A 64,792-nucleotide genomic window follows, 5' to 3' on the forward strand; every position below is an offset into this window, starting at 1 on the left:
TGTGTTTCTCTGATCAACATATTTCACTTAGCATAATCCCCTCCAGTTCCATCCATGTCTATGTAAAGGAGCAGACTTTCAACCAAGAGGAACCTCTGGGCAAATCCCAGCTGTGTGACTTTGGCAAGTTACTCATCCTCTCTGAACCTCAGTTTCATCTAGGAAATTGGGATAATGTTGGCACTTACCTCATGAGAGGACTCAATAAGAGAAAGCAAGTAAAACATCCGACCCTAAGCCTGGCACATGACAAGTGCAGGAAGTGTGAGCTGGGACAATTATTGTCGAGAGAGTGATGGGGACCCAACGCATGGAACCACGAGGGGACTGAGGATCTGATTTAGGACCATTGCAGAGATGCACGGAGGGATGTCGCAGGAGTAAATGGGGCCGGCTGCAGAGATGGAAGGAGGGGGGCTGTCCTGGGTACAGGAGCAGAACAGGTAGCTAGAAGAGGATGGAGTGGTGGCTATTAGTTTACGATGGCTTCTGAAACACAGTAACCACAAACCCGGTGACTTAAAATAACAGTCTGAATTAAGCCAGAAGTCCCAGATAAGGTGCGGGTGGGGTTGGTTCCTTTGGAGGGCTGAGAGGGAGAATCTATGTATCCATGCTTCTCTCCTAGCTTCTGGGGGTTCTGGGATGCTGCTGCAACAAATACCCAAAAATGTGGATGTACCTTTGGAATCGTGTAATAGGCTGAGGCTGGAGGAGTTTGAAGGTGACTGATAGAAGCCTAACTGGCCGTGAAAGAGACTGTTGCTAGATATCCACGTATTCAAGGTGAGGTCTCAGATGGGAAGGAGGAACACGTTGCTGGAAACTGGAGGAAGGGCAACCCTAGCTCTATGTATCCCAGGGCTGGGGAGAGTAAATGCAATGTCCCTGGACATCAGGTGTGCAGCAGACATGAGGGCTCTGATGTCCTGTTACGGTATCCCGCCAAGGGGTCAGCGTGAGGCTCAACAGGGGAGGATTGGAGGGACAGGGGCATAAGAAGCTTTCCTGACAAGATGAGTTTCTTAAAGGCAAGGGGTGAGGGATCCTAGGGAATTGTCTCTGGAGTCGCCCTGGCTGAGTTCCTCCTTCCTGCTTTCCTTTTCACGTAGTCTCCTGCAAACTCCCCCAGCACTGATTTCTCCAGGCTGCCCCTCCCAACCCTGCTTTTCACTCCCCTCCCCTGGTACCTGCCCAGGACTTTATGCAAAGGGTGTTTCACCAGCCTTCAGCACAGGTCCTGAGACTAGCAGGATGGAAACTGTTAGTCTCATCTTATAAATGAGGATGTGGAGGCTCAGAGATGTTGTCTGGCTTATCCAGGACACACAGCATGTTGAAGGAAGCTGTGTTTAAGCTTCTGGTATCCACACTCCAGCCCAGAGCTGGGCTCACCACACCACATGGCTTTGGTTTCTGCTGGTTGCCGTCCGTGCTGGGAGGCTTGACGCGAGAGAGAAAATGAAGCCAGAGGCAGAGTTACCCTGAGTTTCCCAGTCCTGACCCCAGCCAGAAAGTCTGGCTTCTGGGAGGTCTTCCTCCCCACGCACTTTGAGCCTCCTGGAGGGACAGAAGCTTCAGCGGTGCTGTCAGAGTGACCACAAGGGGGCAGGAGCGCCCGCGTGATGATCTGCCAGCTGCAGAAGTGGGGAGGGGCTCTGCTTCCCCAGATGTTCTCAGAGCTCTCCGCTGCCAGGACCCTTCCCAGATCCCCCTCCTCCACGGAGAGTCTCATCACCCCTTAGGGTGTATAAATCTGACTCAAATTTGTTGTTCCAGCGTTTCCTGAGCTGGGGCTGGTTTTGAAGCTGGAGGAGTCCCCTATTTCCCACCAGGAACACACACATTCAGTCTCGACCCAGAATCCTTAGAGCCCCTCCCTCCGCCTCCCTGGGGACGGAGTTAAGATGAAGTCCACCTCCACAACCTCCTCTGCTGCTCCCTGGGCACTGTGGGTGGAGAGAGTCTGCTCCATCCCTTCCTGCTCCCTCCTTCTCTCCCCTTCCTCAGGATCTGAGAATTCTGAGAGATTAGCCCCTCCAGGGATTCTCAAACTGGGCTCAAACAGGGCTTATTGGATCCAGGGAATCTGAGGGGAAGGGGGAGTGGGAGAGGGTGGACTGGAGTCTAGCGACTCCCTTTAGAGACCTTCTAGTATCAGCTGTTTTGTATTTTGAGTGTTTTCTTAAGATTTCTTTTGAAGAAAGGGCACCACCATTGGGAGGGCAGAGGAGAAGTCTTTGCAAATCACTAAACCAATCGAGTCTCCTTTTGTTGGAAACACTGACTGAGACCCAAGGGCTGAGAGACTTGCCTGAACATGCACCTCAAGAGAAGCAGAGTCAATCCTGAAACCCAGGTCTCCTGGCCACCAGGTCCACCCCACACAACCCGCCATGGGCGTATGGGGTATGTGAGTGGGGTGAGGGTGAGGAGCAGAGGAAACTCCTATAACTGTCAGGAACAAGATAGAAGGGTCCAGAAGTCAATGAAACCACACCAGTTGAGAATCTGCCACTCACTCAACAAGTATTAATTGAGCACCTACTATGTGCCAGGCACAGTGAATAAAACAAAGATCCCAGCCTTCAAGAAGCTTAAGTTCTAGTGGGAGTTTTGTTTGTTCTGTGACAAAGCAAAAATGGCAAGACAGAGGATTAAAAACTCACCTCCACCTTACCCAATTTTATAGTTGCTGTGCGTGAATGCCACCCTTGTCGTGATCTGTCCTCTGTTTTCTTAGAACCCCTCACCCATCTCTTCCATAGCTTTCCTGGTTCCTGGACCCATTCTCTTCTTCCTCCAAAGAGGCATCATGACAGGCAAGAAGGGGCCTGCCCTTCTGGATCCATGCAGGGCCAAGGGATGAACCGTGAGAGGGCCATTCATGCGGGAGGCCAGGCGGAATGGAGGAAGCCAGAGGTCCTGCTGTGCCAAGCCCGGAGCAGGCTGCCCCTAGGCCCATCATTGGTGGGGACACTTCCCTAGAAGGACCCCTCTGTCAGGGATGGCCATGGTTACAGGTCTCAGACTCAACCATCCACACCCCACAGCAGAGGGAGGGGAAAAGCGAAGGAATAGGAGGGAGGGGCAGGATTCAGTTGGAGCCCCGGGGGAGAATCCCAGGTCCAAAGCCTGGGTACAGGCTGACCCCAGGTACAGAAGCTTCTGACCTTAATAAAAGTGTACCGGTCACATAAATCATGGTAAACACACACAGTACTTGTGGTTCTTTATTCCCTGGTAGATCAGCTTCTCAGGGAGCCCTAGACTGAGGGGAAAGGAACAGTCCTTCCCCAGGGAATTTCAGTCTGAGGGGGAGACACAGCCCTGCCCTCAGGGAGCCCCAGTCTGAGGGGGAGACACAGCCCTGCCCTCGGGGAGCCCCAGTCTGAGGGGGAGACACAGCCCTGCCCTCAGGGAGCCCCAGTCTGAGGGGAGACACAGCCCTGCCCTCAGGGAGCCCCAGTCTGAGGGGGAGACACAGCCCTGCCCTCAGGGAGCCCCATTTCTGAGGGGAGACATAGTCCTGCCCTCAGGGAGCCCCAGTCTGAGGGGGGAGACACAGCCCTGCTTCAGGGAGCCCCAGTCTGAGAAGGGACACAGTCTTGCCCTCAGGGAGCCCCAGTCTGAGGGGGGACACAGCCCTGTCTTCAGGGAGCTTCTGTCCAAAGGGGGAAGACACCGCCCTGCTGGGGGAAGAGATACAGTCTGAGGGGAGAGACACACTTTCTGATCTCCAAGGGTCTCTGAGAGGATATCCTTCTCTCTTCCTGCCGCTGTCTTGCCTCTATTTCTTTCTGTCTCTCTGCGTCTTTCTCTTCCTCATGTGTGTGCACATGCAGAAACACAGACATGCACTCACCCACATGCAGACATTCAGAAGAAGACTTAAAAACACTCAAGACCAAATCTCAATAAATGCCAAAACACAGTCCAAACTCTAAGAATTATGGAGACCCAGACTCAGGGATGTGTCAAGTAAGATCTTGAGGTTGAGCTGCTAGGGGTGAGGCTCCAGAGCTCACCTGAACTCAGGGGCCTTGAATCCAGTGGGCCTTCTGAGGCTCAGAGTGTGACTGCCCTCTCCAGCAGATGTAGCCTCTGTGGGTCACTGGGTTGGGGTGTGAGCCTTCCCCCCTTGGAGCTGTTTCCTCCCAGCCTCAGCGGTCCTGATACATCATCTGGCTGCTAAGGAAGCAGGACCTGGAAGGGTGAGGAAAACAGTGACTGAAGACATCTCAGGGGCAGGGGGGTTGGGAGCCGTGGAGCTGACCACTAGCTGTCCAAGCTCCCCATGAGGCCGGGCCAAGAAACAGAGAATCCCCACTACACATACACACACATACACTTGCCTTGACTTCCAGAGCCCAGAGGGGAGAGCCCAGGCCTTGGCATCTTCCAAGGATGTGCTCCATTGTCCTTGTTTGGAGCTCTATGCTGGGGAGGGCCCAGGGGTGGGCAGGAAGGGACCCCAAATAGAGTTCAATTCCAATAATGTTTAGAAAACACCCTCCCGTCACTTACATGCCCTAGTCACTTTCTGTCCCAAGAAAAGGGCCATTCCAATTCATTTATAAACATGGAGACTAGAGTCTGTCCCCCAGAAGTGACACGGTCCAAATGAGAGCCAGGGGGAAGGAAGCCATGATGTCCCATGAAGTCAAGGGATGCGGAGAAGCTGTGCAGTCAGCCTTTCTGGCACTCTCTAAGCTCAGGACCAGTTGCCTTCCTTGTAGTTTGTTCAGGCTAGAGGCAGAGGAATGAAGAATTGATGTCTTTAACTGCAGAAGCACAGCGTGGCAAGACCGCCCATCTCCCAGACGGGTCACCTAGCTAGTGACAGGGAGCTCACTCTCTTTTGAAGCTGCCTTTGCTTTCACTAGATGCCTCTCATGGCGGGGGTGGGGGGGTGGGGGGTGGGGGGTGGTTATGGATCGTGAGGCTGCTGAGTCCCCTGCCCTCCACCTGGTCACCGCAGGTCCTGGCACAGAGGATGGGGCACTGGAGTCCGTGCTCCGTTTTGCACGGAGGCCCAGAGCCTTCCTGGCTGCGTCTGGGAACTCGTCCTGGGAAGACAGCTTTCACAGATGGGATTTTGCTCTGAGGCAGCCCCATTGTGCTCTTGGGTGGCGCCAGGGAGGTGGGGGTGGTGAGGCGAGAAGGCTGCGTTCAGAGCCACCGTGTGATGGAGGTACATCTGGCCTCAGCACTGGCCGGTCCCATCCACAGGCCTGGCGTGGCGCCTCCCTGCCTTGGCATTGCTCACGCCGGATTGGGGTCCAGCCAGACTTCCTGTGCAGGTCTAGCCAGTCCTGAGCCCTGGGGGGCAGAAGGAGGAGCGTAAGACCTGGAGCTACTGTCTGGTGGACAAACAAGATGTTTATTCAGTAAAGGTGAACGGGGAGGTCCGGGGATGAAGCTGCTGGTGCCTCGGCCCTTCCTGCCTGCCTTCCCCTCCCCCGGCCACACACACTCAAAGCACTGCACTAGAGACAGAGCCCCGGCGTGCACGCTCGGACGTCCACACCAAAGGATCCATGATGGACATTAGACAGACAGCCACACACACACACACACACACGTACAACAAGGGCACACCTGTGGACAAGGCTATGTTCACTTTTCTGATATAACCTTCCTAATCGCAGACGCGCGCACACACACACACAGAGACAGAGACGCTTACACACAGAGCCTTTCTGTTTAAGGGGTGGCTTGGGTCCAAGGGTGTCACAGCGGCCCCCAATGCCGAGCTGGTGGAGATTGGCGCAGAGAGGGAAGGAGGTGGTAGCTGGCGGCAGGGGACAGGGCACACAGGGTGCAGCTGCCGGGTGCGTGGTGTGGAACCTCTGGAGTAAATGCACTGGGCCTCGCTTGATCCTGGGTGCTGTCCTGGAAGGCCGAAAGGACAAGGGACCTGCCTCCCTGGACTAACGATCCAGGCTCTGGGGCCCTGTGTACGGACAGAACAGGAGAGGGCACAGATGGACAGATGGACCCCCAGAGGGAATCTGAGGCTCCCTTGGGCCTTGCTCCTCCAAGTGTAATTCATAGACAGCAACATGACGTGGGAGCGTCTCAGAAATGGTCTTAGGTCCAACCCAGACCCACCGATTATCCATTTACATAATCAGGCTGCGGAGGCACTTCTCTGGGAGCTTCCTGGGCCCTGGATGAGTTTCCCTGTGAGCAAGGCACAGATGACAATGTCATCGCAGCGGACTTCACTGCAATTCTGAAAGGCCCCTCGTAAAGTCAGCCCAGCCATTTCCCAGCCTCTGGGTCGTGGCTGCATGTCTGGCCTCCCAGACGGATGTATTCATTCATCCCAAGTGTTTACTGCAGCACCGTGCTAGGCGTGGGAGATATAGGAGTAAGCAAAAGCCAGACAGGGTGCCTGCCCTCGTGGAGTTCTCAGGCTAGTGGACTGACAGATAAGGCTTTCCTGAAGTGTCACTTGATTTTTGGATTTGAAGACGTTCCTTTGGTGAAAGGGGGAGAGAAGCCTATTCCAGGCAGAGGGAACAGCACAAGCAAAGGCCCTGTGGTAAGGAGCATGGCCGGTTTGAGGAACTAAAGATCACTGTGGTTGGAGGGCAGAAAGGGGGGAGGACCACTGTTTCAGATGACACTTGAGTGTCAAGGGCTCCAGTGAGCCAGAGTTCCCAGGTGCCTGCCACACTCTTTGATTCAGAATAGGTTTCAGCGAATCCTAGAATGCCAGAAATGGAAAGAACATCAGGCTTTGTCCATGTCAGAGCTTTGAACCTGTCTTCAAGCCTCAGCTCCATCATGAATGAACAGTAATGGTGACCTTGGGTCAAGAATTTTTCGTCTGAAAAGTGCAAGAAGTGACACCTACTTTGCCTGGGCTGGGAGTAACTCGTGTAAGACTTTAATGAGGAGTTAATTTAGCTAGGAAACACTCAGGCTGCTACAAAAAAGAGACCCCCCAGGGGCGCCCGGGTGGCGCAGTCTGTTAAGCAACTGACCCTTGGCTTCGCCTCAGGTCATGATCTCCCGTACAGAGATCAAGCCTCACGTCTGGCTCCGCGCTCAGCAGAGAGTCTGCATCTCCCTCTCCCCCTGCCCCTCCCCCTGCTCATACTTACACAGTCTCTCTCTCTTCTTTAGAAAAAGAGAGACTCCCAAATACAGTGACTTGAAATAGGAAACAATCTCCTTTCTCTCTCATGTAGAAGTCTGAGTAGATGGTACAGTGAGGTGGGCAGCTGAGTGGTGATGGAAAGCCAGGTGTCTTCCACCGTTTTGCTCTCCCATCCTCAACACATAGCTTCATAGGATCCAAAATGGAGGCTGCAGCTCCTGCCATCACATTTGGACCCTCCTTCCTCGAGCTAGATGTTGCGCCCAGCCCTTCTGCTCATATCTCATTGGCCAGAACTTAGTCATGTGGCCACACCTAGCCACGAGAGGGTCCGGGAATTGAAGTCTGCAGCTGGGCCGTGTGTGCCCAGCTGAAAATTTTACTACTATGTGGAAGTGGGAGAATGGATATTGAGGGACCACAGAGGGTGACACAGAATCTGAAGGTCCAGTTGAAGTGAGAGTACCCAACCATGTGTCTCTAGGATTCTCCTCTTGCTTTGAGCTGCCCTGGCCCCCTTCACTGAGCTCATCAGGGCTGGGCTCTGTCCTGCCCCACAGTCTGACCCCCTTCCTACCAACTTCGGGAAGTGGACGCCGCCTGTGGAGGCTTTGGTAGTGTAGGAGGTGGCCCCAGCTCTTGCCTGGCCCCCCCATGACACCAGACACTGGGGTTTAGGAGGGTTTGTGGCAGGCTGGGAGGACAGGCTCAGGAAGAGGTAGCTTTCCACTGCTCACACTCATGAGAGGCGACTCCGCCTGTCCTCAGAGTGGTAGGAGAGGCCAGGGGGATGGGGAGTGGACTGGCTGTGATTTCATTACCTGCCCCTGAGCCAGGACCAGGGGTGGTCCCATGGCCAGGTAAACTGCTGGGGTGAGCAGCTGGGGGAGCTAAGGAGCACTTTCCCACCAGACTGACCCTGAGAAGGCTGAAACCGGCAGCAGGGACTCCCGGGGTGCATCCTGCCCACTCTCTGGGATGCTCATCACGGCTGGCTGCCGGCAGTGGCTGGCCGTCTGGGCCTCTGTTCTCCCCTCTTGTTTTCTCCGAGAGGAACTGGGGGAGTGTGTATGAAGTCGGGGTTATAGGGGGTTGGGGTTTCTCAACCTTGGCACTGTCGACCTCTTGGGGCCGGATAGTTCTTTGTCCTGGGGGGCTGTCCTGTGCATCGAACGATGTTTGGCAACATCTCTGTTCTCTCCCCTCTAAGCATCAGTAGCACCAAGCCCCCCCCAGTTGCCAGACGTTTCCTGGGGAACCGGGGGGAAATCAGCCCTAGTTGAGAGCCACCGGAATAAATTGAAAATGTCCTGGTTTCCTGAGGGAAGAAGTCAGGGATGGATGGAGAAAAAGAGGGGAGAGAGAATGGGGGAAAAGGGGAAAGAGAAAAATAGGTGGGAGAGAAAAAAGAAGGAAGAAGAGATAGCGAGAGTGAGAAAATGAGATCAAAGAGAAAAAAAATGAAAGGAGTGAAAGAAAGAAGCAGATGTGGAAGGCCAGAGTGAGGGCCAGGCCCTGGAAGGCAGGGCAGGGCAAGCAGGCCCGGGGGTTACGCGGGAGTCTGGGGATGTAATGGGGCCATGCAGGAACTGGCTTGGGGCAAAGGGACCATCTCAGAACTCTCGTGTCATGGTCAAAACCGAGATCTTGGCACCCCACTCTCCAGATGCCAGGCCGCAGAGCTTTTAGGGGTCAAAATTCTCCCAGGTCTCTGGCCATGCTGCTTTCTTCGTGGGGTTGGAATTTGGATGTGGGATCTCCTCAAAGTTTCTCTAAGCCTCAATTTTCACCTGCAGAAAATGGGCCATTGCTGGAGAGAAAGCATGGAGGATGCCTGCTTTTCATGCCTGCTCTCTCCTAGAACCCCACAAAGATGATCACAATAAGGCATCCCACAAGGACAAAAAGAGTGAAGCTGGACTGTAGGCAGCAAAATTCTGGAAGCTGGAAAGGGATGGGCAGTTAGCCTGGCCGAAGCTGCACCTTCACTGCCTGGGGTGGGGGGGTGGAAGGATGCCCAGGCTGGCGATGAGAAGCAGGCTGCTTGGGGGGGCGCCTGGGTGGCTTAGTCAGTTAAGTGTCTGCCTTCGGCTTGGGTCATGATCCTAGGGTCCTAGGATCGGCCCTGAGTCGGGCTCCTTGCTCAGCGGGGAGCCTACTTCTCCCTCTCCCTCTGCCTGCCACTCTTCCTGCTTGTGCTCTTTCTCTCTCTCTGTCAAATAAATAAATAAATAAAATCTTAAAAAAAAAAAAAGAAGCAGCAGACTGCTTGGAGCTGCAAGTGTCTTGAATGGCTCAGCACTGGGTGACACGAGATCCCTCTGAAAGGAGGTGCAGGTGGGGCTGAAGAAGACTGGCTGGAAGTGGGTAAAGGAGGAGTGACAGCCCCAGGCCTCCTCTTCCATCTTACATACCTGGACACCAGCTTCCCCACCTTAGCAGAAAATGGGCTTGCTGACCATCAGAGACGTTTACACAGCTGAGGCAGGGAGTTAACTGCCACTACCCTGAACATGAACAGTAAGTTCCCTGAATCCCTTCCCCACTCCACATTGGAATATTGAAAACAGGTGTACATATCCTGGCACATTCTGGGGATTCTCTTTAGGAAAATTGGCCCGAGAGAAAAAGCCTACAGACACTGACATTTAGGGCGGTTCTCGATGAAAAGGTCAGCTTGACACCAAGTCCACTAGGCACAAGCCCTGGTCATATAATCAGAGATTCAGTCTTAAAGATCAATAGACAACCAAGGGTCGCTGGGTAATGGGAAAGAGGCATTGCTATGAAAACGGAAACCAAAATAAGCAAATAAGAAAAAAGAGAAAAACATAACTCAGAGATGATGCAGAAGGCAGAATCTTTTTTTGTCTCTTTGAGATAATATTCTCAGAGATAAGAAAACTGCTGTAGCCTTTGAAACAAGAATAGGACGCTATAAAAAAGGAACATTCACAGAATAAAAAACAGCTCTTGAAAATTAAAAATATGATAGCAACCTATTTGCATCCTTGCTAAAAATATTTAACCTGAATCTCACCATGATCTTACTTCCAGTCTCCAGTGAATGCAGGGAGTGGAGGGATGAATTAAATGACATCACAAGGAAATAATCAGACAAATCCAGAATGTAGGACATTCTGTAAGACAACTTGCCTAGACTCTTAAATTGTCAATGTTGTAAGAGAAACAATCATGGTTTTTAAAAGGACTAAGGAGATCCAACAACCAAATAAAACTAGACAGGATCTCAGTTCAAAGAGACCAGCTATAAAAGAAAATGTGGACAAAATTGGGGAAATTGGGATCTGGACAAGATATTAAAGATACTATGGGATTATTGTTAATTTTGTTAGGGGTGTTAATAGTGGTGGGATTGTGTAGCAGAACATTTTTAATTTTAGGATTTGCAGGCTAAGATATTTAAAAATCTAGTGTAGGGGCACCTGGGTGGCACAGTTGGTTGAGCGTCCTGCTCTTGGTTTTGGCTCAGGTCATGATCTTGAGGGGGTGGGATGGAGCTCTGAGTTGGGCTCTGTGCTCAGCAAGGAGTCTGCTTGAAATTCACCCCCTCTCCCTCTGCCCCTCTCCCCATCCCCCACTCACTCCCTCTCTCTCAAATCTTTTAAAAAATAAAAAAATCAAGTGTAATATGACCTGCAAATTCCTTTCAAATGGCTCTACCAGAATAGTTCATAGATAGATACATAATAACAACATTCAATCTAGTCCTGTGCTGCCTAATACAGTAACTACTAGTCACATGTGGCTACTAAGCACTTGACATCATCTGAATTGAGATATGCTGTGATCATAAAGTACACACTGGATTTCAAAGACTTAGTACAAAAAAAGAGGAATGTAAATTTATCTTAATAATTGTTTTACTAATTATTTATTAAAATATATTTTGAAATAAAATATTAAATTTAATTTCACGTTTCTTTTTACCTTTTTAATGTGGCTACTAGAAGGTTTTTTTAAAATATTTTATTTATTTGAGAGAGAGAAAGCATGCGTGAGAGAGAGCGTGAGCAAGAGAGAGGGGTAGAGGTAGAAGTAGACTCCCCACTGAGCAGGGAGCTTGATGCGGGACTCAGTCCTAAAACCCTGGGATCATGACCTGAGCTGAAGGCAAATGCTTAATCTAGGCCACCCAGGTGCCCACTACTAGAAGGTTTAAAATTACCTATGTGGCTCACATTATATTTCTATCAAACAACACTGACCTAAATGTCAGGAAAAGAATGTTAACTATATTATTTTTTTCAACTTTTCTGCATATTTGCAATTGTCTTAATAAAAAGTTAGAAAAAGAAAAAAATAATAAAGTAGAAGACTTTCTTTTTAATCAATAAGAGTATTGACAATAAACTTTGGAAAATCCTCTTGTAAGTAGGATAAGGGGACGCCTCGGTGTCTCAGTCAGTTAAGCGTCTGCCTTCAGCTCAGGTCATGATCCCAGGGTCCTGGGATCGAGTCCCACACTGGGCTCCTTGCTCAGCAGGGAGCCTGCTTCTCCCTCTGCCTTCCGCTCCCCCTGCTTGTGCTCTCTCTCTGACAAATAAATAAATAAAATCTTAAAAAAAAAAGTAAGATAAGAAGACAAAAAGTAAAAATTAGAGAATCAGAGAACCAACCCCAGAGTCCTAAATGAAAATATAGAGAACATAATAAGCACAGAAAGGAGCCGAACAGCATGAGCTTCTAGATTGAAGGGAAGCCTGAGGGCTAAGCAGTGAACTCAAGAATATACAGACCAGTGCACGGGTAGTTAAAGAGACCATAAAAAGTTCCCAGGGTGAAAAGACAGCAAAAATACAGGTCACATACAAAGGCCCAGGACGATGTCACTGAACTTCTCTGCAACCACACAGGAAGCTAGAAAACAAAGGGGAAAAGCTCTCGAAATTCTGAAGGAAACAATTTCCAACCTAGGGTTAGATACCCAGCCCAGCTATCAATCAAGATGCAGGTAGATTAAAGATCTTTTTAGACATACAAGATCTCAAACATTGTACCTCCCTTGCACCGTTTCTTAGAAAGCTACTGAAGGTAGTGCTCCATCAGACAAGGAAGTAAACAAAGAAAGACGGAAGACATTGGATACAGAAAACAGGGGCTTCAATGCAGGAAGGAGGCAAAAGGAATCCCCAGTGAGCAGTGAAATGACACTTGAGCCTGCTAGCTCTATAGCAGTGGGAAGATGTTTGGTTCTGAAAGAAATTCACCAAGAAATAAACAAATGCGACTGATGGATAGTCCTGGGAGGAGTTTTGCAATTGTAGCAGGCCTTGGGAATTAATCAGGGACAGGAACATACAAAATTAAACAAACAAAACACATGGAAAACAAAATGAATGCAAGAAAGGGTACCCAAGTACATTAGGTAGTATTTCATAGTAACATGAACACAGAATTGGGATCTAACCATAAATTGAAATCTAACTATAGTAGAAGGGCTGGGGAAGAAGTTTGTGTGTTGGAGGTCGTGCAGAGCTAATCCCCATCTTTTCTAGTAGGGAGATGATCATTGCTAAAGTAGGATAACAAAAATAATAATGGGGTACAAAAATAGCTGTATGTTATTTGGAGAAGTGGAAGAAAAATAAGAAATGGTTGAAAAGTCTAAAAGAAGTTGCCTCTGGGGACTGGGGATGGGGAAGGGTGAGGCAGGCAATTGCCGTTTTCCGCTACCGTCTGTGTAGTATTTTTTTTTTTTTTTTTACTTTTTGGAAGTATTTATATATATATATATATATATATATATCATTTTGCTAAAAATAAAAATTGAATTAAAAGATAGAAAGAAAACCCAGGTCATCCAGGGCAGGGTAAGTGAATGCCCAGAACTGAGGGTCATTCCAGGTGTCACTGCCTGGCAGTTGCCTACGTCAGCAACTCCGGACATGGCTGGGGGAGCTTTTTTGGAGAAACATTATCCTGCCTACCCCCATGACTCATAGGTTCCCATTGTTTCCAGCCCCCTGCCATTCTCCCACCATGGTGATGTGTGCACTGATGTGGGGAGCAGGGACAGAAGAATCTTTCTTGTGCTCTTTGTTTACTGCATGCCCCACTCCCATCCCCAGGGATATAGGCTTCCTTGCCAGGGACCAGGGGTTAGTCAGGGGGCACTGGGTGCCAAGGAGAAAAAACAATCTTAAAATACCCCTATGCCTTCCCATTGTGGAAATTCAGAATCATGTGTTTGAGTAGGACCTATGAGGTCAACTGCCAGTATCTCCAAGGAGTGGCCACCAACCCTTGGCCTGAGTATGCTGAATGACAGGGAACTCAGTGTCTTAGAGGGACAATGTGGAGGTTTGGGGGCAAAGGGACGGGCACATAGGGGTCTTTAGTGCTTACAGGCTTTTGTAGGGGCTGTTCAAAGCCTATTATATTGATCAAGGCCCATTAGTTATAAAAGGTGAGGTTCCACGGAAGGATGCAGCTCTCAAGGGAAGCAAAGCCCGTCCAGTTCCTTATCTCTGCCTTTCTTACTATGTGTCTTCTCTATCCTTCTGCTTCTCTCTGCACACCTTCATCCTCTGGTTCACACATGACCACAGAGGTTGGCCACCACTCCCAAGCCTTCATGACCTCACGGCTCTGCTCCCTACAGCTCACTGTCCCCATCTCTCAACATCCTAGCTTCGAATGCCTAGCCAGGTCATCCCACTGGTGCATCTCAGTTCCGGTTTCCTCTCCCAGTGCAATCAGCGTTGCCAAGGCGGGGGGGTGTCACATGGTTCACAGCTATAAGCAATGGTCTGAGGGGCCCCAGGGGATACAAGTGACTCTTTATGAGGTATGATCTCCCTGAAACCCAGACATGCTTGCTCGTTTCCAAGGTAGGCCAAACCTCACTGTCCCGCCCACCCCACTTAGGGCCAGTGGCCAGTCCAGAAGGAGCTCAGTGCAATGATGTGGACATGTGGCACATCTGGCCATGTTGAACATCTGGCTCTCCAAGGAGGGGAGAGCCCGAATTTGTAGTGTCTGTCCATTTGCATGGTGTCAATGCTCCTGTTACGGCCGATTTTAAGCTATCAACACGATGTCACAAAACGTGAAGTCGGGGAGAGAAACACAGTAGCTAACCATTATATAATAGTCCCTCCACACACCTCCAGTAGATGCAAATATCCTCAAAAGCCTGGGTAACAGTGACATGCAATTAGGAAATGAGGAGTTTTGCATAGTTATTACATTGGTTCTTAATATAATTTGTGTGTTTATATAGTTTAACTTCTAATACAATCAGCTTATAAAATGTCTGAAACTGGAACCATTGGCTCTCCGGAGCCAGTATGAACAGGCTCCAGAGCACTGAGTCAGAACCTTTCCCCTGGAGTGAACTATTGAGGCTGGGAATCTGAGCGGATCGAGAGACAGAGAGGGGGCCTGACTGCCTGGCAGGTCAGTATCTGTTCCTCATTTTCCTTCCTCCTTCACCAACATCAGCTGTTCCAGGTAACCTAAGAGAGACAACAAATAGAGGTGATTTGAATTGAATGGAGTGTGATGTCAACACCCCAAACAGAGCTGCTCAGCTGGCCAGCACTGCAGGTGAAGGAGTCAAAAAATGACAAGGAAGTTTCACAGAACTCGAGGTAAACATGGATTTCAGTGCAGAATGAAAACACGGGCAGGGATGGATTGCCAGGGGTTGCCAAAAACACCGAGGGACCTGACCGCTGAGGTCTCCAGCCAGGTGTTCCCAGAATCTGGGTATTTCCAAGGTTTTACCCCAGACCTTCTGATTCAGAATCTCCCAAGGCGGAGCCCAGGAATCCCCTGGTGATTTTTGGGTGGAGTCGCCGCAAGGGCTGGGATCTACTGATTGGGTCACTTCACTGGTCTTACAGGTGACGATTGGCTGGGCAATGCACCCAGGACACCTTCCCTGGTCACCTCTCCCTTGAGCAGGAGAGAGCCTTGTTATGGCAGCCTCATGTGGTAGTTAGTAGCCCAGGCTGGGGCTTCTCAGCTTAGAATTGAGGGGAGGCTTCTAGCTGTGTGACTTTGGGCAAGTTACATAACTGCTCTGAGCCTCCGCTTCCAAATGCAGCTAATGTTGTGGGGATTAAATGAGACCATGGGCCTGAAGTGTCCCCGTCAGGGCCCGTGTGTGGTAAGGATCCCAAAAATGGCAGACGTGGCTATGTAGGTCACACTGCCTACATGGTAACAGCCCCCAGGCCTCCCAGGACTGTTGAAACCTAGCAGAGAGGGGATAAACATAGTTAGAGACCCCATATAGAAGGGGCTTTGATATCTTGAAAGTAAAAAACTTTGATCTTAGGTGAGGAATTACAAAACCTGCCGACATTTGGTCTCAGCTGTGCCACTTCTTCAAAGAGTTTTGGATTCAGGGAAGAAGATGTTATTTGTGTCCCATGTCCCTGTCCCTCCGCCCGCTCTGGGTGTCAGCCCCGCTGCAGTGGACACCCCCACGCATGCTGCCCAAGAGCTTCCCCAGTGTGCATTGGGGCCTCTCTGCTTCTCTACCTCAGAGCTCTCTCTAAAGCCTGGCAGAAAGTTGCTTAGCTCAGGGCAAGCCCATCCCGTGTTCTCATTATCTGCCGCGGTGTCACAAACCACCCCAAAAACTGACAGGCTCAAAACAATACCAATCATTTATTTGCTCACGATTCTGCAGTCTGCCAGACTCTCTTCCACATGATCTCAAGCTGGGACTCGGATGTCCAAGATGGCACCTTGGCTGGGCAGATTCTCTGTCCCTGGGCCTTCCCCACGTGCCTAGTTTGGTTCTTCGCAGCACGGGGCTCAAGGTACTTGGGTTCCTTACATTTCAGCTGGCTTCCCCAAGAGCACAAAAGTGGAAGCTGCCAGGCCTCTTAACAGGTAGGTTCAGAAAGCACAGAAGGTCATTTCCACAGTCCCAGCCACATGCCGAGGGAATACACTCCACGTCTTACTGGGGGAGTGGTGAGGTCACTTTGCCAACAACTACGTGGGAGGGGAGACATTGTCCTGGCCATCTTCGGACAATGCCGTCTGCCACATCCAGCCTGTATGGGAGGAAGGTGGGGATTAACACCCCTGGAAGCATCCTCAATCAATGAAGGTGGCATTTGGTGGGTAAATGCAGGGCTCTTGTCCTTCAGAGGGACAGTTCCGAGGTGTACTGGCCAGGCTTTTCAGGCGATCCCAGCAGGACTGAACCCCAATTTCAACCTCTCAACAGTGCCCGCTGAATTGCCTTTTGCTTTCCCCATCTTTGTCTCCCCTCCCTTTCTGTACTTCCTCCAACCATCTCCCAGTTCTGCTCTTAGGCCTTGCTCTCCCCGGAAAACAAACCAAGACACTCAGTTTCCTCACTTGAAAAAGCCCCTTAAATGGAGCTGTAAAATATGGCACCTGCCTCCCAAGGCTGTTAAGTAATCCCGCAAGAACTGATGTAAACGAGCTTTGTAAACTGGGCGGCTGGTTAACAAGGTGAGGGGTCACTGCGAGCGGAGGTATTACTCCCTAGGGAAGTGCAGGGACTTGGGGGCTGCCGGGGTGGGAGGCCCAGTCCCCTGGGGTCATCCGTGAGCAGTGACTGGAGCTGCTGTGGGGGTGATGAGAGGTGAGGGGAGCTGCCAGAGAGGGTGTGGACAAATAAGGTGTCCCATGTCCCTGTCCTGCCTGCCAGACGGAGGTGACTTGGCACAACTACGTGACTCACCAGGTCACCACAGCCTGGGACAAGGTCCTTCAAGATCATCCACCCGGCTCTGCTGAGACTTGCCCTTGTGGGATAAGATCTGCCTCCTGATTTGGCTTCTACCCCAGGAAGAGGGATGGAGTTACCCCTGGGAGGGTCCAGAACTCTGGTCCATTCACCTTCCTCTCAGGAACCACTGAAAAACTGAGCCCTTCTCTGTGCTGGGTCCTGTGGGAAGGAGCCGAAGGTGAACAAGCCACCCGCCGCTCTCTCTTCGGGCTCCCAGTCAGGGACCCGGGGTGTTAGACCAGGAGACACGCAACTCGAACCGCATGGAAGCAGCTGCTCGCTGAACTCTTCCCAGAGAAACTGATGCCCACCATCAATCCCACCAGGCCTTAGGATGCCACCAGGAGAGAGGACGGGCATATCCCGGAAACAGCGTGGGGCAAAGACCTGGGCGGCCTGGCTCACTGGAGAAAGTTTTCTGTGGCTCGAGGCCAGAAAGGGGTGGGGGTGGCCATTAGAGGAGGCTGGGGGGGTTGCCCAGAAGAGCAATGGGAGCTCAGAGGAGTTTAAAGCAGGACAGAAAGCGGGTCAGATTTGAGTTCAGGATTCTCCCTGCTGGGTGCAGTGATGGCCGGGTGGGAGAGGGTCTGTGTTAGAGGCAGGGAGACCAGCTAAGGGGCCTCATTCACTCATTCAACAAACATCTGTAGAGCCCCTTTCAGGTGCCTGGCCCTGTGCTGGTGTGAGGCTCCAGGGGAGGGGCCGCGGGGGCCTGGAAGGAGGGAAGGGGCAGAGATTTTAGTTCTCACTGTGTTACACAAACACATTCTGGAGATTCTCATATTGGCTTCCTGAACCAGTTGTGTATGAATTTGGAAGTTGGGTACCTGTTGCTTCAGGGGTGAAGAGCTGTTATTTCGGGGCTGAGCTCAAACCTCAGGGGCCCCACAGAAGGACAGCCATTCCCAGAGACCCCACCCAGAGCAGCCCAGCCCAGCCTGCCTCCTCCTTTCCGTACTCTGCCCCAGGCTCAAGAAAGCTTCAGTGCCAGGGTGGCTGGGAGAAGCTTGACCAGCCTCTGCAAGCAGGGGGTGAAACTCTTAACTGGCATGGAGCCACAGGTCTCCTCGAGGACGACACCGGAGGTTGGAGGAAACCACCCTTAAAAGGATTTTACACCGCCCTGGAAGGAGCCCTCCACCCTTTCCCATGTGATAGATAGGTGACAAAAACCTGATTGGGTGACAGGCACAGGGAGGGTTCATCAGATGAAAACAGCCCGCCGACGAGCCCATAAAAACCCCTAGACACAGAAACTCCGTGCCAGCCCCTTCGGGTCCCCTTCCTCCTCGGGAGCTTTGTGCTATCACTTTGCTATCGCCCCATACACCTTGCTTCGCTGCCCTCCCCTCTGTCCGGTCTACCTCTTCATTCTTCGAAGCGGCCTGACCAAGAACCGCGGGCACTTAGAGGAGAGGAAATCCTGTAACATTATCAGGGTCTCACTGACGCAGGTTATGAATCTGGTGTCAACAAGGGGATTTCCCTGTGGGGGTCCTCTCCCCAGACTCCTCACCCACCTCTTCTACCTTCCGTGCCTAGCAGCTCATGACCGACAATGACCCATGACGTGAGGTGTCACCATGCCCCCACCCACCACGTGGTACCCCTCCTCTGCGCTCAATCCCGCAGCAACTTGGGGCCTTCCGGGCCCCACCTTCTGCTCCAGCTGCAGTCCCACCTTCCTGTTTCCAGGCCTTTAACTCGGAAAACTTCTGACTCATCTTAGCCACAGTGGCCTAAGACCGCACCTCCACCCCAATCTTATATTTGTGCTTCTGTGTGACACTGTGCCCCAGGAAAGGCCGACTCTCTGAGCCTTCATCTCCTTAGCTGAAAATGGGGCCGAGTGACCTGTGTGCCCTGTGGATGCTCTGAGGTATATTTGTCAAAGGGCTTTGTGAAGTGGTCAAGTGCTAAATAAAGGTAGAACTTAAGTTACCTTGAGGCTGAACGGTGCTAAAGCAAAACCAGAGAATCTTGGACCTGTGTGGGGGGGGGGCAGGAGGTGGGGTACAGGGGAGGGAAGAGAGGGAGAGAGGTGGAGAGATGTTTTGGCAGAGGTAGGGATGATATCAAGTAGCTCTAGAATCGGTTGGTATGTTCAACACATAGGACCCTTTGTAAACACATCCATGCCTGCGTGAAAAATGTGACTCACTCCTGAAACCACAGAATTTTACATTTTTCCCAACAGACTCCAACTTTTAACTAATGTCCTGTTTGGTCCTGGTCAGGCGGCCCCAGAACCACAGAAGAGACCAATCTCCAACCAGTTGAGACAACGAAGCCTGGCCGAGCCTCCCTTTAAATGAATGCAGACATGCCCAGCTGAGCCTGGTCAGTCCTTCGTTCACATTCTCTCCAGTCCCCAGGGCCCACCCTTCCAACTCAGGCCTGGTGCATCGTTGAGTTATTCTCTGGCCCACCCTCCAAGACAGGAGCCCTTCCAGGGGACGTCAGCAGCCACAAAGCAAAGGCTCGCTTCCTCCCCCCATCCCAGTGGTTGGGGACAGATGCAGGAGCGTGGCTGCGTGAGTTTGAATCCAGGCTTGCTGTCTCCTGAGCTCTTGCCCCGGTCACTTCTCTGCGCCTCATTTCCTGGCCCGTAAAATGGGCACGTACACCTACCGCATGGCTCTGTTGCAAGATCAAAGGAGCTCATTTGTGGAGCATGAGCATAAAGCAGACTGCGGACAGTTTGCACGATCCTCACCACTGCCCCCAACCCACCCCCAACCCATCACTCTCCCCTGGCTTCTGACTCCTTCCCGGTTCTAGGATCCTTCCCGCAAGACTCCTCCCCATCCGCATTCAGACCGGTTAACTGTCACCTGCTCCAAGAAGCCCATCCTGACCACCTCATCTTAACTAGCAGGCCCCTCCCCCACCTCCTCACCTTTTTTTTTTCTTTCCCTTCTGGACCACCCCAATCCTCACCGTGACCCTCGCACCATCGTCCGTTCTCCCTACCCCCAATCCTCCCAGACTGCCCCCACACAGCACACGCTAGGCTGTCCTGTCCATCTCAAAGGCTTTATTGTAAAAATGTTAAAATAAATTACATTTGACATCATTGCCAGTATGTACATACAGTGTGTGAGTCCAGGACGGCCAGCGATACGCCAGCAAGGTGGGGCAAGGAAACTAGGATGAAAACTCATGAAAACATTCACAGAAAAACAGCAGGCCGCTCCTTCTCACCCAGCTGCCCGGCCAGCATAGCCCTGGGTCACAGGATGAATGCAGGTGTGGACACACACGCCCATCACCGTCTTCACATGTCGGGGGGGAGGGGGTGGGGTGGGGTCCGGCCCCACAGTCCTGGGAGGGGGCTGAGAGGCAGAGAGGGTGATCACTCGCCTCCTGGCCAGCGTCAGTCGCCTGTGAGGGATGCCTCGCCCCAACCGTGCGCACTCGCTTCTCGGTGCCTTCACCCCCACTCTGCGTGGGGGCTCTCAACAGCGTGACTCTGGCTGAGCTCACCAAGAAAGGCCCAGCAGAGCTGGGGGTAGGAGAGCGAACATGTAACAACCCAATCCTTGGGGGCCTGCTCTTTCGCCTCCTCTCCCCTCTGGCTCTGAAGCCAACAATGGATGCCAGGTATATCAAAACAGCAGTTTATTTAAAAAATAACAAAACATACAGGGCAGAGAGGGCTGGCCCTAAGGGTGCGTATCGCGGAGACCCCGAGAACTCTGCCGGCCCCTCACCAGAAACAGTCTGTATACAGTTTCACATTATCATTTGCTCCCCGTGTCCCCAGTCTTTTCTTAAACACACATGCGCACCTGCGGACACAAATGCCAAACCGTGGCTGCAGCAGGGGAGCAGATTCACATCTTTGGCCCATCCCACGTGTAAGCCAAGAGCGACTCGGCCTCCCCCACCATGGGGGCCACGAGGGCCAGGGAGCCATGAGGTCCTTGTTTGGGGCACAGGGGAGGCTGGGGACAGAAGGAACCAGAGCTGAGCTTCCTCCTGCAGCTCCCTGGCTACCGCTACCCTCTCTTCCCGCAGCTTTCCCAGGGAGGGAGAAAGCCTGCCTCTGCCATCACCTGGCCAAAGGGTGAGTCAGGGAACTGGGCTCCGGGTGGCTTGGTCTGAGCAAAACCAGAAGGCCTAGGACCCTGGGCCAACTCAGAGCTTGCTCAGGTCCTGTGTATTAGGATAGGAGTGTTTCAGCATCAGCCTAGGATCTCCCCTTTCCCTTCCCCTGGGCGCCTCTTCCCTACTGGGCTTTGCAGTAGGGCCTGATAGGCAGACAAGGTGGGGTTGGGGGATGCTTATACATGCACCCCACACAGCACCCTGCTATTTGCTGAGGAGCTGAAGTGCTCAGTGCCCCCACACCATTGCTGTACCTCCTGCAAAGGCAGGACCCAGGGCTCACAGTGCCCTCCCTCCTCTCTTTCTGAAATAGCTAGCTCCGTGCTGGGCACACAGGAGCTCATTAATACTGGTGAACTCAAACGGCCGGGGCCCCAAGCCTAAGAGAACCGTGTGAAATGCTCAACCGAAGGACGTCCGAAGACCCATGCAGGTGCAGGCCTCCCCCCGGAGGGTCACCTGCCAGCCCATACATGTCTCTGAACCATCAAATACACCAGCCATACTCAGGCCAGACGCCTCCCACTGCCAGGGTGCCCATTCAGCCAGAGAACCGAGGCCCTGTCCTGGGCGCACGCTGAGTTTGACCCGTAGCATCTAGCCGGAGGGGATGGAAGGTGAGGAAGGCCCCTGGCCCCCCACTCCCAGTTCCAGGGCTGCCCCCCACCAGGGGCCAGAGGTCCCAGCTGTAGTAGGATGCCCCAGGATGAGGGGAACAGAAGCCATCGGAGGTGGGGTGGGGAGCCGGCCCTGCCTCACGTGCCTCTGGGGCAGTCGGACTGACTGTACTCGTTCATAAGCTGTTCGTAAGGCACAGAGAGCTCAGACTCAGTGCTGGTGAAGGTGGACTCGTCCGACGAGGGGAACTCGCCCAGGTTCAGGGGCACCTCAGCTTCGGCCCCCTCCTGGGGCCTCTCCTCCCCAGCCAGGTTGTCCTCTATGGAGGACTTGGATGTCTCTTCGTCCGAGAGGCCGGCCTCCTCGTCCGCAAAGGTGATGCTGACGTTCTGGAAGATGAGCGGGTGGTAGTCCTGGGCGTCCCATGGCTCACCCTCCTCGCTGATTCGATCCAGCTGGTTAATGAACACCTCGGAGGTCGGGGAGCCTTCCTTGGGGGGCCCTGCCCCGGCCTCGTCGCTGGGGGGCCGCGACACATGGCCTTTGCTCTTCAGCGTCTGAGACACCTCTTCCAAGCTGGGCACCCGGTTCTTGGAGTAAACCACCAGGGGGGACAGGGAAGTGGGGAGGGCTGGCAGCCCACCCCCCTGAGGCCCCAGCCCCTGTGCTGGGACCCTCTCCCCAGCCCCACTCGTCTTCATTGCCTTCTTCCCGATCTGCTTGATGAGGTCATTGTAGGTCTCCTCCTTCTTGGACAGAAAGCTGAAGATGTTGACGTCCTTGGACGCCGTACTCCCAGTCATCTGCAGAGCCTTTTTGGAGTGTGGGGAGCTCTCAAAGGACTCCTTCCGCCGCCGCCGCCGCTTCTTGATGGCCTTGTGGACCTCCACGAACATGCTCACCTTCCAGTTGACAAAGAGGGAAAGCCAGGCCAGCCCCAGGTAGATCCAGAGCTCCACAAAGTAGCGGTACAAGGCGTGGTAGTTGGCGCTGGGGTTCACACCTGCAGACGGGACAGGAAGCCCCGAAGGTCAGAAGAAGGTCAACAGGGACCTGGATGTACATCAAGGCCAAAGCCGGGTTCTCTGAGAGCAGGCACAGTGTCAGAACACAGAATGGGATGCACGGTGAAAGAAAGGACTAGAAACCAGACTGTTCCATCATCCTGACGGTCCAGTCATTCATGTCCCTATCTTAGTCCCCAACCTGCCTGAGCCTCAGTGTCCTCAACTGTCAGAAGTCAGGAGAGTGGTTTCCCTAGGGTAAGGTAGTTTCCAGGTCCAAGGCAATGGGGAGGCTGTTAATGCAGCCAACACACAGGTCAGGAAATAGTTCATGCATGTTTGCCTTTCGATTATTCACTGTACCACATCTAGCTGTTTTGTGCACTTTTGGGGGCATATATGTTACAGTTCAGTTAAAACCAGGATGGAAATTAAGTGAGTGGCTGGCATCTTCACTGCTGGGTTTGGACTCACTGCTTTAATATGAATGGGGCTGGTGGTTGGGCCAAGAGGTCTGTGTGCACTGGTCCCAGCAGAAACTATTCTGGAAAGCCTTGATCCTCCTTCACTGGGGTCTGGCTGCCCCCTGACTTCCTGTTTCTGTCCTCTTCAGGTTGGCCCTTCCCGTGGTCTAGAGGGCTCTGCCACTCCACATCCTCCTCCTCTGAGGCCAGGCTCCCAACACCTGCTCCAGGGAGTCCTCCGGGTCACCCTGCACAGCTCTGACTGATCTCCTACACTCCAGCATTATGAGATTTCTAGCTTAACTTTACGTTTCTAGGCACACTGATCTGCGTTATTATATATCCTGCCCCCACCCCACCTTTCAACTGCGAGCAGTCTGGAAAAGGGACTAGGGGAAGGGGGCTGCCTCCAGAGTGGGGCTCCCGCAGGGCAGGGACTATACCACCCTCATAAAATTAGAGGTCCCCTGAAGACAGGTGCAGTGTTTGCCCCTGGAGACAAGAGGTGTCTCTAAGGGACGCTCGGGGCTCTTGGTCACAGGCAGGCTGTGATGACAAGCAGGGCGCATGCTAACATAGCTGGGTCCTATCCTCAGCACTCATTTGATCTTCTACCACCCTGTTAGGTAGGAGCTGTTCTTTTTAAACCAATCTTAGAGATGAGGAAACTGAGGGAGAGGTCTGAGGTCTTGCTGGAGCTGAGAAAGTATGGCTAAATATACCCCACTTCTCCAGTACAAAGGCTTCTCCTTGTTCGCTCAGGGTCCCTTAGACAATGGCAGGGCTGTGCCTCTGTCTAACTTTATCTCCCAAGACAGCAGGCCTTGATCTGCCGAGGTCAGGAGAGTGTTCGGGCCTCTTTCCTGTCCCCCGCCACCACCACTCAGCCGCCCCTCCTCGCATTTGGAGTCTCCCCTTACAATGAGGCAGAAGGTTAGTGACCTGCACCTGCCCCTGGGTGGGGGTAGGGTGTGTGGGGGGGAGACCGGAGGCCCCTGGAGCAAAGGTTGGGGTCGGCTGGGCAGGAGGCACTGAGGGAACACTGGGTCAATGCAGCCAAACAGGGGTCAAGACAATGAAGGGCCAAGATGCAGGGCAGGCCACAGGCACAAGTCTCGGAGAGGCTGGGGCCAAAGAATTTTATCACCTGCCTGGATTAAGTAGGGGGAGAGTGGGAGGGACTGTCCCGGCCCCCAGAGGGTGGGGCAGTTTAGGAGAAGGCCTCTCTTGTCTCTAAACTGCCTGTGGCAAGAGTAAAGTTTCAGGCCTGTGAGCCAAACCTCTAGACCAGCTCCCTCCGCTCCTGTGATGGGATGTAAGGCCGGCAGCTCTGGGACAGGAAGGGGGCCCCTGACTTGGCTCCGGGGCTTTCTGGGTAACAGGCTCAAACCCTGCAGGGGGTGGGGAAGGACCTACCCCCAGCCCCTAGTGAACCTAGGCCTAGGAGACAGGGGAGAACAGAGGGAGAGGAAGCAGGAAAAGCTATGACCCAAGAAAGAAAGGGAAACAGAAGAAGACCCCTTGGTGGTGGGGGGAGGGTTGCTGCCCAGGACACTGAGCACCTGCTGGGGTCTCATTAAGGTCAGCTGAATTGCAGGTGGAGAAGCAGAGAAAGAGAAGGCGGAGAGGCTGAGGCACGGGGAGAAGGGCAGGACTCACCAGCCACAAAGTCGCCGAAGCCGATGGTGGAGATGGTGATGAAGGAGTAGTAGAGGCCCTCGATGTAGTCCCATTCCTCGGTCACCATGAACACGAAGGGCGGGATCACCAGGTGGACCAGGACGCCCCATACAATGAAGATGGCCGTGCACGTGATCTGCGCCTGCCGCTGATGGGGTGGGGGTAGGGAGACCAAGTCAGAGCCACAGCAGAGACTGGGGACACTCAGCAAGGGCGCCCGGAAGGCCGGGGAGGCAGCCAGGCAGGAGGCCAGCTGGCACCAGGCCCGGGAGGAGTGTCACCCGCCCAGCAAAGGGCAAGGAGCACCGTTCCCAGCCTCACCCAGGGGCTGGGGGTCCCCGAAACTGCCCTCCCGTCCCCGCTCTAGCACCTCTGTCCATTCTTGAATCTTTCCCATCCTCCCATCACCTGCCAGGGTCCCCCCAGCACTGCCCAGCCCCCAGGGTTTGGAGACATACCAGGCTTACGCCTCTCTTGGTGAGGAACTGGCCCAGCCTCTTGGCACGTCCCCCGAAGAACTTGCCCAGGGCACTGATCCACGTCAGGCAGAGCGGCACCCCAAAGAGACCATAGAAGACACAGAAGAGGCGCCCGGCAGGGGTCTTGGGGGCCACATTGCCATAGCCTGAGGAAGAAGAAGAGAGTGAGGCACAGAGAGCCACAGCGGGGGTGATGGACCCAGACTCACCACGGTCCCTGCCTCCACTACGCACCCATACCTACACCCACATCCACACAACCACGTTCTTGACGATCACTTGCTATTGATCCAGTATCACTCCTTAAGAAATGAAATTTCACTTCATTACACTTTGGTCGTGATCATTTATAAAGCAAGTAGGATGGCATGGGCTATGTCTCCTCCATCAGACTGGGAGCTCCCTGCTGGGCAAAGCCTTCATCATTAGCAAGCCTTCCACTAGTCTATTCGGCACCAGGGTGCAAATTACAAAGAGCCTTCTCTGGGGAGACACCCCAGAAGCACCACGGGAGGTGGTCTCTAAAGATGGCCATTCTTAATCCCGTCCCTTCCCGTATGAGCGTGTTGCTGCTCAGGCCGGGCCAGCATCGGAGGCTGGGCTGCCGTGGCCGGCCTGGCCAGCGGACGCGGCGCAGTGGTGCCTGAGAGGCTAAGTCTAAGAAGCCCTGTTGCTTCTCTCCGGGATGGCCCGGAGGCTTACTCTGGGGATTCCCCGCTTGGACCCAGCTGCCATACTGGGAGCTGCCCGAGTCACTGCGTTTTCACCCCCAGCCGTGCTCTCAGCCAACAGCCACGCTCCACTGTCGAACGTGTGATGGAAGAAGCAGTCCCAGATGTCTATAGCCAGTAGTGCTTTGGGCTGATTCCAGCCTCAGACACAGGACAGCCACCGCCATTACTGACCTCCAGCAAGAACCAACTGGCTGAATCCAGCCAGCCCACAGGGTGGCGGAAGATAGTAAGTTGTGTTTTAAAAGCCCCTAAGTCTGGGGTGGTTGGTCATGCAGCCACAGATAACCAAAAGAGACTGCCAGCTCAGCGAGCAAGCATGGGCTGGGGTGATGCAGTGCACAACCTGCTCAACCCCCTGCATGGCTCAGGCTATCGGGCTGTGTCGTTTCCGCTCCAAGAGCCCAGGTGAGCACTCCTGGAGAAGTCTCCCAAGCATGGCCAGTCACCAAGAACTTACTAAATCCGCAGCAAAGTGTTCAAAGAACACAATGCAACTGAAGGCCATGGGACCAGAGCTGGACTCTTACAAGGTTCCGTGGAGCGAGGGCATGGATGTGGGTGTCCTGAGGTCCCTGAAGACTTACCAATGGTAGTAATGACCGTGGCGGCAAAAATCATTGCATTAGGCCAGTTCCAGTTGTTGAACGTCTGATTCCCTGTAATGGCCACGCCCTGTCCTGCAGCATCAGATACTACCTAGAACAAGAGACACAAAGTGACGAAATGATTTCTTCGAAGTGCCAGCAGTGGATGCAACTCCATATGAGCATTCTTATTGAATCATCACAATAACAAGGTGGCAGTTACTGTCTCCAGTTTATAGATGATGAAACATTTTATAGAGGATCAGAGAGGTTAAGAGATTTGCCCAGGGTCACACAGCTGGTAAGAATGCGAACTCAGGCACTCTGTCCCTAAAGTCTGTTCTCTCACCGAGCCAGTGCTTCTCAAACTTACTAGCATGTACCAGCGTCACCCGGAGAGCTTGTTAAATACAGACTGCTGGGCCTCACCTCCAGAGTCTGATTCAACGGGTCTGGGAAGGGGTCAGAGAATTTGCATTTCTAATGAGTTTCCAGAGGATGCAGCTGCTACTGGGCCAGTGACCACACTTTGAGAACCACTGTACTAGACAGTTCTGCCTCAAAGAAGGCACATGTGATTCAGAAACACGGGATGCCTATGCCCTACCCAGTCCTCCACAGAGAAGTCTTCTACTGCGGGACAGACCTGGGAGGGACCCCCATCCACCCCTCGCCCCAGCTCAGTGCCCTCCTGGATCTGTCTTCTGAGGGAGTATGCACTGCATCAGCTGGCTTCTTTTTCCCTGTGCTTGGAACTCTACCCTCTTTCCCTACAAGCTCCCCCTTCCCTCTCTTCTCTGGATCCCTCTCTCTGCCCTGGGCCAAGCAATTTCAAGGTCTAGGCCAGGACAGATCACCAGAAGTGGTGTGTACATTTCAGGGTGACTCAAAATCATGCGATCAGTCCAATCCCCACAGGGCTCCCAGCAACTGTGGGCAGCAGGGGAGAGGCCACCTGGGGAAGTCCACTGGTGGCCCTAGAAGAAGCCTTATCTATTCCAGGAACTTTAATAGCGCCAAACCTGCTTCAACCTGCCGAGAATGGCCTCTACCCTCCCCATCCTTCAGTCCTGCCACCGTTCACCGCAACCTGCAGATGGCAGGGCGTGGACCCCAGCAGGGCCCGGGATTTAAGCCAGGAGTTCCAGTTCTGCCCCCGAGGGGGACCCCAGGGTGGGCCACCCAATCCAGACACCAGGAAACTCAGCCCAATTCTCTACAAAACTGAAGCCTGGGACTGAGGGAAGACAGAAGGGCGAGGGATGGAAGAGGGAGACAGAAAGCCCGCAATTCTAACCCTCCGCGGTGCAACTGAAGTCCGGTGGGAAACAAGGGAGGGGCTGGGGCTGTTCTGAAGGCACGAGCAGTTTGCCCCAGCAGCAGCAGGCCCGTGTAAACGGATCTGCAGATTCCATAAAGAATTTTCCATGATGACATGCTCATCTGACAGGCCATCAAACCACACCACCCGCTGCCCGGCCTCCTCGCGGCATTTCCAGAACATCTCCCTGCAGGCCAGGGAGCGGCTCTCCCTGCAGCCCTCCCCTCAGAGAGCTGGCCTTCTAGCCGGCCTGGCCACTTCCAGGGGCGAGCACCAGCACGTCTAGATGCCAAGGGGCCTCTGGGTCCATCTGAAAGGTTTTCTAAAAAATTAAACCTATGTCTGAGGCAGGAAAATGAGCAGGAGCAGGGTCCCGTGTCTTAATGTTAAACAGATGGTGGCTCCCTTTGGCCCTTTGTCATCTCAGCTGCCCGTTGTAGGGTGGAGAGGGTAGAGCGCAAAGTGACAGACGAAGGGGAGCTCAGCCTGACAGACAAAAGGAACATTTAAGGGGAAGCTGCACCACTGAGCAGAGGACAGTGCATTTGGGGCACTGAGTCTGGTCCTCCCCGTGGAGTCCCGGGGACACGAGCGCTGTCCCTCTTCTCACACAGACTGAAAGGGGTGGATTCTAGAAAATCAAACCAGAGCCCTCACAGATGTCTAAATGGGGATAGCAGAATGTTTGGCACATTCAAAAGAGGAACTGGTGGGCACTAGAAGCGAGCACAGGTTCGTCAAGAACAAGTCATGCTCAGCTAAGTGCATCTCCCGCTCCAAAGGGGTTGCAAACCCTTGAAGTTGGGTGGAATGCAGTAAATCTAGATTTCAGCAAGGCAGCTGAACAGATGGGCTTGCAGATATTTCATGTGGACAAGACAGAGAGATGCAGGGTGGAGCTGGGATTAATTTGGGCCCCTTTAAAGGCAAATAAACAACCAAGAGGTACTGATCTTTATCAACCTGGCCTGAGGCCTCCACGATCAGGCTAAAGGCCTGGCCTCTTCCATATTTTAATCAACAACACAGAAAAGACATATGTAGAGGGCTGACCAGTCTAATTGGCAAAGGATGCAAAGCTGGGGACAAGCCGGGATGGGGGAGAGAGCCAACACACCGCAACGGCAGTTTGAACTCAAAATCACCTCGCCTGGGGAAGATGGGCCCAAGCTAACAAGACAGGATTATCTTTTACTATTTTCATGTCATACACTTTGGGTTAGAGAAGACCAGTCCAGGATCCACGGGAGAAGTCCTTCGGTTTCAGCTGACCACAAACTAGCAAACACTAGAAAAGTAAATAGAATCTCCGGCAGTGTGAACACCTTCTCTCTGGAGGGCTGGGCCACACACGGGACCTCTGCTCCACTCTGGGTGTCGGCCCTCACATGATCTGCTAACCGAGAGGGAGCCAGGGTGGCGTTTTTGGATAACAAGCTACCTGAGAATGCACGGCTCTGGGCAGTGTCCCACTTTCGGTAATAGAAAGTGTTTAGAGCACAGCACAGCAGGGATGCTGAAGGTGTGACTGGACCCAGGGGTGCTCAGTGGGGTGGCAGCCCCCTCTGGGAGTGTCTGGAAATGCGGAGTGGGGAGGGGTGTCTGTGTGATGCTGCCACACACACCTTGGACGCACTGCGAGGAGATGAAATCCCTGTCCTCCCACCCACCTATGCCAGGTGATGGCGCTGGATGCCCCCCGACACACAAGACAGCCGACACTGCCCCCGCTGAGAAACACCGGCTGCCCAAAGGCCATCTGTGACTTGGGAATCAGTTAGTAAGTGCTGAGGAGACACCGAACGGAAGAGTGGCAAAACAGGGTAACCAAAGAGGGCATTACGGTTGGGGGCCCTGCGGTAGACAAGCTGGGTCTCCTGCCTTCCCCCCTGCCAATGCTATGCCCTTTGGGGCACAGCCTGCAGCCTCAGCCTCCGGCCCTGGGTTATCGGGGGCCACAGTCCCATGCACTTTCCCCAGGACCTCTGTTATCTCTCCACGGTCATCCAGAGAGGGGCACTTGGAAGGGTCCCAGTGTCCCCAGGGTCAGAAGCACCACCAGCCCTTACAACAATCCTGTGGCAGTTCTGCCCACTGGTCAGGTCACGAAGCAGGCTCAGAGAGGTTACACGGCAGAACTGGGCTAGTTTCCGGACTATCTGGTTGTAAGTCAGTGGGGCTCCCCCGGCCTCCCTTCACGGCTCCGGCTGTCCCCTGGGCACCCCCAGCAACCCCCGCTGTTGCCTCCTCTGCGCGCATGGGCACCCAGCAGCTGGCCTGGGAATCAGCCTGGCTCCATCCCAATGCTGGGGCATGAAGTAGGATTTCTGTGCTGCTGAATGGCGGACACCCCTTGCTGGGGTGTATATACACACATCACCTAACTGGCTCTTCCTGCGATCCTGCCAGGTGTCACTCGGCAGGTGGGGAAAGTGACCAGGACTGAGGTCATCCCTGGGTTACGGAGAGTGGCATGGGGGAGCCAGGCCGATACCCTGTTAGACACGGCGTCCTGTCCCCAGGGTTAGGGAAATAGCTCTCACAGGAGGCGGCGGCCCCTGTTCACTCACAGGATTCTTTAACTTGGCTCCCACATTCACACAAGACAATATTTTCCTTTTCCACAGAACCCAGGAGAGTGTTGGGAGAAGGGGAGACTGCACACAGCCCGGGCCCAGCTCTGTTTGGGGAAGGAACAGAGCGCGCTCCTGGGTCACCCTCATGATCAAGCAGCTGTGATTTACTGAGGGCTTTCTATGCACCAAGTGCTGGGTGCTAACACCTTACTGCCTTCAGCGCGTTCAATAAGGACAGAATCCTGCTGGGGAGACACCATAATTTTTTCCATTTGGCAAATGAAAATTGAAGCCTTAGAGAGGTTAAGTAAGTAGCCTGAGGTCAGAATGCTCAAAGCGAAGCTGGAGAGCCCTGACTAGACATGGTTATCCTGCCCCCCAACCTCCGCCCCTTCCCACAAAGGCCACAGGAAGGAGGCCAGTGCATACTTCCATCCCTCCGCACCAGCTGAAAAAACAGTGCCCTAAAACCAGTCCATCCACTCTGACCCAAGCTCCGTATTTCTGGCCAGGCCTCCAGGGAGGCGACATGCCCTTGCCTTGGCTTCAGGCAACCAGCTGCCCTGGGCTCTCACTGTCCGCGAAATACGGGTTCCCGGACAGCTCCGCACCCCCCGGGGATCCGGAGTTTCCCGGGCAGAGGCAGCTGCCAGGCCTCCCCTTCCCGGAGAGACTCATCCTGATGAGTGGGCAGTCCCAGGGCTGAAGTCCACCTTCAGACCCGGGCAGCTGGGGCTGAGGTCAGGCCTCTCCCCTCATCCACCTGGGGCGGGCGGGGACGGGGCACCGGAGTCAGGGTGGCAGCCGGGCTGGCGATGGCAGCTAACTGGCACCCAGGGAGCTACTCCCCACCTTGCCTCCAGCTCCCAGGCAGACATCCGGTATGGGCCACAGAGCCCTTTCCTGCTATGCGGGGTGCAGCCGTAAGGAGCCTCCTCGATGCCAACCTCCCCTGGACCCACAGGCTGTGGAGGGGGTGCAAGCCAAGCAGCCTTTACCCATCCCTGGCTGCATTTCACGCTGAGGTCCACACACCAGCAGGGTGCTTGGCAAGCCAGAAAGGACTTTTATCATTCCTCCCACCTGGCCCTCCTGGCGCCCCCTTGAGGTGGGCGGGGCAACCGCTTATTAATCTTTATTTCATAGATTAGAATAGTTATATTTGAATAGCAGCTGATTCTAAGCACTGAAGTGACCGATACCACCCAAGCATCTAAAATCACTTAGCTCGCTGAATCTTTACAACCCTAAAACATGGGGGCCGTTACCCCCAATCACAGATGAGGACAATGAGGCACACAGGCTAATTAAGTAGCGTGCCCAAGGTCACACAGCTAGTCAGCGGTGGAGCTGGGGGGTGAACTGGGGTGGTCTGGCTCTCAGCCCCCCGTGCCACCTACGGATGGGGAGAGGGGGTGTAAGGGATGCAGGGGGTGCTTCTTAGCTATAAGGAGTGGAGCCAGGTCTCGAGAACACAATTTCCCAAGCAACTGCGAGAGAAATGTCTGCAGGAATGCAGACTCCCCTGGAATGTAAGCGTCACGAGGGCAGGGCTTTTTGATCTGTTTTCTGCTGCTGTATTCCCAGTGCCTAGAACACTGCCTGGCACATAGTAGGTGAGCGTGGGTGAGGAAATTAACTGAAATGGGTGCATGTTCTTTGGCCTAGACTAACTTATCCTCTGCTGTCCTTCCTTCAACACTTTCCCAGCATCATTCTGGAGCTGGGTTTAACTAAATTCATTAACGACAAGGTGGAGGCCTTTATCCAGCGGGAGAGCGGGAAGCAGAGGTAGACCCCAGCAAGAGTAGGGGCTGGTGGGGTTGAGGGCTGGCTGCAGGGGCCACAGAAACCACCCGCCACAAAGTAGAACTGAGGGCGGGGTGGGAGGGAGCGAGACTTTGAGGGGGACAAAGGGCTGGGGAAGGGGTGGAGTGAGGGAGGCAGGTGAAAGCCCCCTCGGTCAAGGCCAAGACAACGGACCGAGTGGCAGTGGGGCTGGGAGAGTCCCTGGGGAGACTTGAAGGACTGTCTTTTCTGCAGGAAGGGGAGGTGGTCCCCTGGGCAAACTGTCCTGTGGGCAGCAGGTGAGCAGGGAGCAGAAAAAGGAATCTAAGTCACCCTTGGTAGCAATACTTTAGTAAGAAGCCCACACCTTTCTCAGGGAATGCTTACAAAGCCCCTCTGCAGCTCAGACTGAGCCTTGCATCTAGGAAGGCAGACGGCTCTCATGCCCGCTCCGTGGCACTGACCTGGTGGTGAATCTAGGGGAGCTCCCAATTGCTAACAGCAAGTCTCTGGGTAAATAACCTGGTAGTCTATCAGCCTCAGTTTCTCCATCTGCCAAGAATAACACCCACCCTGAGCATACGGAAAAGTAGGCAGGGCATCATCGTCAGCACTGAATGAATGGATCTGCAGTCAGTGCTATGACATGGTACGTGTGTCCATCAGGAGACCAGACCCTGCGAAGACCTGAGACCCGGGGGGAAAGACCGCGCGTCCCTAAGGTTACATCAAAAGGCGAGGAGTTAACTCCCCTGCACCTGGAGGGCAGGCCTGGGTGAGAATAGTACACTGTCCCCAAGCTTCCTCACAGCTGCCACCTTTTCCCACCTTTCAGTTCTAAGAGTGAAAGCTGCCCTTCCTCAGTCTGATCAGTCTGCTCCCTCGGGGCACAGGGTGACTTCTCTGACATCAAGAGGGGGACAGGGGATCAGTTGGAGTCGGAGGGGCTGGGGGCGCGGGTGTGTGTTAAAGCTCTCCCTGGAGGAAGCAGAAGCGCCACCCAAGATGTCCTGTTTCATCCCTCAGGAGGCCCATCTCTCCTGGTCTCTGCCACCCAGAGGCTCCCAGGCACCCTGGCCAGTTTCCCGAACAGCCAAGCAAGGCAGGCAGGCTGGGAAGGAAACAATGCCACACACTATGTCCCCCGACACTGTGCCCGCCAGGAGGGGCTGAGCCTGTCTGAGCCCCAGTCCCAGCTTGCCGCCCCACTGCCTCCAGCTTCACGATGTCCACCTACCACCCGGCTCCTGCTGGGCTCTCGCTGCATGTCCGTGTTGTCCCTATATCCATCTAGTCTAACATAGAACCCCTCAGAACAGGGGGCCACGGGTGGGGTGTTCTGAACAGGACAGACGGAAGTAGAGGTTAGTAAACCTATCTCGGGTGCTTTCCAAGCAAGTATTTGCAGTTTGGGCTTGTTTAGAACAATGTTTTTCAAATCCTTTAACACCTGAACTAATGAACAGATAAAGGAGGAGGGGAGGAGGACCCCAGAGCCTGTGTGGGGACTCCCTAGAGCAGTTTGAGAAGCGGGAGTGGGCGTGTTGGGGGCGAGTCTGTCCAGCTGCCGGGCTAATTCTTTCTCCGACTACTGGCAGATCACAAGTATCTTGGCCCAAAGGTGAGCACTCGTTAATCTTATTCCTAAAACCAATGGGAGTTGAAGACTGTTAATGAAACCCTCCCTGATCTCCACCCTCTCTCTCTAGCTTTCCCTCACTGGGGATGGTGGGGAGGGGGGGGCCTCCCGGGCTTGTTATCGGATGAGGAAACTGAGGCTCAGGGACCTGAGATACCACACAGGTCTCGAGGCAGTGGCTCCCAGTCCAGGCTGCCCAACAGAACCACCAGGGAGTTTACATGACTATGGTGCCTGGGCACCCCCGGCAGATGTCCTCTGCAGCTGCCCTGGGCAGCAAACAAGCTCCACCGGGGGTTCTGATGGGTGGCCCCTCACTGCCTCATGCAGGGTGACGGGTGTGTCCACGGGGCTCCAAGCTGCCACCTCCCTGTCCTGAGCATTCTCGCTGACGTCTCACCTCAGCCCAGGTGACCCAGGGTGTGGCTGGGAGGGCAGGCGTGCCTTAGGAGCAGGGGACTGGCAAGGGCCAGGTGGTGCCACCCTGATACCTGGCTCACCAGGCCCTGTCACTCCCAGGGAAGGAGCAGGTGTCTGTGGCAGGTGCCAGAACCCAAGGGGGCTGGGCCACACCGCGTCTCAGTTGAGACCAGACCTCAGCTACTGTGGTGTGGACTTTGTTAACTTCTTTTTTGCTTATCTGCAACTTTCAGCTTTGCTTCAGTGCCTACCTGGACTAATTATGTTTTTAGAAGAAGGAAAGACAAACTGTTGGAGGTATGCTGGGATGGCAATGCACGGCTGAAGACCCAGGTCCAGCTCTGCTCTGCCAGTCACTTGCTGAGATTCTCCAGGAACACTTGACCTCTGCCTGCTTCCTTCTCGTAAAATGAGGCTGGCCTAGGACTGCTGGGGTCCCCCTGTCTGTACGTGTCATATTTTCCTCTGCCCAGAACCGTGACTTCTGAGCCCAATTCAGCCCTTCCGAAGCCCCCCCATCCACAGCACATTCGAGAAAATACATTCTCATTCTCAAGACTCAGCTCACTGGCTACCAGTTCCAGTTCCTCCTGAGCCCCCAGCAAGTCAGGCCGCCCATGTCAGGAGTGAGCCCTGCTCCTCAATCACACTTCTTTCCTCGTGGCCCCTGGATCCCACTACAGGATGGAGAAGGCGACTCACTGCCTCCCCTCCTCTCTGGTCCTTAAAGTAATGTGCCAGTGCTGGTCCAGGCTGTCCTCCCACAGCCCAGGTGTCTTGGGTGGGACTGTGTACAAAACACAATCCCCTGCAGTGTTGGTCACACCTACAGAAACCCACGCAACCTCATTAGGCAAGGTGGCCAAGTGGCCCACCACCCCACCCTCAGTGCACATTTAGGGGTCACTAAACTGCTGCTTCACCCAGACTGCACGTAGAGATCGTCTGGCGGGAGCTCGGGAAAGTCCTCCTGCCTGGGTCCTACCCTCAGGGAATCAGCCAGACATGGTCTGGGGCATGGAACCAGGATGCTTAAAGCTGCCCCAGGTGACTCTAATATACAGCCAATTTCAAAGCCACTGCCCTAGACCCAAATCCTCCTCCCTGTTAGGAGGCCGCAGTCCAGCCCGGCTCCAGGGCAGCAGGCCTGGAAGCATGGCTGGCCTCCAGTCTGCTGCCGGCCTCCCCCTACACGCCCTCCTGGACCATCTCTCAGGGGCCTTTGCGAAGTGCAGAGGCCCTGCTCAATCTCACGCTCATGGGGGCAGGCCTGTGCCAGAGGTGAGCACGTTTTCAGCAGAAATCTCTGGGTTTCCGACTTTCTCAGGCCCGGGAGCCCTGTCTGTACTCAGGAGGGACAATACAAACAAGGCAGGTGACCCTGCCCCCATTGTTCTCTGCCTGGGACGGTAACCCTCCAGCAGCTGGGAGCCCCTCCCATGAGAGCTGAGCCCAGGGACTTGCTGACCTGGGAGGGCTGCAGGTTTGGCTAAAGCAAACAGTGAAGGGCTGGTGGGGGTTGAGCTCAGGATGGGACGTCAGCAAGTGTTCTCAGGCACCTGGAGGGCTCAGCAGATGCGTAAGACTGGAAATGCCTGTGTGTGCAGACGCAGGGGAGCTCTCTGGCGCGGCTCGGGTCCCACAGCAATGCCACCTGAGAGCTGGCCATGGGGCTAGGAAAGCATTTCCTCCCACCCACCCACACACAAAGATGACCTTCTGCAGCCATATTCTCAAAATCCACCTCCTGCTTCATCTTCCGAAAGACTCAGGGCAGGTGGGATGTCCCAAGACACCTAATGACAAGAGGGACATTCTTTAGCCACCTCAGCTTCTCTACCCACCAATTCACACCCACTGTCCTGCCGGGGGTGACTGTGGCCCCGTGCTATCCGCTCCCTATCTGGGATGCCGCGGCCTGGGGCCTGGGGTCATGACTTGGCTCCTTCCCTGCCCCCAGAATCCAAATCCTGGGAGTGTCTGACAACTCTCTGCCTTGACAGATGCAGAGGAAACTGTTCAGCCAGGACCCCTCCAGCATGCCAGATGGGCAGAACAGTCCCCTGCCTCCCCCACAGGGATGTGGGGACTAGGGAGTAAGAGGACCCTGCACCGTGTTCAGCTCCTGGCTTGTCCTTCCCAAGCAAGCCAGCAGACCTCTCTGTTGAGCCCCACTCAATGGCTCTAACAAGGAAGCTAGGAAGGGTGCTGAGGTGGTGTCTCCCTCCTCCTCGCCCAAACCCACAATCATCAGGCACCTCTCCCACCTAGAACTCCTCTAGCCCTAATGCCATTTAAGACGGAGACCCTGGAGGAAAGGAAGGCAAAATGGATAGTCCTATTCCCATTTTGTAGCTGAGGAAATGGATCAGAGAGGGCTAGTGAGAAGTCACACAGCAAGGTGATGACAAAGCACTGGGCAGAGACAGCCAGAATCCCCTGACTCTCAGTTGAGGGCCCTTTCCACCCAACAACCAGACCATCCACCACCCATCCCAGGACTGGGCTGAGAAATGCCACCCAAAGTGGAGCGGGGAAGGGGACAGTAGACGGGTAGGCACAGGTAACTTGTGGCGAAGAGCTATGAAAGTGCTGCGCAGATCTACTTTTGATATCATCTGGGATGAGCATATGCTGACACTCCCTGTCCCCAACTCCCGGGATGCCTCTTGGATTTACCCCGACCTTGCAGCGGGGTGGAAGGAGCAAACACGGGAAGTCACCATCCATGCAAGGTTTCTAAAAACAGCCTTGGAGCAGGCCACAAAGGAGGTCACAGGAACTGCTGACTTGCCATCTCCCCATCCAGGGCTGATGACCTGAGGGATATCTAGTTCACCATCAGCCTAGCTGCACCCCTCACCCCCTTCCCCTCCCCGCCCCCCACTTCACCCTGTCAGCTTGCTTCCCATCCTCCAGAGCTCAGGTCTGCACGCTGGCCTGGACAACACAAACTGGGATGGCCAATCCACTTCAAAATCACAAAGATCATGTGTGGGACCCTCCATGAGCAGCACGGGGACAGAGCAGGAAAGGCCTGGGCTTTGAAGCAGACACACCTGGATTCACATCTGGGCTCTCCCATTCACCAGCAGGTCACCTGGGGCATGTCCTCCCCCCTCTCTGAGCTTCACTTTCCGTATCTGGCAAGTGGGGGTGCCAAGACTTCATCGGGTTGGGGTGCAGGTTACGTGAAACAATGCGCAGCTGGGCATGCAAGTGGTGCTCCCGAAACAGGTACTAGGGGCAGAAAAGTGAGCGTGGGAAGAACAGGGGGGATGGGCAGGCCACCTCCACTCGGGGGGTATACACCTGCTGGACAGGGCCTCCGGAGCTGTGGACACGAGAGACGGGCTAGCTGTCGACAGCGATGCCTTCCTTCCCGGCTACCACCACCCGGAAGACCAGGGCTTGGGACAGTACTTATGGCTACAGACATTCTACTAGGTATCTGTTATCTGGCCCCCCGTTTATCTCCCCCAAATGACTGTGAGCTCGGAAGGCAGATCTCACTCATCTCTTACCCCTAGAACAGAACCTGGCACTAGTAATCGCTCAATATTAATGAGTAACTGAGTGTCCCAGATGTACGTCTTTCACACCCAGCCCTTCCAGGGCACACGGAGCGGTGCCGGTGTATTTAGGGTGGGTTCTGGCTCCGCTGGATGAGGAGGGCAGTCCCGGTAGGTGCGGGCAGCCCGGGTTGATGGCTCTTTCCCTGCCCCACTGCCTTTCCCCTGCGTCACCCCACCCCACCCCACCTGTCTTCAAGGCCAAAGCCCCCAGAGGTCCTAGCCCTGGTGAGTCAGCTGCCCTGCAGGCTTTGGAACCACCAGGATTTTAGAGAAAGGAGGCAGGTGGGTGGGGAAGGGTGGGAGCCCAGGAAGCACGTCAGGGTGAGGGCCACAGGTCTTCCCGTGCATGACCCTGCTTTCCCGCTACCCCAGCGGGGGGACAGGACGCTCTGTTCCACAAAGCTCTCTTGAGCCCTGGTGGCTGCCAGACCTGTCCCTCTGGACACAGCTGCCCACTTCCCTGGGCTCCCCTGCTGGGACCCTGAGGACAAGGTTCCCCACCACCGGCACCCCCGGACTCTTGCCTCCATGGTACAAAACCTGTCTCGATGATACCTGCCACACTCCTGCCTCTTGGTTACACCCACACCCTTGAGAGAAGAGCTGTGGCTGACACCACCCACCTCTCGTCTCGTCTGGCAGAACACACCGGACCACCGGCACACTCCTCCGCACCCACGGGCCTCGAGGGCAGCCCCTCCACCTGCTCCTTCCTCCTTTCCCTCTCGCTTCACCCGCGGCTGGTGGCGCTGGGTAATAAGTAACTACCCACCCTTGAAGCCTGGGGTTCTGATGATAAGGAATTATTAAGCTTACCCATTTATTATAATTTGTTTAAGATGCTTAGATGGTTAAACTGTAAACCCCTTCACTAATTAAAAAAAAAAAAGGCCCAGAGGGGTCTTAGGGGGTGGGTGGCAGGAATTCTGCATGAAGGGCAGGCAGCTTGAGTTTCTCCACTATGTAGGAACCACCTCCCCCGTCGCCTGTTTCTTACACACACACCCCCAGCACCCGATCCTGGCCCCACCGCCTCCGAGCACGATCCCACCCGCCCCTGCACAAAGCCCCCTGAGGGATCCTCCTGAGGGCCAACCACCTGTCACAAAATCCTTCCTTCTTGTCGGACTCTAACCTAAATCCCTCCGGCTGCACTCCGAGCCCATTTCCTCTGGTTCAATCTCCAGCTGGAGAAGAACAACAGCTGGCCTCCATCCTCCCTGGAATAAATTGTACCAGAAACTACCGGCCAAGTGGCAGGGGCACTTTGGAGTGGATGGTACACCCCCCACTGCGGGGAGGTGGGGGGGGGGGGTGGGAGGCAGCTTCTGCCTCCATGGCCCCCAAAGCCCAAATCAAATCCCACCAGAAGACGGAGTCCCAATCAGAGACGAGGGTCAAGACCGCAGTGCCTGGCGGCGACTGTGAGAATCCCTGGGCCAGATGCAAGGGGAGATGTGTCCTAAAGGGCAGACTCCCCGGATTCTACACACCAGTTGCACCAGGGGCTCTGGCCGCCAAGGCCCCCGTTTGGAGATCACAGAGGTGAGATACGAACAGGATCCCCAAACGGTGTGGGGCTGCGAATGGGAGCCACCCCCTGTGCCACCCCCACCCACGTAGTCATGAAAGCACAGGGCCAGACCCAGTGCAGCCGCCTCAGCCTTCTCTGCCTGGCAGGGACGGACGGCCCCCCGGCCCACCTCCCATCCCCAGCCGACTGGGGCGTGGACGTGACCGGGGTGAGGAAACAGAGCCGTTTTGTGCTGAAGGTATGGAAAAGTACAGCCAGGCCCTCCTCGTGCAGAGAGGCTGGGTGAGGTGAGCAGTGGCGTGGGGGCTGGAAAAGCCTCCCGGGCCCAGACGTGGGGCCCAGGCCCAGGCCCAGGCCGGGTGACAGGAAATGGAAACTCTCCGGCATGGCACAGCAGGAGAATCGTGCCTGGGAGACAGCCCCATTACGAAACCCACGAGGCGGAACGTATCAGGACTACGGTTCGCTCGCTCGCTCCTACAGGAGGGCTGTGATTTTAAGCAAGAGCATTTCTCAAGTCTCCTTAACCCCCTCAGCCCCCCACCCCAGGCTCTGACAGCCCTCAATCTTCTTAGCCGCGTGCAGGAATAGTGAGCGCTCAGGCCTGCACAAGGTCAGCTATCCCCCACCCCAGAGGTCATGACCTCCATTTCTTCACTTGTAAAATGGGAATAACACCACCTCCCTACCAACTCTCAGGGTTCTGGGTCCAAAGGCTCGGTGGACGTGGACGTGAAGCGGGTGCACAGGCAAAGCTAGAGATGCTCCTGACTTAGAAACTTACAGTTTCTAAACACCTAGTGTTGTTGGGGTAGGCTTGCTTTCAGACTCCTGGTGCATTGTGTGTGGCCAGGGAAGGCTCAAAGGCAGGAAGGTAAGTGGCACCAGATTTCCAAGTCACCCAGGGGTCAGGCGGGAGAGCGAAACCCGCTCCTCATGTGGCTGCATCCTGTCCCCCAGCAGAACTCAGTTTCCCACGAAACATTCTACGTGGGAGGCTGGTCCAGGGAGGTCTGTTTACCCTCAAGCCTGCTGAAGACGGCTGTCTGTCCTGTGCCACTGAGGGCCAAACAAGTGACCCAACAGTAGGCTTCCAGGACACAGCCTGTCACCTCCCAGGATGAGTGGCGAGACAAGATGGTAAGATGGGAACAGGGTTCCCTTCCCCCTTACTCCCCCCTAGGGGCCCTGGGGTGTGCCCCTCTTTGGAGCGGCAAGAGGGCAGTTGTGCCTGCCTACGAAGGCCACATCTGGCCAGGCATCAGCCCCAAGCCCCATGTGGAACCTCATTTAACCCAAGGAAAAGATGGGGCCAGAAGCACGGATGACCATGCACTGTGCAGCTCAAAGTCGGGTCTACCGGTCAGGTATTTGCTGAACACTGGCCACATGCCCTGATGCTGTGAGCCAAACAAGCGAAGTGCAAGACAAAGGCCCCACCTCGGAGGACTCGCTGTCCTCACCAGAGACAGGCAGGCAGACAGGAAGTTACTCGATGGTGGAAGATACCACAACAAAGCAGTGGACAAATGTCAAGGCCAGGACGAGCCCTAGGGCTCGAGCCATGCCCTTGTCCAAGTCCCAGCAACTGAGCACAAAGCAGGACAAGAAGTCCAAACACAGATGGGGCAACACAGGCTCAAAAGACACAAAATACTAGAGCAGAGCCATCTCCCAGTCAGACGCTACCCCCAGCTCTGAAAACCGCCTGTCCCTACTCCTGGCCTGCCCTCCCCACCCAGGTCTTCCACCTTTCCCTGAGCCGGACCCCAGAAGGATACTGGAAAACCCCTACAAGTTCCATCAGTCACCCCTTCTTTCATTATTTCCAGATTTGTGATGGAAGATATGTTCACAGGTCTCATCCCAAGGGGAAGATGTGCCCCTGTGGCCGGCAGATTCACCCAAGTGGTGAACCTGAACCTTAAGTACAGTCTTCCCTCCCAAGGACCGGGGAAGAGTTGATGCTTCATGGGAGATGGGCAGGCTGAAGGGAAGGGGGTGGAGCAGGCGATCAGAAGAAGGAATTGAGACCCTGAAGCAACAACTGGAGATCCATGAAAAATGACTAACTCGGGGCGCCTGGGTGGCTCAGTCGGTTAAGCACCTGCCTTCGGCTCAGGTCATAATCCCCGAGTCCCAGGTTCGGGCCACACATCAGGCCCCCTGCTCAGCGGGATGTCTGCTTCTCCCTCTGCCCCTCCCCCTGCTTATTCTCTCTCTCTCTCTCTTAAAAAAAAAAAAAGAAAAAGACTAAATTTCCATAGCCTGGTCCCCACCTCCACTGAACTGAGCCTGACCGATGACAACAGGAATGACCCTCCCACCAAATACACACTCATCTGAGTCTGATGTGGCTCAGAGGGCAAGGAGGTCCACAGCTCTCTGCAACCTCGTATTTTCTGGGGTGTGAGCGGGGTTGTGCTCACCTCAAAAGAGCTTGCAAGTCTCCAGTGGGTGGGACAGGGAAACCACCTCCTTGCAGGTTCTTGGCACATCACGCTGCACGCTGCTCCGAGGCGGCCAGGCCAGGCCAGCTCTCCCCTCTCCCACCCCAGAGCAGGAATGGAATTTGACTAGACACCGAGAGAAGCCAGTGTGCCATTAGAAACCTCCACAGATTCCTATCAACACGCCAGTGCTGTCCAAGAGAACTCTCTGTGCTGATGGAATGTTCTATATCTGAGCAGTCCCATGTGGCTACCAAGCCTTTGAAATGTGGCCAGGGTGACCGAGGAACTAAATTTTAATTTAAAATTAAACAGCCACGATATTTAGTGATATCACGTTAAAATAAAATTAGTTAGCAGCACGTGGGTTGTGGTTACCATACTGATCCTACCCAAATTCTCTCCTAGACAGGGTGTGCCTTCCCCTGGACCCTCAGGTTCACCCCAAGCCTCAGGCTGTAGTCTGCAGCACTCTCCTGATTCTGAATTATGTGCACGCTGACCCAAATCTGGCTGGCTTGTCCTTTTTGTTCATTGGTAAGGCAGGGCAAGGTCTCCCTGTGGCCCTGTGGGGCTTGCCTGAGCTGGATGCAACATAACACTGGTCTGTGGGCCTCTGGAAGATACCGCCCCTTATAGGGGACATGGACCCCAGCACTGGGTCCAGCCGCTGGGGCTCCCCCTGGGCTCTGCCAGGCATCTCTCGGGGAACCACACTCTCTTCTTGGAGACTGCCAACTCACATGAGTCCAGTCTCCAACAGCTTGGTCTGCAGACCAAAGGCCCAGCTGGTGTCCCCAATCTTTGAAAGCCTTCCCCTCCAAGTATTCAACAGCACTGATGCCCGGAAGTCACAACTTTGGCAGCTAAATTTAAAAGTAATAGCAAGACGCTGTTCAGCAATCACAGGACTGATACCGGGTTTCAGAGTGTGTTCTGTTAAAACCCTGTTTGGCTCTGTGCTTGGTGTTCCTCAGATGTTAAAAATAGCAAGTCTAGAAGTGGCTAATGATATAAATTCAGTTTCTTTGTTTTTAAAGGCAATTCAACAGCATTTCAGAAAACTGGGGAGTCAGAGATAGAAAAAGGCAGCAATCATCCTGCCTCCAACTGAGCACTAACTGCCTTCTGTTTTTACATCGAGTTTCTATGACTCAATGCGAACAGAACCACACTTGCTAATTTGGGCATCCTGGCTGCCCTCACCCCCAGTCTTGTTTTTGCCTAACTTGAAGTCTGGCTTACAGCTCAGTCCCACTTTGGGAACACCAACTGAAGCACTGGCAGACCACCCCCACCCCAGGGCCTGGGGAGCCCCTGCGCCAGGCATCCCTGTGTCAGTCTGTCTGAGGGGATCCCATCCACAGGCCACGCAGCCCCAACCTGGCGAGAAGGACGGACCACACTGGGTGCAGAGCAGTGGGGGGAGAGGCTGTAGGGCTGTGTCCAGAGACACAAGACCAGCGTCAGGAAGGGGAGATTTTTTTAAGGCTTGTACATGATGACCCCAACACAGAGCAGGCAGGGAAGCCAGGGGGTTTGACCACATGCAGCTCTCAGCCCTGGAAGATTCCAAGAAGACAGGGCATGCCAAAACAGAGATCTGTGAACTCTGAAGCCTCAGCAGACTTGGTGCAGAGGGGAACCTTCTAGAGCAGGACCCAAAACTGCCCCCCATGACTCTGACATTGCCCTGCCTGAGCACCGCAGAGCCTGCCCTGGGTCTGGATGCAGCACACACCCAGGGAGATGCTGACACTTCGCCGGGCAACCTACCAACCTGTCCCAAGAGGGCAGTGCACACAGGAGGATCGCAGGGGTGTGGGCGGTCCCACGGCGCCTGCTGGGTGGATGCGGAATCTGGACAGGCAAGACCCCCACAGGGAGGGCAAGGGATAGTTTTCCAGACTAGAGGTGGGCCTAACTGGAAGGCAAAGGAGGGCTGTGAGGGTCCTGCCCCTGGGATTTGGGGGCTGGTGGAAGACAAGCCAAAGGAGAGAGAAATACAGCCTCATGGTTCAGGGTGTTCATTAATAATTACTCCTCACACGGTGCTAGGTTTGCAATGTGATGGGGGCACAGACTGAGGGCCTTGCAGAGCGGGGGAGGAGTGCAGACAAGGCAGAACCCCCACGGCAACATGCTCTGAGGGGAGGTGGTGCCTCCCCGGAGAAGGACGGGGAGCCTTCCCTGACAGCCACAGCCTACAGCAACTTTTCTACCTTGGGGCCCCTGAGGCCCCCACAACGTGCCACGTTGCTACTTAATAATCCTCAATATACACTGCACGGCCCCACCCCAACCTCAAAAGCAGGGATAATGTCTAAGCCTTCCCAAAATTTCCACAACCCTTAAGCCAGCACTGGGTGTACAGCAGGCGCTCAGTAAGTATCTAATTGGCCTTAGTGAGCAAGTCCTTCGTTCAGAGAGGGGCAGTGACCTGGTCTAGTTGCACAGTAAGTCAGCTGAGCAAGTCCCAGGACCCTCTAGTGCCCACCTCACCGGGCCACTCCTAAGTAGATCTCTGGGCTGCAGCTAGCGTCTGGGGGATGGGAGAGACTGGGTGTTGAAAAGCTGATAATCAGGACACCCTCCCTTTTCCTGCTCCCCAGGGGGTGCTGACAAGACACTACGGCATTAGCCTGCTCCACTTAGCCCACTCAGCACTTATCCCTCAGTGAGAGGCAGCCCTTCTACCCACTGCTCCAGGGGGCCGGGATGCTGAGAAGGGAAGAAGGGCAGCCTTCCAAAGCTAACACTGTCAGGATGCATTCCACGCCCCGGGAGGCAAGAGCTTTATTTGAACAGCAGAGACGGGCAAGGTCTGGGGCTGCTTTTCTTTCTCCTCCAGAGGGTCTGTGAATAGGTGCCATCCTGCACCGGAGACGTGGGAGGACCAAGGAACTTGCACTAGACACAAGGGACACCCAGGCCCAAATAAACATTCAAGGCCATGAGGGGCCCCCTCCTGGGGTCCTCAGCATGCTGCAGGATCACAGATCTCTGTCATCAGCCAGCCAGGCAGGATCTGGGTGGCATTTCTACTCCAGGAGAATGGCAAGACTAAAACTATTCCCTTCCAAGATGTGGACCAGAGTCCTGCTGGGGCTCTCCCTTGGGGGAGCCAAATGGGAGAACAGGTCATAAGTACGGGTTTAGCTGCTGAGGACGTAGCAGGTAATATGGGGACTCAGATGGGAAACCCCACCGCTGACAAGCAGTTGCATGTCCCCCCTCCAGCTCCTTGATTCTTTCTTGGAGGCTCGGTCTCTGGGTCCTCCAACCCACAAATTCTGCAGTGAAGGGTCGGGGCCTGTTAGGTCTGTAAGGATGCTGGAGGAAAGCGGCTGAGGGCAGGAAAGGAGTTGACAGCCCCGACTCTGGACCGTGGCACCCACTTACAGGACCCAAGATTTCCTGCTTTAAAACTTTTCACGCTGAAAATGGCAAATAAACCTATATATGGTCAATGTGGTCAGGAAAACAGTGGTGTCAGAACCCACAAGGCTGCAGAACGCAGTGCTCAGCAAAGGCTAGCAAGCAGGCATGGAGTGCTTTTGGGGTGCGAGGAACCAGTGGGCCCCAATGAGAAAGTCCAGCCCCAAGGAGTGGCTGGTAGCCTAGCAAGATGGGTAGGACTGGCACCGATTTAGGACACCACAGTCTAAATGAGAGCCCCTCTGCAGAGCTCTGGATGCAGAAGGCCCAGCTGGGTGACTTGGTTATGTCATTTAATTTCTCTGCTTCAGATGCTTTATCTGCAAAATGAGGTTCCCTACAGCACCTATCTTGCCATTGCTGGGGGGTCGGTGCGACGTGGCGATTGTCCTCCCCTGGCCTGTGGCGCCCTTCCCCTCACCAAGTGCCGGCCACTGTCACTCCTGTGGTGTGACTGTGGTCCTGCCCCCACTGCCACCCTTCCCCAGAGTGGCTTACGTTATAGGCGGACACACACCTCGAGTTCTTGGTAAGAACTGAAAACTTGCGATGGGTCTACAGCATTTTAGAATGTCTCTCCACCCTCCTGAGATGGCCTTTTGTCTATATGGAGGCCGACTGAGATCAAGGGGAAGGGTCCAGAAAGAGGCTGAGACCACGCAGCTAGCAGAGTCCAAATCACACGGGCCATGGCAAGAATGTTGGCTTGGTCTGAGGGAGAAGCCACCGAGGGTTTTCTGAGCTGGGGATCACGACCTGAATCTATGAAGAGCCCCGACTGCCGTGAGACTGGCCAGGACAGCTATTAGGAGGTGTGGTGGCCACCTTTCAACCTACCTCTTGGGGACACTGCTTCTAAGAAACCTTCCCTAATTGCCCCACTTAGCTCTAATTACTCCTTCACTGTACTTCCCTGCCCCTGGTGAGCACAGAAACCTGGAGAAAGTTACATAACCTCCTAAGGACTGGGCCTTGGCTCCAGGGATGTACTGGGAGGCCAGTTAGGTAACCACTAGGCTCCCTCCAGCCTCACAATTTATGATTCACTGCCAAGAGAGGTGCCCAGGGCCTGACCCTCCTCCCCCATCAGCCACCCCTGCCAGCCTCCAAGGAGGGGGGGTGCTCTGGGCTCTGGAGAAACCAGCCAACAGCTCCTTGGGCACAAACACTTGTGGCACAGGGTCCTGTGATAGGACAACTCCCTGGGAGGCATCAGATGCTTTCTGCTCCAGGCTCTGGATGGCCCCAAAAAACATCCTCCTTTCAGAGCTTCCAGTTACCACCATCTCAACTGCTTCTTGTCCCAGAAAAACTCACTAGTTAGGGTGGGGAAGCTGGGACTCAAGGTCCCAGGAAGGGGTGTCCTGGGCAGGTTAGGAAATCAGGCAGGCCAGGTTAGTGTACGTAGAACTAGTTCTCTGCACTCCAAAACCCCATCATGATTTTGATGTCAAGGCCATTTAAAAAGGCGATTCGAGGCAGGGTAAAAAATGGCTTGGTGGAGAAAGGCTCTGGACCTGGGCAAGCAGAGCCTCTGTACCCTGAGCTTAGTTCCACAAACAGTCTGTCACCACCCAGCCCCTCACCAGGCCTCAGTTTTCCTACCTAGCAAATGGGATGGTGTTTCACTGCCACACCTCAGTCGGGCCCAGAGAGGTCACAGGAAAGCACCTTAGATGAATGGGTCTGCAAGACCCAAGGCAAGGCCCTGGGTGGAATCTGGGAAGGGTGCAAAGCCTGGGTATCCGCAAGCTTCTCAGGGGTCCTCCGGGTGCTGCAGGCAACACTGTGCAACACTCCTGCTCCATTCCCTGGGGTCGACACCCTTGGAGGGCTGCCCTGTGAGGGGGACCCTGGGGGAGAAAAAGCCCAGTGCAGGCTCCAGCTGAGCCAGAGTGATCAGGTCAGGAACAGCCCGGCCTTGCTCCTGTTCCTCCTCAGCAGGCTCTGAAGGCCTCGACCCCTCTCCACGAGGGAGGGGCAGAGGGTGCTGCTTCCCTCCCCCAGTGTGTCCACTTGCCCTCTTGGGTTTCCACAGTCCATGGTCCAAAGGCATTCCCCAAAAGGCAGGGATGGGGCTCGTTCTCTTTGCAGCAGGTCTCAAACAGGTTTGGGCACATGGTATGTGCTTAGCAAAGATCTGCTGAAGGAGGGACTGGATGGCTATTTGCTCTGCCTCAAGTTCCTTCAAAGCAGCAACCACAGTGAGCCTGGCCCGCTGGCCCCGTGGGGCGGGGTGGGACAGATTGGCTTTGTTAATCCCAGGAGAAAAGAGTTTAGGAAAAGTTTATAAAATAAGGGATGGGGAGTGGAAGCAGGGAAGGGGGTTCCCAGAGATAAAGACCCAGAGAGGGAGAGCTGTTCCAAGTTCCTCGAAGAGGACGAGACAGCAATAAACTGAATCTAAAGGTTAACTTGGAGCTGGCAGCCCGGCCGCAGTGAGTGACCTCCATGCACACGTTCTCCTATGATCTCCTGCGATCTTCGTCCCACCGAGATGGGTAACACTGCTCCCACCTTCCGACGGAGCAGCGCGCTCAGGGTCGTACAGCTTGCAAAGGCGCCGTGACTTGAAAAGCCTGTCCTTGACCACTAGGCAACTTAGCCCCACCTCATGAGACTTGAAGGGGAAAGTGGGAGCTCATTTTGATAATGGCATTCCCCCCTCCTCTTCCTCTCCACAATTCCCAGCCTATGAGACCAGGGGCCAGAGTCTGGGCCTGTGCAATTCACTTAGACAAGTGCCTCGATCTTGAAGAGGCCCAGCCCCTCCCGACTGGACATGGAAACGGAAGGTCCACGGAGCTCTCAGTGTCCCCCTCAGAGCCAGACTCACCACTGGGCATCTCGGGGCCCAAGAGACATTGGGAGCACAGCAGTGCTCAATTAAACCCCACAGGCTTACTGTGCATGTCTGTGGACTAGGGTGGGGGGGGGAGTGGGGGACGGACACAGGTCCCTGCCCAGGTAGGTCTCCTACAGTCTAGCTGGGCCTAATTTAATAGGCACTCCAAGCCTTCTTGAGTGAATGGATGAATTTACTTGAAGGAAGTAGAGTCCAGAGAAGTGAAATCTGGCCAAGGTCACACAGCACATACCAGGAGTGTAGGCAGGATTGGAACCAGGTTAGAATCAGCTATTTCCCACAAAGTGGTTCAGATTCAAGTCTGTCAGCCCCAGCGTCAAGCACAGGTCTACAGAGACAAAGGGAGGGGCTTTCAACCGGGTACTGGCCTGGCCATCAAGCACCCTGCTGGGCTTTTCTCTGGGGCCCGGTGGGGGGCCGGGGGTGGAAGCTTCTCCCTCCCAGGAAGAGCCTAGCTAAGCTGCAGCAGCCAGATTACACTGGGCCATGGGAGGTGACAACAGCCACAGTACACAATCCCGCCTAAATATTTCGTCAGGAAACCCAAATATTTAGATGGCGGAGAGGAAAAATAGAAAAACAGAATGTACATTTCAAAGCCAGTCAAAGGGACCTGTCTACCAAGGGCCCTCTGAGAGGGGAAGTGGGGGGTGCCTGCCCCCTACAAGGGTACAACTCTGACCTAGGGTCCTACGTGATCCCCACCCAGGGAGGACACACGTGAGGCTATCTGCACCTGGAATCCTCCAGAATGCAAAAGGTTCCACAGGGGCCTGGGACGAGCCAGGACTGAGCAGAGAAAGCCTTGCCACCTTTCCCCAGAGCAGGAACCAGGGCCCTGCTGGAAGGGAAGAGGGGGCCAAATTTCCATATGTTTAGATGTGGACCATTAATTCTTTTGAGGGAAGGGTTATGGGTGAACTTGAAAGAAATGGGGAATGGTGGGTAACTCCACTAGGAGGAATCTGGTGGGCTTTATCATCGGTATCACCAGATCAGGAGCTCAGTCCATGGTGGGGCCTGAAGCAGGCATCAGAAAGAGGCCCTCCCCCCGCACCCTCCCCCCCGCCCCGAGAGACAGAGCACAGGATCAGCAGCTAACAGGCAGCAAGTCACCCACTGCATGTGCCAGGCACTCTGCCAAGTGCGTTTACGTGGACTCTGCGGACATGAGGGAGAAACTGTACTACTGTCCCATTTCACAGATGAGGAGACTGACCTGCTCAAGGTCACGCAGCTAAGTGAGCGTCCTGAAAGCCGTCCCACATCCCTAAGGCTCTGAGGATACCATGCAAGCCTTGCCCTTTCCTGCCTCCAGGCCTCTGCTCCTTGTTTTTTCCTCCCTTTCCACCCCACACAGAACAGAAAGGTCCAGAGTGTGGACTCTAGGTTCAAATCTTCATTCTTCCACTTCCTAGATGTACAATCTCTAGGATGAACGTCTGTGGTCCATTCTGTGGCTCCTACCAGGATGGAGCGCTGGTAAGAGCACCTACTGCAGAGGGCTGCTGCGTATGGATTCATGAGATGAGGCCCCAAACAGTTCACACAGCCTGTGGCTAAGCAAGCGCTCAGCTTGCACCCCACCCCCCACCCCCATACCCTAACCTCCAGGCTCTTTCTCCACTCCTGGCTCTGAAGTCAACAGGGCAGGGTAAGTCTCAGCCTCTAGTTAGCCATGTAGACCTGGGCAAATCCCTTGGCCTCCATTTTCCTAGAAAATGGGCATAGCATTAACATTTAACCCACTGACTGTTTTCAGGAGACACGGTTAAAGACCCAGCCCAATGCCTGGCATGCAGTAAGAATTCAGCAGGATGCTCACAGGGGCTGCTACCCACACCACTCACCTTTCCAGCCTGCCTTAAATTCCTGTTTCTTTAAATTCAAGAGTAGAGATTAATCTCTCCATGGTTCACACTTAGAACCTCGAGGTGCATTTACCAATGTCAACCCAGTGATAGGTCCTTTACTTTTCTTCCTCCAGACTGGGGGCTCCCTGAGGGCAGGGGTTATGTGTTGTTCAGAGCCAGAGACCCTGCAGGCCAAGGGGTTCTACAGGCCTCAGGAAACAGGAAGCGAATCCTCTGAGGCCCTGTGACCCTCGTCCATCTCTCCAGCCTCTACCATCTGCAACCCATCACTCAGCACCAGGACCGCATTTCCCCTCATTTCACCACAGTGACCGTTTCTCTCCCTAGTGAGGCTGAGCTCCCGAGGGCTAAGGTCCCTGTCTAGTTTCTGAGGCTTCAGCACACACCAAAATGCTGGCCAGCAGTGAGGCCCCTCTGTGAGCCCACCCCTTCTTTTGCCCAGATCTCTGAAATTTAGGGACCAGATTAACTCCTCACCAAAAACCCAGAGGCCTCAGGCAGCTGTAGAAATCTGGAATATACCGCCCTCACTTTTGCATGAAGGGACAACTAAGGCATAATTTGGAAAGGTCATCAAATGGGGGGGTGGCTCTGGTAGGGACCCAGACCTGAGGGGCCCATGGTAAGGGGAGAAGGTGCCCTAACTGAAAGTTGGGTTTTGTGGGGGGGGCTGTGGGCTCTGTGGGCTTTGGTGGAAAAACCCACACTCCATCACATCAGAAGGAGGAAGGGAGGAAGCATCCTTATCAGAACACCCATGGGGTGAAGGGATCAGCCCACAGAAATGCTGTTAATTTCGAGTCGAATACTCCACTTTTTTTAAGTTGCAACGCCTGTGAAGGAAGAGGGAGCTTTCTGAAATGCTGTTCACTCCCTTACTTGAAAATTGCAAAAATTTGGTCAGTTCAAATTCCTTGGCTAAACCCAGAGGGCTTCATCATCTGACCCTCACCTCTCAGCCCTGTGGCGGCAGCCCAGGACCATCAGGCAGTTATACTCCTCCCTGAGGGCTGTGGGCAAGAAAGATCCACCATCCCCCTTTATTTGTTTAGCTCTTTAAAAATCTGGTTGATACACACCCAGAAGAGGGAATCTGGATCATACGGTTCCACTTTTAGTTTCCTGAGGAACCTCAACACTGTTTTCCATAGTAGTTGCACCATTTTACTCAAAAGAAACAAATATTATATGATTCCACTTGAAAGGTATTTAAAGTAGTCAAAATCACAGGAACAGAACGTAGATTGCTCATTACCAGGGGAAAGGGGAATTGTTTAATGGAGATAGAATCTGTTTTGCAAGATGAAAAAGTTCTGGAGATCTGTTTCACAACACTGTGAATATACTTAACATGAATGAACTGTACTCTTAAAAGTGGTTAAGATAGGATAAATAATGGATAAGATGGTAAACGCTGTTATGTGTTTTTCACCACAATTAAAAAAAAAAAAATGTTTGACATTTCTTCTGCTTCAGGAAGGTCCCCCTGATCCTGTGTGAGCCAGACTTGTGTGGGCAGCCCCGCCCAAGAGCAGGGGTGTCTAGGGAGAGGAGCAGTGGCAGGGGACCTAACCCTTAATGAGCACTGACTAAGGGCCCTGAACTGGTCTAGGTAAACAACGAGGGTGCTATCGTGGCATGCCTTCAGAGGCCAGCCCATGACCATCATACAAGCTGCATGGATGGGGCTCTTTCAGCAAGAACAAGGACCCCACAGTTGGTGGGCTGAGTGTCCTCTATCCATGTCAACCCATCCTTGGGGAGGATGGACAGGCCAGGCCTCCTCTGCCCTATTTAAAGAGTCCCAGGGAACTCTCAGTGACATCTCTAAGGACACTCGCCTCGACCTGCTCCATTCCCCAAAAGGAACACGGGAAGGAGGCAAACCTATGTCACATGCTTTCTTGTAGTACCCAGCACACTTGGCCTCTTTGTATCACCCGGTTCTGGCCAAGTAATTCTTCAGCACCGGTGGGATCTAGCACCCCAATTTGTGGAAAGACTCTCTTGGGGGTTGTCTCAAGAGTATGGCTCCTCTGTTCCCCAAAGCCTTATACTTCCCTGCTCCCCACTCCCACCACACATAGAGTTCAGAGGCTGAGCCCAATCTGACAGCAAACAGCCAAGTTCAAGATGAAAGCCCTTGGCCTGAGGTCAGAGCCAGCCAAGCACAGCATCCAAAACTGGAGGATTGTTTCTTTTATACGCCAGACTAGGGGCGCCTGGGTGGCTCAGTCGTTAAGCGTCTGCCTTCAGCTCAGGTCATGATCCCGGGGTCCTGGGATCGATGCCCTGCATTGGGCTCCCTGCTCCGCGGGAAGCCTGCTTCTCCCTCCCCCACTCTCCCTGCTTGTGTTCCCTCTCTCACTGTGTCTCTGTCAAATAAATAAATAAAATCTTTAAAAAAATAAATAAATAAATGCCAGACTATCAATAGGGCAAAACCCCAAGAAAATACTTAGAAGCAACAGTCCTCACCTCCCTTGCAACCCCTCCTATAGGACTCCCCCCACCCCGACTAGAACCTTTCAACACTTGTTAATTCCCACCCTCTGATAAGTCTCTAATACCATGCCATCTGTAATCATCCTAAGGGCTCTAGTAAAACTTCCCAAACGATTCAATGAAAATTCACTTTAACTGTTGAAACTCTAACTAGAGCAGTTAACTGAGGCACATCTATCGATTTAAGAATTCTTATTTTTTTGGCTGCCCTCAACTTTAAGGGGAACATAAACAGATAAGCCATGAGGAGAGGACCTCTTTCTTCCATTTCCTCTCAAAAACCCGACTTCTCTACTTTCCACCTCTGCAGTTCCAGACAGTGAGGATCCAAGTTCACACTAATGACGTGGAGGCCTCCGGGATCTTGGATAATCAAAAGATCTATTGTGTTCCCTTTACTTACAAAGGCAGTTAAGTGGACCAGTGTGCTTTATAATTTCCAACAAGGCTTGAAACAAAAGAGGTTTTCATGTTAACCCTCAATTCTCAAAAAAAATTCAATTAATGTGCCCCATTCTCAGCATTTTGGTCAGATGTAATTTTAGCACATAATCCCTCATTATACTTTCAAATTTCAGGAGGAGGACTGGTGTTAGTGACTTGAGGTCAGACCTTTAAAACTGGAATCCGCTTGACTGGTATAGACGGGAACAGGTATAGAGTAGGAAGGTTCCAGTAAATAAAAGGAGAGGGGTCTGGCACACATGGAAAACCTCCAAATAGGATAATGCAGTTTGAAGCTGGTGAGGAGGCCAGCAGGATCCAAAAGGCTTCTGGGAACTGGTCTGCTATGTGAGCAGTCTAGCAAAACCCAGAGTTAGGGATGGGGCATGCCAGTGGAGGGCAGGGCCTGGAGCCATCCCTTTCGCACCCCTAGGAGATCTGGGAATCTCAAGAGCCACAGCAGGAACACCCCCTCTCTCCCCACTTTTCCTCCCTCTCAAACCCTCCTAATTCCAAGACCCTACTTGAGGTCATCGCCTCCAGAGAGCCTGCCCTGACCCCTCAGGCTGGTCCTGGGGGCCCTCATGAGCCTCCCTGTCCTGGTGAGCTTATTCATCCTTCTTCCCAGCAGCCAGTTTAAGCCTGGTGGGTGTCTTAATCCATCTTTGCACTCCCAGAGCCTTGCCTAGTGCCTGGCACACAGTGGGCACTTAATAGACGCTTGCTGACTAATTCTCATGTACTTCGGAACACAACACAGTGTGAAACCTGACTCTGCACCATATAATCCTGGGCAAGTTATATCACTGTCCTCATCTATAAAAGGGGTTGGTCGGGGCGCCTGGGTGGCTCAGTCGTTAAGCGTCTGCCTTCGGCTCAGGTCATGATCCCAGAGTCCTGGGATCGAGCCCCGCATCGGGCTCCCTGCTCTGCGGGAAGCCTGCTTCTCCCTCTCCCACTCCCCCTGCTCGTGTTCCCTCTCTCGCTGTGTCTCTCTCTGTCAAATAAATAAATAAAATCTTAAAAAAAAAAAAAAAAAAAAGGGGTTGGTCACCAAGATTAAATTAAAATAAGAACTTCTATAAAGTGCTTATTGGAAGCTCTGGTGCACAGCGAGTTCTCAAATCCTTCCTGTTTATGATCACTGCACACCGGAGGTGAAGGCTGAGGAAGGTTCACTGCTCCCCTTCACCCCAACCCTTTGCTTTCTTGTGCTGCCAAAGGAGGGGTGGGCTGATGCTTACCGAAGCCACAGAGAAGGTGCTAGCTTGGCCAGGCCCCACACAGGAGGCCTGCATGCCAATGCCTGTTCTAGTGGAAGGAGAAAATAGAATTCCCCAGCCGGCCAGAGTCCACCTGAACCAATTCACTGAGCTCGCTTACAGACTAACCAGTCAAGAGCTTCACATGCCCAAGAAGGAGGGCAAAGGTGTACAAGGAGCAGGCTCTGGAGGCAAACTGTGCGATCCTGCATCGCCAAGGCCACCCCAACTGCCCTGAGCTTCGGTTTCCTTATCTGAATATGTAAGGTTGCTGTAAGAAGTAACTAAGGCAGGTAAAGCACCTGGTCAATGTGTGCTCGATAAACGCCAACAACAGGGGGAGACGTGCCGTGCCGGCTCTCCCAAGTCACACCAGTACACACCTTGCCTAACGCTTCTACTTGACCTGATCCTCACTGGCCCCTCATTTTGCAGAGGGGGAAAGAGGCAAAGTTAAATGGCCTGATGGGTAAATGGCCAAACCAGATGACAAAACCAGCCTGTGCCCTCTCTCCTAAAATGCACATGCCACCCACAATGCCCAAGGCGTGGGGCATTCAGCCAATGCTAACTGCCCTTTGTGGGAACCGCTGCAATTTAGGAAGAGGCTGGGGGGGAGCAAGGCTTGGGAGCAAGGCTCCAAGGTGGTTCTGAAGGCAGGAAGGAGGGGGACCATGTGGTCAGAGGCCAGTGGGGGTGGGGAAGTTTGAGGTTTGAAAGTTGGCCTCCACCTCAGTTCAAACCACAGCTTGAACAGGGAGGAAGCACCTGACAACTTGGGGCCTATTTCCAAAGATCGAACGAAAGGTGAGGGGCGTGTTGTGTTAACTCCGTTCGTGTGCCTTTGAAAGCACGTGCGGATATTTCCAGGGTAAGAATAACCCCAGCCCAGACTGCACCCCCCCCTTCTAACAGCCCCTCCCAAGAGCCCACCCCAAGCCCAGGAATTCCTAGCGTGGGACTTCTTTAGGATTACAAAGGTGATTCAGAACCTGACAAAACACAGAACCTCAGGTGCGTGTGGCGGGCCAGATGGGAAAGAAGTTTGAGTTTTCAAAGACTGAGTCTTCATTTTTCCTTAAGCCAACTTCCTAGGGCTGAAGGCCATGCTTCAAGTCGCAGAACAAAAAGCAGAGCCAGGCAGATTTCTGCAGACTAAAAAGTAACGCTAGCAAAAATGCTTCCCCTGGTCAGTTTTCGTGTCTTGGGTTTTTCCTATGATGGGAGGGGACTCGCCCTGTTGGAGAAGGTTTGAGAGTTTTCTGGCCAGGGATGAGGAACAGGGCTGTCTATAATCGTCTCCAAATCAGACTGGCCTGATGCCCAAATCTAAAAATTACCTGCCCACTTTTGGGGGGCAATCATTGGCGGGTTTAAGAGGACCTCCAAACAAGAGGCATTTTGTTTGCTCGAACACCTTAAGAAAGCTGTCTAACTTCCAAAGCTACTACTACCAGCTGCACGCGGCTGCCTTACCCCGACACCCCCCCTTTCCCCTCTCCTCGGGTTTTGAAGTTTATTTTCCCACATTCAGCCTTGAATTCTTTCCTTCCTTCCCCTGCTGTGGCAAAGAGGGAAACACTTCGAGGGCAGCTTGATTCTTCATCACCCACGCCTGCCCTCTTCCCCCTCTAAACAAAGCCCTGGAAGAAACTAAACAGCAACTCGTTCTCCAGGGGAATTGTTTCCTCAAGGGAAATTATAAAGTGACCACTCCCCAATGCGCACACACAGGGCAGACACTCATCCAAAGGAGCTCCCGCTATCGGGGGCGAAACCACCCGATTGCCCTCCAAAGCTCATCCTCCCCACCAAACCTCACCTCTCCTGGGCCCCCACTCTGGGGACGGCTGCAGGTCCAGAGGCTCTCCCCACTAAAATCCAACACCCAACCTGCCCAACCTACCCTCTGCTGGCCTCTGAGAGGTCAAGTCTTTACTTGCCCAGCTGCTGGTAAGTACCTATATGCTCATGTGTGTGAATGTCCATTGATTTCAGGGCAAAAGGAGGTAGCAAAGGAAAGGCCTCCTCACCTATTCCAAAGTTTTCAACTTTCCAGCAGTCCAGGGCAGGCAAGACAGATGAAGACAGGTTCATTCTCATTTCACACATGGGGAGACTTGAGATGGGTCAAATGAGAGACAACTAGACAACCATAAGATGTTGGGGGTCTGCTGTAGATTAAGTGCTGTTCCTCATCAAACCTCCTTTCTGGCATCTTTTGCCCCAAGAGAAATGTAACACCTTGGACAATCTATCCCTAGTCCACCCCACAATTTAGAACCTTCACCAGCTCTTATACCCAGGTCCTGGTCCTTCCACTGGAGGGAGGCCATTAATGCAGGCCAAGAGGGTGGGTGGTTAAGGCTAAGAGCCTCTGAGAAACTGGAGCAGAGGACCCTGGTCCCCAAACAGACCCAAGGTCCCAACCACCATGGTCAGCCCTAGTTTATCCGAGTGAGGTCAAAGCCATCCATAGAGCAGGAAGGAGAAGAGGCTCCCAATGCCAACCGGGAGGAGAAACTACCCCCCAACACTTTCCATTCTAATCAACCTCTCCTTCCCCCTAAAAAGGATGCCCAGGGTTTTGTTCCTTTGTTCAACCTGCTACTTTCACAAACTTTAAGTCCAAGCCCTGGGGGAGGAGGGGGACTGTCTCCGCGAGATAAGCTCTGCCGGAAGCGTGAGCGCGTCCCCAGCATTCCAGCCATCGATCCCCATCCCGGGAGCTCTGGCGGGACAGAGCCCCCTACCCACTTCCTGAACCTAGCGGGTGCGGGGGAGGGGAGGCTTTGCTCAGGTTGGGGCTGGGGGACCCTCCAGTAACTCCGCGGGGCTCACGTTCGCGAAAAAAAAACCGGGCGGGCACGGCACCGGCCTGGAGCTGGGAGGTGGAGATGCGAAGGGGTGGCACCCGGCTCGACTCCCGAACTCCGGGAGCGTCTCCAAGTAAAGATAAACGCCTTTATCCGCCCTCCAGCCCCCTTCCAACCAGGGAGGTACCCGCACACTCACACCGAGCCACCGCGGGGCCTGCTTCACTGGGGGGTCAACCCCAACTTCTTCTCTCTGGACAAACTGGGTTCCCAAAGAGTCTCCGCGCGTGGGTGACTCCAGTGTCTACGGGTGAACCACAGATCCCAGCAGCCAAACCCATGCGAGACATCCTTTCCTGCTACCCCCAGGACTACCCACGGGGACTGTGAGTTATCCAAAGCTGTGAAGGGCTTCCCTTCAGCACTCCTAACGCTCCGGCCAGCTTCAAGTGTCTGTAGGGGCACGGACGGCGGCTCACCTGTAAGATCTTGTCCAGGCCCTCCTGGCCCAGGCACGGGAACTCCTTGAGCAGATGCAGTTTCTGTGTATAGTAGTTTTTCTTGGCCTCTTTCCAGTGCGGCTCCTCGAGCACCTCGAAGATCGCTGCCCCGATGGCCAGGTAGAAGATGATGGCCGAGGTGAGCAGTGGGCCCCGGTCCACCATGGCTCCTGAGCGGCCGCCTCCTGGAGAAAGCCTCCCCTAGCCCCAGCGGCTCCGGGTCCACGCGCCCTCCAGCCTCTGGAAACAGCTGTTTGAATTTGGAGCTCCGCATGCGCAGTGCCCTATTCCCCCCACCCCCCGGCGCCGCTCCCCGGACAAAGTTGCTCCTTCAAATTGGCCCACCAAGCGCGGGTAACTGTACGAAGCGTTGCTCCCGCAGGCGGGCGGAGGTGGGGGCGGACGGACACCAAGCGGGGGGCAAGGGGGCGCCCTGGCTCGCGGGGGTAAAAGTAGCTGGGGGAACTCAAGGCCGGACTCTGGGGAGACACGTGGGCCGTCCTCCGCGAGCCACAGCAGTGTGCGCCGCGCCCGCCTCCGCGCGCCTCTTTAACCAGCGCCCCGCGCGCGCCCTCCCGCGCCCAGTCCCCAGGGGAGGGGCCCGCGCCGGCCCCGCCCCCTCGCCTGCACCGCCCCCGCGCAGGCCCCGCCCCGCGTAGGTCCCGCCCCGCGTAGGCCCCGCGGCTGGCCGGACAGTCACCGCGAGGTGCGCGCTGAGGAATTCCGTGCTGCGTGCGCTTCCCGGGCCACCGCCAGGGGAGGCTGCGCGCCCCGCGCTGCCAGAGGGGTTGGGGTCTCCGGGACTCGCGTTTGTTATTAATGCTGGTGGTATTAACTAAGATGAGTGTGTATCTAATGACCAGGGTCGGGAAGTTAGTACTATTATTATTTTCATTGTAATTCAATTTCCATCTGCTGACGTTTCTGCCAGGAAAGCTTGATTCTCTCCGTCTCTTTCTCTTACACCCTCCTGTAAGCCAGGGGAAAGTGTAAGATTAGAAAGGGACTAGAGAGGTTGTAGAGAATGGGGATATCAGGAACTAATCCAGCCGCAAAGGCGAAACTCTCCCCTATTGCCCCATTCTCACCTGTCCTGGTGAGACGGACCCCCACATCGGGAAGGAGCAGTTGAGGCTGCCCTGTTGTAGACGCTTACCAGCCACGCACACTGTAACTCTCCAGGAAATACTTAACCTCTCCATACTCCCAAGTCTATACGGCAACTCTCATCTACACCCACACACGGGCACTCATCTCCCTTGTTGGGAGATATTTTCTTCCTGAATTCCTTCTAATATACGATATAACTCTAATGCACTATATAACAGTAAAATGACCGCTGGGGGGTAGGGAATCTGGACTGTTCAATGACATATCCTCAGACCTTTACATAGTAGACACTCAATAAACATTTGTGCAATGAAGGAGTGAATGAATTTGTCAAAAACAGACACTGAGGACGTTTCTCGCTCATCTAGCTTCGTCTATAAACCTCAGGGAGTACCACATCCTTTCCATGCATCATGAGCTGGGCCTCTAATTATACCAACCTTGCAGTGAGGAAATTGAAGCCGTGTTGGGTTAGTTTGTTCAAAATTTCCAACCAGCCAACAGCCAGAAGTTGGAGTGGCACATTCCAGCACTTGGTACCAAGGGCTGGCCCGGACCCTCTGTGGGGGCAAGGGCAGCAGTGAGCCAAATTGGTGCATGGCCTTTAGCCAAGGCCTTTTATTCCCACCCCACCCCCCTCCATGGGGAAGGTGAGGGACTTTGCTCAGGTGTCAAGAGTTAGGACAGTTTTTACTGGAGGGGGAAGGTATCTGTGGTGTGTCTGAATTGGGCAGGAACAGAGGGTCTAGGGATACAGGTCTGAAGGATTGATCTGAGTTTGTGGATGTTTCTGTCTCTCCTTTATGGCACCATGTGTGTGTCTCCAGGAGGCCGGGGCAGGAATCCCCATGTTTCCTAATTCGGTGTCCCTGGGGACTTAGGGATCCAGGTCCCCTCAACAAGGCCTCTAAGTTGCTCCCTCTGGATCCCACCCACTCCCCAGCCAGGCCTAGGCCCTACCCCAGGCAGACCCCTCTTCTGTCTTCTGTAACTCCTGTCTGCCTCCTACCCACCCTGCACCCAAGCTCTGCAGTCCCACCCTCCAGCCCTCAGCCCACAAGGAGTCCAGGCTTCTGTCCCAGATCCCCTGTGTCTGGAAAGAAAGTCAGGGACTGTGGTGTGAACAGTTCATCCAGCGGGGGTGGGGGCAGTTTGAGAGGCCACAGGCTCTCTCTCTGTTTGGAAAATTCTCCACCGTTCCTCTCCCACCTCCGGTCTGTGTTCTTTTCCTAAGAAAATAAAGGGCCTCTTCCTATTTCAGTTTCACTGTCTCACAAAAACATTGCAGAATACTTTGGGATGAATCAGGTTTTATTCAAAGTTTTTATAATTTCTAGTTTCTTTATCTTTCCATTTTACCTATTTCTCCATTTCCCAACTTCTCTCTTGCCCTCAGTGTGGTGCTCACTCTCTCCTCATCTCTCCTCCTCTGGTCCCATTCCTTACCTTCCTGTGTCTTCCCAAACCTTTTGACTTAGCTCTCCATTCTTTTGCCTCTCTCCCCTTCCCCGGGCTCCTTCCAGAGTAATTGTGCTTCTCCTCCTCTCCCCTCACTTCCTCCCCCTCCCAGACTCCATCCACACATTTGGGTCAACAATTTCTGATGGAGATCAGAAACTATGGCCATTCTCTGCACAACAGCCAGTGGGTGCTTTTGAAAATATAAACTGTGCTGGAACCAATGAATATTAGACTACTTGAGCCTCGAGGATGGAAAAGTAAAAGTAGGTAAAAGGCGGGGGAGGGGTATTTTCTTACACAAGCTGATGTTGGGAAGCAAGAATTTCCTGTGCCCTTCTGGGTCCTTCTAGCTGGACTAAGAAAATCAAATTGATATGAGACAGATTAACAAGAGAAAATCAAATTTAATTTCATATTTGCAGGAAATCCACACAGACATGGAAATTCCAAAGACAGTTGGTCAAAATGAGGTATACATGTCATTTTGAACTAAGAAGAAGGGGGTAGGGGTCTGGGACTTCAAAGGGAAGGATTGCAATTCACAGGAAGATGAAAAAGAGTAAATGTTTGGTAAACAAATGTTTGCTAGGTCACTCAGAAACAATGAGACATAGAGGACTTTGATCAAACAGGCCTTGCCAGATTCCTCTGTCTACCATAGCTAGTTCATAGTGTAATGTAGATATCTATGGTGATAGCTCTCTTCCTGGAACAGATCCTCTATCTGAATTCTTTTTAGCAGTTGAGGGGGGAGGTAAAGAGCCTTTCCTGAATCTGCTGGGTTTTGATTGCTTTTTAACTCAAAATAATGTCTATGATTTGGCGTAAAGTGGCCCATCTTGGGGTGGCCTGCCCTTGGCCCCTACACTGACTGATACAATGCTTATGGCTAATAATCATTTCAGAGTGCCATCTTTTGAAAGGCAATCAGCTTTGAGAATGGAGTTGAATTTCACATTGGTAGCAACAGGTCACTAGATTTACGTGGGTCCCCCCTAGGAGAAACTGACAGAGCAGATCAGCTGTTTCCCTCCAAGTCATGCTCTGGCCACAAAAGTATCCACATTTACCTTTTTCTTCCTTGGTTCAATTAGGTAAAGGGGTTATCCTCTTGGTGAATGAATGTTTGATAATCCTTTTTTTTTTTTTTTAAGATTTTATTTATTTATTTGTCAGAGAGAGAGAGCACAAGCACGGGGTGGGAGGCAGTGGGAGAAGCAGGCTCCCTGCTGAGCACGGAGCCCGATGTGGGGCTCGATCCCAGGACCCTGGGATCATGACCTGAGCCGAAGGCAGATGCTTAACCCACTGGGCCACCCAGGCATCCCTGATAGTCCTTTCATAGCACTTACTGCTTTATTTCTTTTTAGGAATATTTCTGTTTGTATTCTCTTTAGGGATTTCAAGTGGAATAGTTCCCCTCTGAAATTCACATATGATCTAAGGAGACATATAAAAAGCCATTAAGAACATCGAGTGGTTCAACAACACATCACTTGAAAACCTTGTTTCTTTAGAAAAAACTTTGTAGCTGTCAATTCAGAAGTTCAAAAGGTTTTATTTTCATTTTTGTTCTTGTCATGTTGCTTGAAGGATAGACAGTTTTAAAATAGCTTACATTATGAAAGATTGTCAATTACTTTAATATCTATTAAATTTTCATGTCTACTAATCCTCTGGCTCTTCAGTTAGAAAGGTTCTGAGTAGTAAATTCAATATACCCAATATGACAACCTTCGTGTTTTATCCTAGGAAAAACAAAATAAAATCACAGAGCAATAAATTTGTAGTGAAAATGGTGTAAGTACAGTGGAATATTATTCAGCCTTTAAAAAGAAGGAACTTCTGGGACACCTGGGTGGCTCAGTCGGTTAAGCGACTACCTTTGGCTCATGTCATGATCCCACGGGCCTGGAATCGAGTCCTGTGTCGGGCTTCTTGCTTGTCGGGGAGCCCGCTTCTCCCTCTGCCTGCCGCTACCCCTGCTTGTGCTCGTGCTCTCTCTCTTTCTCTCTGACAAATAAATAAATAAAATCTTAAAAAAAAAAGTGAACTAAAGTTCTCTTTATAAGAAAAAAAGAAGGAACTTCTGACACATGCTACAACATGGATGGACCGTGAGGACATAATGCTACGTGAAATAAGCCAGTCACAAAGAAGACAAATACTGCAAGATTCTGTTTATTTGAGGCATCTAAAGCTGCCGAACTCTTAGAAACAGAAAATAGAATAAAAGTTGCCAGGGAGTGGGGGTGGGGGAGGGACGGGAAGAGCTGCTCAATGGATATAGAGTTTCAGTTTTCTAAGATGAAAAACTTCTAGAGGATTTGCTGCAGAATAAGGTGCATGTAATTAACACTCCTGTGCTGTCCACTTGAAAATGGTAAAGATGGTAGATTTTATATTATATGTAAAGTTTAACATAAACACACACAGACACACACACAGTGAAAATTAGTGAAAATTGAACTTGTAAATTCAAGGTAAGCTATTTGAAGTTACAAGCATTAGCCAGGCATTGAGGAGAGTGACGTGGCTAAGTGGCGGGAATTAGTCAGTAATTAACCTTTAGCAGGGTTTCAGTTACTCTTAATACTGAAGCTGCATGTCCATCATTCTGAGAGCTTGTAAAGCTGTGGAGAAACATAACCTTGTAAGTTAAGAACAGACCTCAAGCACCAATGCTGAATTTTTGGTACTGGAAGATTCAGATAGATCTCTGTAACCATTTCAAAATCTTTTCCTTAAAAAGGGGGCATGACAATATGAGAATTTCACAGTTGTGGGACAATATCTGAAACGTCTATGGCCAGGAAAAACAATTCGTTAAGAAGCCCCCACTCTGGCCAGTTCAGAGGTCACCCAGAGCTGTTCTTTAGACTGGGTCATTTTTTTAGAGTTGACACAGCAGGGTGTGAGTTCTGGGACTTACACCCCAAATCTTTCTCTCCAATTGTCATTGATGCCTCAAACCCATATTGGAGACTCATGCCTTTGTGTTACACATCGCCCTCTTCCTAAGACCTCTTTTTAACTCCATGAAAGGGGGATGGCGTTAAGACTCTAACAGTTTACTTCTGTGGATCTTAACCTTTTCTTGTTTTGTTTTCACGACTTTGAGTATCTATGGTTTTTTTTTTCCCCAGAGTTTCTTTCTTTTTTTTAAGATTTTATTTATTTATTTGACAGAGAGAGACACAGCGAGAGAGAGAGCACAAGCAGGGGGAGTGGGAGAGGGAGAAGCAGGCTTCCCACTGAGCAGGGAGCCCGACGCGGGGCTCGATCCCAGGACCCTGGGATCATGACCTGAGCCTAAGGCAGATGCTTAATGACTGAGCCACTCAGGCATCCCGAGTATCTACGATTTCCTCGGAAAAATGCACCCATGCACCGACCCACCAAAATTTTTACACAAGTCCTGGTGGTTTCAGAGGACACCCCATTCTCACCTCCCACCACAGTTGCCCCTGGCTAGCCTACTCCATCAACTCCTTTGGCAGGGAGATTTGGGGGGACTGGGCAGAGCTGTTTGATGAGGAGGAGAGAAGAAAAAAAGGTGAATGGAGGGACACCTGGGTGGCTCAGTCAGTTAAGCATCTGCTTTTGGCTCAGGTCATGATCCCAGGGTCCTGGGATCAAGCCCCGCATTAAACTCCCTGCTCAGCGGGGAGCCTGCTTCTCCCTCAGCCTGCCGCTCCCCCTGCTTGTGCTCTCTCTCTCTGACAAATAAATAAATATAATCTTAAAAAGAAAGAAAGAAAGAAAAGAAAGAAAGTGAACGGAAAGGGTGTGGGACACCAGGGCAAATTTGACATATCTTTACAAATTTGCCTATAACAATAATAATAAGGCACTTTTTATGTGTTCCCTAGGTGCTAGATATTTAATAAACACTAAATGAGGTAATGCAGATAAATAAAACATACTATTATTATTATTATTATCTCATTTAATGGTTGCAATAACACCACAGGGGGTTATTAGCCCATTTTACATACGAGGAAGCTGAGGCCCAAAGAGGTTAAGTAACTTGCTTGAGGTACCTTGTACAGGGTGACCTGAGTCCGGAGTCCATGGCTGTTTGTCCCCATTGACCTGAGCACATGCTGTCTCCAGCCCCCCCCCTTTCCATGGCCTCCTCTGGCTCCCCCTGAAGCCTCCTGGTTTCCTTCTGTACTGTGCTTCTTCGCCCTGCTGGCCTAGGCCCTCCCCAGCTCACTGTGGGAGTGACTGGGTGCGCCTGGCAGCCTGTGGGGCTACCTCTCTTGTCTCTCTGCCCTGCGGTGAGCAACCTCCTATGTAGCCTGCAGGATTTCTTTTGGATATTGTGGGCTGTCCCTGCTGGTCTCTTACAGCCTGCTCCCTTTGCTGGTCACCCTGAACACAGAGAAGGGCTTTGGAAAGAAGAAGTTGTCAGTGGAGTCAACTGTTCTCTGCAGGTAGAGATGAGACTCCCATACTGACCTTGCCAGTGTCTTTGGGCAACTGTTCATAATGTCTCATATTCATGCATTTATTTATTCATTCATCCATTCTTCCATGCTTTTTGTATTTTTGTATTTTATTTATTTATTTATTTATTTTTATTCTTATGTTAATCCCCATACATTACATCATTAGTTTTAGATGAAGTGTTCCATGATTCATTGTTTGTGCATAACACCCAGTGCTCCATGCAGAATGT

The 64,792-nt window shown here is 53.2% G+C and overlaps 1 protein-coding gene across 1 annotated transcript; it reads right to left on the minus strand.

The window, feature by feature from the left end:
* Nucleotides 1–19,880: 19,880 nt before the first annotated feature.
* Nucleotides 19,881–58,089, minus strand: KCNK5 (potassium two pore domain channel subfamily K member 5). The gene is made up of 5 exons (XM_006738694.3): nt 57,517–58,089; nt 26,530–26,641; nt 25,191–25,357; nt 24,712–24,880; nt 19,881–22,587 (listed from the first exon to the last, which is right to left on the minus strand). Exons 1-5 carry the CDS (start codon nt 57,700–57,702, stop codon nt 21,722–21,724), a joined length of 1,500 nt encoding a protein of 499 aa, XP_006738757.1. The 5' UTR covers nt 57,703–58,089; the 3' UTR covers nt 19,881–21,721.
* Between the last annotated feature and the right edge of the window lie 6,703 nt (nt 58,090–64,792).

The sequence above is a fragment of the Leptonychotes weddellii genome, chromosome 8 (assembly GCF_054177405.1).
Source record: "Leptonychotes weddellii isolate Sample4059 chromosome 8, ASM5417740v2, whole genome shotgun sequence".
NCBI lineage: Eukaryota > Metazoa > Chordata > Mammalia > Carnivora > Phocidae > Leptonychotes > Leptonychotes weddellii.

Excerpts from the sequence above, each read along its gene's own strand:
- KCNK5 (XM_006738694.3), bottom strand. The coding sequence starts at position 57,702 with ATGGTGGACCGGGGCCCACTGCTCACCTCGGCCATCATCTTCTACCTG. Across the intron at positions 26,642-57,516 it reads GCCTGGACAAGATCTTACAG|GTAGTATCTGATGCTGCAGG; the intron begins GTGAGCCGCCGT and ends CTCTTGTTCTAG. Across the intron at positions 24,881-25,190 it reads CCAAGAGAGGCGTAAGCCTG|CGGCAGGCGCAGATCACGTG; the intron begins GTATGTCTCCAA and ends CCACCCCATCAG.